The following is a 72,089-nucleotide window of genomic DNA, read 5'->3' as shown; positions in this document are numbered from 1 at the left end:
ATCTACTTTCTTCTTTTTTGATTTGACTCGGTATTCTTCTAAGTATTCATCTATGTCTATGTCTTCTTCGACTTGTAGGGCTAATATTTGAAAGTCAGTTATATCAGGTTCAGATGTTTAGGTAGGTATAACTACATGATCAGTTGTTATCTTTATTCCTTGTAGTTGTAAGTCTGAAGATCCTGTAGGTATTGATGGAGGAGGAAGGATGATGACTTCTGGGGTTGTAGAGCAAGATTTTCTTGCTGGAACAATTGGTTTTCTAATCCTTTTTCGATTTGTTTCTAAATCATCTTGGATTATTGGTTTATTATTTTGAAATTTTATTTCAATATTACCATCCTAGTGTTCAATTATTTGATTAGGGATATTATTCATAGGTACCTCTTTTAGTTGATTTTCATTTTGAATTGACCATGATTGAGGCAGAATAATATATGACCAAGTAATAGTTTTTGGAATAATGGTATTAGATTTTTTTATATTAGTTTGAAATAAGATAGTCTGATCCTTCTTATCTGTTTGCATACTATTAGGACAAAGAGTATTCATAACTTTGTAATAAATACGATATACTATGGCTAGGTTTTGAGATCCAGGAGTCATATGGAATCCATAGGTCTTAAGGTTTATTGTTAATATATCGAAGATATTAGGGTCGGTTAAAGAAACAGAAAAATTTTGGAAAACAGTTAAAATAAATGGGTCCACTACAAAGGCTGGATTCAACCATGCTTAGGAGTGAGTCCGAAAACTTATTGTGTCTCGTGTCTCTTAGGCATACGAGCACTGAAGTGTTTAAACCTAAACGGGTTAAAGGTTTTGTGGCTATTTGTATTAATCCAATGTGTAAATACTTATACTTATTTTCTTTATGTTTTTCAATTATTTTTCTTGATAACAGTTGGAAGTCTTCTTGATGTTTAGTTACTGATAAACTTTTTTCCACTGTCTTAATTGCATATCCTAGTTTTAAATTAAATGTTCCCCTATGATAAATGTATGAGATAGGCACTTTGGGAATATTCCAGTTTTGTATATGTTTTTCAACATCATAATACTTATAAGAAAAATCGGGATTATTCAATTTTTTCCCTTGAGTGGGATTGCAACCCCACTCCATTGAGGCATGGCACAAAGTATTTTCATACTAAAACCCCAACAACTCTCATAGTTGGTACATCCAATTCAGGATGCCCATTTTTTAAAGATTTCCCAGTTGGTTTAAAAATTGGTTTTTGATATAGGGTTCTACAATTGATATTTTACCGTCTGCCTTTCAAAAAGCCCAGGAGCAGTTTGCCATATTTAATAAGATTGATACTAATACAGATCCACACTTATATTTTGTCACCTTATACCAACTCCCATGGATCATGAAATGGGAATACTCTGTGTCTACAAATAATACAGCCGACTATACCTATATCCCTCGTTTGGGCAATATACCTATATCCCTCGTTTGGGCAAAACTATCTCTGTCAAATGGTGGGACATTTTCAATATGGATCCCACTACAATTATACCCAAAAGAATACCTCCAGAAAAACCCATTTATAATCCAAATCCGACTGGTTATAATACTGCCAACACCTCATTCGATTTCCCTACCTATCTCCGAAACATGCTCCAAACCAATCCCAATGCCACCAAAAAAACTCTAGAAAAACAGATGAGAGAAATATTTGTGGAAGCCGGACGCAACCCAGTATCATCAGAAGAAACAGTGCAATCCTCTCCAAATCGTGCAAATAGATATTTTCCGCTGGAAGAAATAGGCCCAAAAGAAGAAGACCCGAATGAATGTAGCCAAAGACCATAAAAACGTACCATCAGACCATGTCACCTCAGATACTATACCAAGATGCTTTTTGTACCCCATATCATAATCAAGTTACTGTATCCAGATACCCGCCGTACCAGACATTGTGGCTGCCGACACATACGACAGACAAGACACTGTAGCCGCCGACAAGACACTGTAGCCACCGACATAAGACGACCAGCATTCACTGTAGCCACAGACATAAGAAGACAAAACTGTGACTGTTCCAGATGCATTCTTTTGTCTTTTCTTTTGCTTTTTGTCTTTTCTTTTGCTTTTTGTCTTTTCTTTTTCAGATGCTTCTTTAAGCATCTTTCTTTTTCTCCTTTACGTCTTTTCTTTCTTCTTTATTCACATCAAGTCTCTCTCCTCCTCTTCCTTTCTCGTTAAGCTACCTCAGCCTTCGCCTATAGAAAGCACCACACTCTCTCATTTGAAGCAGGTCTCGGAGCGTTCTTCCTTCTTTACTCTCTCCTGCTCACAGTCGTCTGCTCTCTTCTGCTCTTCATTCCTCTGCTCTCTTACCCTCACACAGTCTTCTGCTCACCTCTTCGCTCTCTTTCTACTCTCTTAGTCTCACGACTGCTACTATCATATGGCTTAACTGTTGCTGTCCTGACCTCACAGTTTGCACTTATCTCATGCAATCCAGATCCTTTCCTATCTTTTTACTTCATAAAACTCAGGTTTTCTCTTATCCTTTTCTCCTATAATTCTCTTATACTTTAGTATGTGCGACTGTAATTTCCATTCGCTTCCATATGATAACCAAACTGTTCGCAAAAAATCACCATCTGTAGGTTACGAATAATGACAATCTGGAAGACCAAGGGTCCAGCGTGTTCCCCTAAGCGGCTCTTCTTGGCCTTGGCGGGTACTTTGCCTAGACTTCTTTCGTCTCTTGCCTTACTCTCGGACCAACTTTCTTAGATGTTAATTTAGTTAGGTTTCTATGGTATTACTGTAGTGTTCACTATTGGCTCTGATACCAAAACGCACTAAGATCTCATGATTTAACATTAACAACTTTTTATAGAAGGTATGTAAAGATTAAGCTATTATACTTTATTAGTTCTTGTAAAATACGGTAGTAATTTAGGCAAAAAGGATTATTAAGATGAAAGGAATAACAGATATATCGATTACAAACCAAGATGTATGTGTGTGATTACCTATTTTAATACTGAACACAATTTTCAACTGCAAATCATATCAACTGTAACATATTACATTAGACTAGCAAACCATCTGTATACAAACGTGCCCAAACATGAATACAAACACTTACAATTTACAAATACAGTAACTGGATAAGAGCCTCCAATGTTGAGGACAGTATGATGGAAGTGAATGGAAATTACAGTCGTACATACTAAAGCATAAGAAAATTATAGAAGAAAAGGACAAGAGAGAACCTAATTTTTATGAAGTAAAAAGTTAGGAAAGGACCTGGATGGCATGAGATAAGTGCAAGCTGTGAGGTCAGGACAGCAACAGTGGAGCCATATGATAGTAGTAGTCGTGAGACTAAGAGAGTTGAAAGAGAGGGAAGAGGTGAGCAGAAGACTGTGTGAGGGTAAGAGAGCAGAGGAATGAAGAGCAGACGACTGTGAGCAGGAGAGAGCAGAGAAGGAAGAACGCTCCAAGACTTGCTTCAAATGAGAGTGTGGTGCCTTATATAGGCGAACTTGCACTACAGCTATTTGCAGCTAATACTAAAAAAACTGCACAACTCCATGGTGATAAGCTTGGTCTAATAAGTTTTTTATTTTGGAGTTCAGCAATTTGTTTTCTACACATTTCTAATAAAGTAGTATTCATTTGAATGGGTCTTGCTTTTGTAGGAATTTGTCTTTCATCAAATCCTGGTTCATATGGTAGGGTTATACTATGTTTTTTTTTTTTCCCAAAAAGCATTGGGATGTTCGCTACAAATAGTGGTTTCTATCTGTTGTTGAAGTTCTTGAATTTTTTGTAGTATCAACGGAGTTTGTAATTGTTCTTCTACATGTTCATATTTAATTTCTTATTTTAGAGTTCAAGGAAAATTTTTTTTGTTTCGTAATTGGCTTTTCACATTATTAATATCTTTCATTTTTGGTTTATGAATAAAGTCAAAATGTATAGGGACATTTTGGTAAGTAGATGTTATTCCTGTATGATCTATGGATAAAAGATATAACAATGTAAGGAATGGGACTCCAAGAATGACTGTTTGGCTTAGTCCTTTTACCATGATAAATGGTGTTTGGATACACTGTTGATTATTGCAAACAGAAGCATTGGATAATTTATAATTGATAAAAAGTCTAATGCCATCTGCAGTATTTAAGATTTGAGTTGTTTTATCAAAATATTTTGTTGGTACAAGTCCTTCATTTATACAGTTCAAATCAGCTCTTGAGTCTATTAAAGCTGATGTTTGAAATTTATAATCTTCTGCTATTATAATAGTTACTTGTACAAACCATTTTTGTATAATAATTTTATCCAAGAGGTTAACAGAAAGAGGACTTTCGTCTATTAGAAGTGGTTTTGTTTTTGATATGTAGTGATTAGATGATTGAATTCTAGTTCACCTGTATCAGAATTATGATTAGATAGATTTTGTAATTCTAATATTTTGATTCTATTTTTTAATTGGTGTACTTCTTTCTTTACTTCATTTATCTCCTGTTTTAATTCTGATATAGAAGGTTCTTTTTTAGTGGTGAGATGCGATTCACTAACTCTTTTCATAATAGCTGCAAAATTATATTCATTTGGTGTTTTGATGATGGAGGTGTTTTTGATTTGGTTTTAGTTAAAGTAATAAACTTAGTAATAACAGATCTTTTTTCTTCGGGATCTGTAATTTTTTCTATGAGATCTAAAATCAAATTATCTTCTTGTATTAGGGTATGAAGATTGTGCGTTGGGATGGGACAAGCACAATTTGATTCTTGCATCGGATGGGAAGATTGTTCATCAGAAGAGGAATCTGAAGAATCTAAAGATTCTGTCCATATAAAATCATCTTCTTGTATATTCCCTATTAAAGATTCATTGGAATTTGTACTTGAAGAGGATGTACTGTCATAATTGATAATATTATATCTTTTTGTTTGTAATGACTCATCTAATTGTAAAGCATATATTTTCTTTTTTAATTTACATTGGTGTTTATAGTGGCTAAGTTTTCCACATTTATAACATACTGGTATTTTCTTTTTATTTTTAGTATGGGGAGAAAACTTTTTTAGAAATTTCGGTTGTTTGGATTTCTTATATTTTTTATGTACTTTATCAGACCTATATTTTCTTTCTTATATTTTTCTTTTTCTTATATAGTTTTTCCGGTTTATTTTTTCTATCTATATGATAACCAAACTGTTCGCAAAAACCACCATATGTAGGTTGCGGATAATGACAATCTGGACGACCAAGGGTCCAGCGTGTTCTCCTAAGCGGCTCTTCTTGGCCTTGGCGGGTACTTTGCCTAGACTTATTTCGTCTCTTGCCTTACTCTCGGACCAACTTTCTTAGATGTAAATTTAGTTACGTTTCTATGGTATTACTGTAACGTGTCCACTATTGGCTCTGATACCAAAACGCACCAAGATCTCATGATTTAACATTAACAACTTTTTATAGAAGGTATGTAAAGATTAAGCTATTATACTTCATTAGTTCTTGTAAAATACGGTAGTAATTTAGGCCAAAAAGGATTATTAAGATGAAAGGAATAACATATATATTGATTACAAACCAAGATGTATGTGTGTGATTACTTATTTTAATACTGAACACAATTTTCAACTGCATATCATATCAACTGTAACATATTACATTAGACTAGCAAACCATCTTTATACAAACGTGCTAAAACATGAATACAAACACTTACAATTTACGGATACAATAACTGGAGAAGAGCCTCCAATGTTGAGGACAGTATGATGGAAGTGAATGGAAATTACGGTCACACATACTAAAGTATAAGAGAATTATAGGAGAAAAGGATAAGAGGGAACCTAATTTTTGTGAAGTAAAAAGATAGGAAAGGACCTGGATGGCATGAGATAAGTGCAAGCTGTGAGGTCAGGATAGCAACAGTGGAGCCATATGATAGTACCAGTCGTGAGACTAAGAGAGTAGAAAGAGAGCGAAGGTGAGCAGAAGACTGTGTGAGGGTAAGAGAGCAGAGGAATGAAGAGCAGAAGAGAGCAAACGACTGTGAGCAGGAGAGAGCAGAAAAGGAAGAATGCTCCGAGACCTGCTTCAAATGAGAGAGTGTGGTGCCTTATATAGGCGAACTTGCACTACAGCTCTTTGCAGCTAATACTAAAAAAGCTGCACAACTCCATGGTGATAAGCTTGGTCTAATAAGTTTTTTATTTTGGAGTTCAGCAATTTCTTTTCTACACATTTCTAATAAAGTAGTATTAATTTGAATGGGTCTTGCTTTTGTAGGAGTTTGTCTTTCATCAAATCCTGGTTCATATGGCAGGGTTATACTATGTTTTTTTCTTTCCCAAAAAGCATTGGGATGTTCGCTACAAATAGTGGTTTCTATCTGTTGTTGAAGTTCTTGAATTTTTTGTAGTATCAACGGAGTTTGTAATTGTTCTTCTACATGTTTATATTTAATTTCTTATTTAGAGTACAAAGAAAAAAAATTTTGTTTCATAATTGGCTTTTCACATTATTAATTTCTTTCAGTTTTGGTTTATGAATAAAGTCAAAATGTATAGGGACATTTTGGTAAGTAGATGTTATTCTTGTATGATCTATGGATAAAGGATATAACAATGTAAGGAATGGGACTCCAAGAATGACTGCTTGGCTTAGTTCTTTTACCATGATAAATGGTGTTTGGATACACTGTTGATTCTTGCAAACAGAAGCATTGGATAATTTATAATTGATAAAGAGTCTACAACCATCTGCAGTATTTAAGATTTGAGTTGTTTTATCAAAATATTTTGTTGGTACAAGTCTTTTATTTATACAGTTTAAATCAGCTCTTGAGTCTATTAAAGCTGACGTTTGAAATTTATAATCTTCTGCTATTATAATAGTTACTTGTACAAACCATTTTTGTATAATAATTTTATCCAAGAGGTCAACAGAAGGAGGACTTTCGTTGATTAGAAGTGGTTTAGTTTCTGAAGCTTCTGGAGTATCTACTGAATATATATATATATATATATATATATATATATATATATATATATATATATATATATATATATATATATATATATATATATATATATATATATATATATATATATAAGGTGCAGTTGGCATACAGATGTATATGTAGCTGTAGAGGTAAGGTGCACCTTCAAATTTTATCATGTTATATAATTTTGATGTAAAATGTTCTTAGGATTATCTCAAAATCTAATTTTATATCTAATTATAAAATTTTAAATTTCAAAAATAATTAAAATCAAGTAGATCTATAAACATATAAAAATCTTGAAAATTGACGGTGTAGATAATATGTTGTAAAATGCACTATTTATGAGACTTAAAATCTTTTTATTTTTCATGGTCATACATCTTGATGTCGAGATGATCAATCAAAGGGTTTTTCAACACTAAAACTAGCTTTTCCGATGGATTTTTGAAGTACATTTGTAGTTCTATATTATAAGGTTACATCCTTATATAAACTTTTTCCATATATATATATATATATATATATATATATATATATATATATATATATATATATATATATAGCCTGCAGTTTGGATAGAGCCTAGGGTCTAAACAATCAAATTAGAGCCTACCTTTAAATAGTATCGAGAAATGTGATTTCAACACTATAAATCTTTGTAATAGTCTTAAAATATATTTTTATCTTTATTTATAAAGTTTAAAGCTTCAAAAGTGGTGTAGATCGCCAGATCTATAAAAACTTGAAAATCTTGAAAATTGAAGGTCAAAAAATGCATTACAAAATACATTATTTCCAAAACTTAAAATCAATTTTTTTCTCATGTCTATGCATCTTGATGTCGAGATGATCAATTTGAGGACTTTTGGGCATCAAAACAATCTCGTCTAGCAAAATTTTTGAGGTAAGGTCGTATGTGATTGTTTAGAGCGTCGGCTCTCTATATAAACTTTTATATATATATATATATATATATATATATATATATATATATATATATATATATATATATATATATATATATATATATAGATAGAGAGAGAGAAACAAGAAAGAAAACAATATACAAAGTCTATAGAAATGAAGCCCGGAAATAAAAACAATATACCATTTCTACAGAAATAAAGCCAGGTCTCAGAACATGATTCTCGCAATTTGGATCTCAGCAAATGACCAATTACATGAAAATTTACAAATTCGGACATTATATCCGCCATGTCATAATAGCATAAATTCGAATACTTGGGGGTAAACAATCCAATTAGAACCCGCCTTCATATAGTGTCAAGAAATGTAGTTTCAATACTGAAAATCTTTGTGATGACCTTAAAATATATTTTCATCTTTAAATATAAAATTTAAAGCTTCAAAATTAGTGTAGATCTATGAAAACTTGAAAATCTTAAAAATTGACTGTCCAAAAATACATTACATGATGCACTATATGCAAAATTTGAAATCCATTTTTTTCTCATGTCCATGCATCTTGATGTTGAGATGATCAATTTGATGATATTCGGGCATCAAAACATCCTCTTCGAATGAAATTTTTGAGGTGGGCTTTAATTTGATTGTTTGGAGCCTTAGCTCTATATAATTTTTTTCCGGAATAGCCTTTTTAGGAATGGAAAAAGTTTATGTAAAGGCGAGGCTCTAAACAATCATTACGGCGCACATCAAAAATTCACTAAAAGAAGTTGTTTTGATGCCTAAATATTCTTGATCATCACACCCTCAAGATGTATAGACATGAGAAAAAAATGGATTTCAAATCTTGAAAATAATGCATCTTGTAATGCATTTTCGGATAATCAATTTTCAAGTTTTCATAGATCTGCTCGATCTACACTATTTTTTAAGTTTTAAATTTTATATTAGGTATGAAAATAAATTTTCAAGCCATGACAAAGATTTCCAGTATTGAAATAAGGGTGCAGTTGGCATACAGATGCATCTGTAGCTGTAGAGGTAAGGTGCGCCTTCAAATTTTATCATGGTACATAATTTTGATGTAAAATGTTCTTAGATTATATCAAAATCTATTTTTACATCTAATTATAAAATTTTAAATTTTAAAAATGGTTAAAATCAAGTAGATTTATAAACATGTGAACATCTTGAAAATGGACGGTGTAGATAATATGTTGTAAAATGCATTATTTTTTAGACTTAAAATCTTTTTATTTTTCATGGTCATACATCTCGATGTCAAGATGATCAATCAAAGGGTTTTCAACATTAAAACTACCTTTTCCGATAGATATTTTAGGTGCATCCGTAACTCTACATTATAAGGTTGCAACCTTATATTACCTTTTTCCTTGAAATAATGCCTTTCAACACTATTTGAAAGTACGCCTTACTTTGATTGTTTAGGGCCTCCCTTATAAAAACCAAACGCTTGAAAAAGAACGCAGGTCCTCGGGAGAGAGGTTATCGTATGCAAGACGCTTACTTATATATAGACATAATTCAGTGGCCCTCAATTCATCGTCATGGTCATTTTGCATAATACTATGTGTGTATTCAACTCTCTAGGACAATACTTACATGCGAATCAGCCTGCATATGTAGAAATGCGGACTTCGTAATAAATCTATTTTTGAGATGGATTTTAAGACTTAATTTTTAAGAACATGTAATCTCTAATACGAAAATCATGAATATGAAAAAATAAATAAATTTTAAAATTAGAAATAATAATTTTAATATGAAAACATTTGGACTGTTAGTTTTCCTTGTTTTCAGATGGAACATCTACTTGCATCCATCTTTAAGATGGATGCTTTACACTTTCTAAACCGCATATGTAGAAATGCATATCAGCCCGCATGGAACAAATTTCCCATATATACTGTCATTCAGGATTTTCCATTCAAAATAAATATTGGAGCTTTTCAACTTGTTCAGGTAGCTTTCAAATTTGAAGGATGACTTATCTGAGTCTGATATAGCTTAGAGACAAAAAATTTTATGCCTTTTAGGATGTAGTGCTTGGGTATAAATTTATATTCACTGTTGTTTTGATCTTTTCGGCTTTGCTAGAATTAAATGGGTAATTGAGATATTTCAATTTATTTTAGGGGTAATTTGTTTATCATTTTTAGTTAAAGTAATTAATCTTATGAAAAAGTGAAAACCTTTCAATTGATTACATCGAGCACAAGATATATGAACATAGAAAAATAAAATAAAAAATAAATCAATAAATCCTAAAAATAGTACATCTTCTAACAAGTTATCTATATCGTCTATTTTCAAGTTTTTCAAGTGTTTATAGGTATATATTTGATTTGTACTATTTGAAAATTTCAAATTTCATTAAGGAAGAAAATAGATTTTCTAGCCAGCATGACGTTTTGGACATAATAACCTCTCCTGGAAAAATTTAAAGGTCCGCCTTACTTCTATAGTATAAGCAGGGTACCTTACGTAAACCTCAGCCTTAATCTTGTCGTATAGGGATTTGGTATATTAGTTACCATGCTCAAGTCTCATTGCATGTCTATGGAAATATATTGCATTTAGGAAGGTCTATTAGCTATCTAGTAAATAAATGTTTGTAGTAAAAAATGACAATAATCTCCATAAATGATGAATTCTGTAAATGTTGTAGAAAAAATTATGCATAAAACATTATGGAGTTAGTGACTTCAGAGACTGAAAAATTATCTATTTGTTAGGATAACTTTCTCTGCAGTCCGAGTTAGGGTTTGTGATTGTTTTATGACTTAGTATCTTGTATTTTCTTCTATTATAACTTTTGTTTGCAACCCCAATTAAATGATGACTTTTGTTTGCATCCTCTGGTGGCCAAGTAAATCGTGATGGTATCCTGGAATGATCATGTTTGAACATCATCCAAGGGATAAAAGTTGAGCTGACTAAAATTCGAGCAAAAGTTGTTTGGTCGACAACTCATGGTATTGGAGAGCTGGGGAGTTTTCATGAACTCGAGACATTCTATCGAAGGTTTATTAAAAAAATTAGCAGCGTTATTGTGATGATTGCTAATTGTTTGGAGCAGTGTTTAAAAAAACGCCGAGTCGAACTCAGGAGTCGGCATGGACGGAACGAATCGGTGAAAAAAACGGAAATCCTGCACAGTGACTCGCCGATTCACTGTACGGAATCAGCGAGTCCCGTATGGAAGAACAGATTTTTTTTTTTTTTTTTTTTTTTTTTTTTTTTTTTTTTTTGTAATCCATGATAGATTTTTTTGTAATACTTGATCGACTTTTTTGTAATCCATGATCGAATTGTTTTTTTTTTTTTTTTGTAATCTATGGTCGAATTTTTTGTTTTTTTTTTTTTTTTTGTAACCATGATAGAATTTTTTGTAATACATGATCGAATTTTTTGTAATCCATGATCGAAATGTTTGTTTTTTTTTCTTGTAATCCATGATCGAATTTTTTTTTTTTTTGTTTTTTTGTTTTTGTAACCCATGATAGAATTTTTTGTAGTCCATGATCGAATGTTTTGTAATCCATGATCGAAATGTTTGTTTTTTTTTTGTAATCCATGATTGAAATGTTTGTTTTTTTTTTTGTAATCCATGATCGAATTTTTTGTTTTTTTTGTAACCCATGATAGAGTTTTTTGTAATCCATGATTGAATTTTTTGTAATCCATGATCGAATTGTTTTTTTCTTTTTTTGTAATCCACGATCGAATTTTTTGTTTTTTTTTGTTTTTTTTGTTTTTGTAATCCATGATCGAATTTTATGTAATCCATGATCGAATTTTATGTTATCCATGATCGAATTTTTTGTAATCCATGATAGAATTTTTTGTAATCCATGATCGAATTTTTTGTAATCCATGATCGAAATGTTTGTTTTTTTTTCTTGTAATCCATGATCGAATTTTTTGTTTTTTTTTTTTTTTTTGTAACCCATGATAGAATTTTTTGTAATCTATGATTGAATTTTTTGTAATCCATGATCGAATTGTTTTTTTCTTTTTTTGTAATCCACAATGGAATTTTTTGTTTTTTTATGTTTTTTTTTTTTGTAATCCATGATCGAATTTTATGTAATCCATGATCGAATTTTTTGTAATCCATGATCGAATTTTTTGTAATCCATGATTGAATTTTTTGAAAATTTGTGATTTTTTTTTTTTAATCCATGATCGAATTTTTTTTTGTAATCCATGATAGAATTTTTTGAAAATTTGTTTTTTTTTTTTTTAATCCATGATCGATTTTTTTGAAAATTTGGTATTTTTTTTTTTTAATCCATATTATTCAAAGAGAAAATGAGAAAGATGATGATTCTGATGCCACCCTATCCCAACCATATTATTCACATATCGAGTCCCAACAGCAACAGTGTAGGGATGAGCACGACAGTGCAGGTGAGCATGAAGGATGGACAAGCTTTGAGGATTTTGGATTGGGAACGCAACAAAACACTAACACTCAGGGATTTGGGAATAGTCAGACGCCTGCTAATATCGATGATTCGTTTTTAGATCGAATCAATGAATTGTTAAACGAATTCAATCAATGGCACTAACGTGACCAAGAAGAACAATAACGTCGTCTATCATTTTATTTTTAGATCATATGTTACTAATTTTATGCTTTATTGTAGTCCATGTATGTTGATATACTTATTGCATGATAATTCTATGTTTATCCTTTTGTGTGATGTAAATTAAATACTGAATGGCGGTTCATGCAGGGAAAAAACACATCAATATTCACATATTCATTCAAAAATATAAAAATTCTTAATGGAGTACCCTCATTTCTTATTGAATTCCTAAAAAACAATATTTATAATAAATTGTAATAATTTTTTCGGATTTTTTTTAAGCTTTATTCTGACCGATTCACCCAATTCTCGATCTCCGTATCGGTTTTTTGGGTGCCCGATCCGGATCACCGATCCGTTTTTTAAACCATTGGTTTGGAAAAAGGGGTGTTCCAACACACAAAGGAGGCCAAGAAGAGCTCTGCACTTATCAAAGAAAAGATGATTACAACTCACTGTATTGGAGAGGTGGGGAGTTTTCATGACTAAAATCTGAGAAAATGTTGTTTGGCTGACAACTTACGGCATTGGAGAGTTGGGGAGTTTTCATGAACTCGGGACACTCTGTTGAAGGTTTATCAAAATTTGAGTATCCTTAATGCGATGATCACTAATTGTTTAAAGACATGGGTGTTCCAACTCACAAAGGAGACCAAAAAGAGCTTTGCACTCATCAAAGAGAATATGACTACCACTCGTGTATTTATTATACCTGATTTCGGTAAAGACATTGAAGTAGAATGTGATGCATCTCCTCTATCAGCTCTACCTGAGATTACTGGTTTTAAATACCATAAAAAGTTGGTTCAAGAAGAACCTTATTTTGTTGTTGCTTTTGCTTGTTGTAAGCAAGATGACCATGGAACAGCCATTGACTTTTTGTTGCATGATGGTTTTCTCTTCAAGGGACCATGACTATGTATTCCTGAAAGCTCTTTATTGAAAAATATTATCCAAGAGTTGCATGAAGGAGGTCTTGGAGGTCACTTTAGACTGGACAAAGCACTGCGTAGGTTGAGGAACAATCAATTTATGTGGAACAGTCCAGGGTTCATCAAATCCCAAAGGGCAATCAAAAAATACTGGACTTTACAAGGCACCTTGGACTGATGTTTCAACCCTTCAAAGAGGGAGATCGAGTCATCATTTACTTCAGTACATAACATTTTTTGGCTGATACATACCCTCATGCTGAAGTATAAGAAGGATTGACCGTATGGAGTTCAATGGAAAATTAATGATAACGCTTATCATATGGATCTTCTAGAAGATCTCAAGATTTCTCCCATCTTTAATTTAAAATATCTATGTTAATACCATGGCGAATCCGACGGCAAAAGAGAGGAGTTGGGGACAGATCAGCTGCCAAAAACCAATAAAGATAACCCAGATTGTAGATAATTGCATAATTAACATCAGTCGAGGCAATATTTGGTACATTGGAAAGACCAAGCCATTGTTGAAAGTTCATGGATCACAGAAACATAGCAAAAGTTGGATAAGGAACTATTTTAGCAATATATTAAAGCAAAACTCGCAAAGTTGAGATCTCTCCAACCCAAGGGAAATGACGTAGTGCTAAAAGGGATAAATTTCATATTCAAGGATTTTTTGTATTTTCAGCTTTGTTGGGATTATGGGGGCAGTTTAGGCATTTCAATTTATTTTGGGCATAATTTAGTTACGTTTGTCATTTTCAGTTCATTAAGTCTCATTGAATTTTGGGTATTTTCAGCTTTGTTGGGATTAGGGGGGCAGTTTAGGCATTTCACATCTATTTTGGGTATTTTCAGCTTCGTCAACAAGTCTCATTGAATTTTGACTGCTTGTCTTTGGAAATATATTATATTTAAGCAGGTGATTCTTTGTTGTCTAGTAAATGTAAATGTTGTAAAAGTAAGTTATGGCTATCATTATCCTCCTCATCATCTAAGCTTTATTTAATTATTTCGAGGAATAAGCTGTATGAATCATGTTCATTTATTCTTCTCTATCAAGGGTTATACCTTAATAAGATCAAAAGTCATCATTTCTTTTCTCACTACTTCTATCCATATCCGTTAGGAGATTCTCCTTGCCCTTTAGAGCTTTTCATTTGAAACAAATCACACCTCCTAACCAGTATTATATTAGGTATACGCTACATAAAGCCCGTCTATCTAAGTTTACTTTCTCTTATCTTATCACCTATTGAAGCCACACCTAAGTTTTCACGCATGTTTTCATTCCAAATTCTATCATTTCTTGTCTTGCAACTCATCCATCTCAACTACACTCATCCCATGAATATGTTGTTTCCTGACTGCCCCACATTCCGTCCATCTCAACATCCTTATGCACATTGATCACCTTGGTTGTACAGACCAAGGTAAAGTTTTACCCAAGTCCAAAACAAAGATATTTTATAAGGACCCGGAAACTAATCTCTCCTTTCATCTGCTGTCTATAAATTGAAAGTTTCATGTAAATCCAATTTAATGCATGTTTACTTGCAATTCTTTTCATATCCTCTCTGTCACTTTGCAATCTTTTCATCTGTTTTATCTTCCAAATGCCAATCTTAAAGAGGGTCATCTTCTCTAAAAAGAAATTGAGAAATAGCAGGTGATAGAGATGCGAAATGTTTGGGAACCACACAAGCACTAAAGTTTAAGTTGTTCAGTATTTTCTCCTTTTCCACTCATAGTTTAGTATAAATCCACTCTCTCTAAAAATCTTGTATCTGCTATGATTTGAAGAAAATTCTTATAATCTACTCTCTCTCTCTCTCTCTACCTTTATTCTCTCTTACGATGTTGGTCGTATCCACTTACGTGAACTCTTGATAAAGATTGGGGTCTCAGGGAATCATACTTTCATAGTTAAATGTTTCATGTGAGGCTTTTGGTCAATGTGATTGCTGGGGTGGGGAAAAATGTGAAAATTGGGGAATAAAATGAAGCCAATTCATTATAGGCCAAATGTTGATGATTTTGCTTGATTGATATTTGATTTAAATTGTTTCTTGTTGTCCTTTGTTGGGTCTCATTTGTTTTTTTAAAAATAAATTTTATCCTATTTGTTCTAAGGTATTGAATTGTGCTTAATCTCTATTTATTTAGGCCATGGTTAGCTTTTAGCTTTATGTTGGAATCCGATGTATGTTAGCAGAGATTTTCCAAGTTTGTTATGAGCCAAGAACTTGTCCCTATGATGGAGAAGTTGGATCATCACAAGGTCTAAGTGTTCCAGCATTGCATCAAAAGGTTGACACACATTAGATTTCATGACAGCATTATACCACAATTAAGGCATCCGAACAATGGTCCGATGAAACTGTGAATTTAGTTGCTTCATCATTTCCTTTCATAGTTAGGTGTTCATTTCTTGTTTTATATATTTGCAGATGGCAGTCCATAATCCACTGCCATTCATATCCCATGATTTAAGTATAGCATTAATCACGAGAATCTGATGATTTCGTTATGATTCAGTTTTTTTTATCAAGAGAATCATATAAGTATATGTTAAGCATAAGACCCACACTGAGAGTAACCAAAATAGCCAAAGAAGATCAAATAGGGGAGTGCAGAAACTTCGGAGGCAGGTGTACTAGTATCAATAACATGTAGACATAAACCAACAGTAACAAGTCTAAAGACAAGCTGAAACTCGAATTTAAGAGCTTGACGTCATAGACAACCTGCATTACTTTTTATACTTAGAAACTTGGAAAACTGAGTCATATTGTTGCAAGAAATTACCTAGGATTAGATGGGTGCAGTTGGCATATGGATGCATCCGTAGCTGTAGAGGTAAGGTGCACCTTCAAATTTTATCATGGTATATAATTTTGATGTAAAATGTTCTTAGGATTATCTCAAAATCTATTTTGAAATCTAATTATAACATTTTAAATTTAAAAAATGGTTAAAATCAAGTAGATCTATAAACATATGAAAATCTTGAAAATGGACGGTGTAGATAATATGTTGTAAAATGCACTATTTCTGAAACTTAAAATCTTTTTATTTTTCATGGTCATACATCTCAATGTCGAGATGATCAATCAAAGGGTTTTTCAACATTAAAACTACCTTTTCCAATGGATTTTTGAGGTGCATCCGTAGTTCTACATTATAAGGTTGCATACTGATATAAACTTTTTCCTTATTAGATTTGTAAAGTTAAAACATAGTTGGTTGACTTATCTCTGATCTAGTTCCATAGATAGACTGTGTTAAGAATCTCCTTTATTGAATTCTGCTTTACAGAGATTGTACTAATGGCTTTCATCACTCTCTAATTATCGATTCACCACATAGACTGAGGTCTATACATATCAAATTTTCAATCTTCTTTTCTGGATAATTCTCTTGACATTCTTCTGCCAAGGGAAAACATGACTGCAGTTCATACTAAGTAGACAGATCTTGGCATTGGAAGAATAAATTTCGACCCACAATCAACATCTCTAATAATAGATAGGCTACAATTTTAATGTATCCACCCAAACATTATCAAACTAATGACAATTCACTTCTATATTTGTAACATGGAAGAATATGCCACATGTTACCAAAGTTACGTAATACATATTTTCGAATGGTTGGAGAACAACACAGTAACATATACCAACTTGTTTATTGTTCGAAGTACACCATGTCCTTGCAATTCACAAAGCTCGCATCTAACTGAAGACCTCATTATTACATGAAGGATTGCAAGGAAATGGACAATCAATCTCTTTCACTTCTTTTCTCTCAAAGTACCAGTCTCCAACAGCCTCTGCAATTGTCTGTTCATGATATTTAACAAATTTAGTCAGCAATTTCTGATATGTGGAATTCATTCAAACAGTAAATGAATCAAAATCAGGTTAAAACCAATTTATGAATCAATACAGTCCTTGAGTACTCTTTTTCTGACAAACCAGGCCTTCAAGTATTTGTTGAAGAAACATGAAAGGCCCTGATCCCAAAAATGGCAAAAACCTAAAAAGTCATATTAAAGGAAAATTACTCTCTATTAGTTACAATAAAAAATGCAGAACAATTCTAATTTGTTTCCGTTCACTTCTCAAAAGACGTTTATGAAAAAATCGATCTTCCTACTTCGAGAATGGGTTGGACATAAAGGAGATGGATGTCTCTGAAGGAAGATGGATGACCAGTAATACACAGCTGTTTCTAGACTTCAAGATTAAAGATTATGAATTGGATGACATGAATTCAATGAACTTTTTATTAGTGGAAAGAGTAGAACATGCGCTAGCCGTTGATGACTGTTTGGAGGAAACCTGATCCTACTTCATATAAAAAACCAGTGAAGGTTGACAGCTAGCCACCTCCTGTTTATCAAGATAATCATTCTTGTGGAGATAAGCCCTCTCCCGTCTTTACTAGATATGGATATCCATTCTGTCACATGTTTGAGGGTAAACTTGGATCAAATTATTGGTTGCCCATATAAGTTCATATTTACAGGTTTTGACTGTCAACTGAGTGCACCAAGTCTTGTCACCAGTTGATTTCTTTATGATCCAGATTTCTAGAGTGAAACATTGATGTTGTGTCACGTCCCAAGAATTTACAATACTGATATTCCTGAGATGTGACAGTCAAAACATATATACATCTCTTGATAGGACAAATTTACAGTGGCGAATTCTTATAAAGTAACAAAAGAAAGTTTAAGCACAACTACAGTATCATTCAGAGTTGATCCTGACGAGCACTCAAAATGAAACCGCAGTTATCCTGAAAAAATGTTTACCATAATTTGATGAGTTTGGCTACTCAGTAAGTGATCATCATAATCCTAAAAATAATCATAATTGAAAGATATCAATATTTTCAAAAAGGAGATCTATTAACAGGAATGCATTAACAGTTCACTTTAAACAAAATGCATAATTAAATATAATTCGAATAATTGAAATACGTATAACATTTTAACGGCAATGTATAATTCAAAAGATTCTACAAAATTACCCTACTGGCGTCCCAAGTAGGTCACCTATATACCCCATCAGCGTCTTGATGGGTCCACTTAATCCCTATCGATGTCCCAGATAGGTCCACTTAATCCCTGCAGGTCCACTTATACCTCACCGGCGTACCGGATGAGTCCACTTAATCCCTACCGGCATCCCGGATAGGTCCACTTAAACATCACCGGCGAACTGGATGAGTCCACTTGCATACTTAAAGTATTTCTAAATCTCTTTAAACATTCGAAAGCAGCAATATCATGTACTCAACATATCACTGAAATCATTAATATGAATTTCACTAAAACCATTAATAACAATCACTTTCAATTACACTTCAAAATATTTTGGGCTCAAATTTAGAAAGGTAGCAGTTCGTAAAAACATTCTAGCATAAGTGCCAATCTAATATGTATAGAAAAACTCTTATAGAAAGTCAAGAATACGGAATTATCACAATTTATGGGATGTCAAGTCGCAAATAAACATTTCACAGACAATGCTATAATTAATTGCAAATATATCAGTTTTCAAATAATAAGGCAGTCATTTGCACATGAATTTACAATGTCTAAATATTCAAAAACAGTAGAAAGAAATCTCACAATTTTACTAAAAGCAGAAATATCACATTTATTTCTAATAATTTTACAGTATCTAAAATTTTCTAACAATAGACAAGAAAAATAAATAAATTTATTATTTAGAATTTACAGCATTTAAGATTTCTATCATAGATAAAATATCACAATTTTATTAAAAAGATTATTTTTCAAATTAATGAGGTCACTTGCGCATAAAATTTATCACGCCTAAAATTCATAATAATAAGCAGAAATAATTATTTCATTTCATGTTTAAAAATAGCAGATTATTTTCCAAGATAATGAAGTCACTTACCTAAAATATTTGAGAGGGAGCTTCCAATAAAAATTCGGCTAAAAAGCGAAAAAGCTCACTGCATTTCGACTAGAGAGAGAAAGATCTCAAAATTTTCTAGGGTGGAAGTCCTTGCCTCTCGTATTTAAATTCTTAGGGTACTATATTATATTCTTTTATTAAGTTACACCTCACACATGAGGTGTAACCGTTAAATTACACTTTAAACGCTTAAAGCCCACGTCCTTTAGTGGACGTGGCAAGAGCAAGGCGGCAAAAGCTTTAAACCAAAAGCTTTTGAAAATAGTGATGGTCCCTAAGGACCATCATGCTCATGTGGACGATCTCTTATTAAAAGTTTCTTTTCTCTCTTTCTTTTTTTTTTTTTTTTTTTTTTTTGAAATTTTAGGATCATTACATTCTTCCCCCCTTGAAGAAATTTAGTCATCTAAATTTGTGTACCTGATTACTGAAAAAGATAGAGATATTTTTTCTCATATTCTTTCAACTTCATTATTATTTTAAGTACATTCTTTTTAAATTTCCTAAGAATCTTAAACCTATTGCTCTGATACCATATTTGTCACGCCCCAAGAATTTACAATACTGATATTCCTGAGATGTGATAGTCAAAACATATATACATCTCTTGATAGGATAAATTTACAGTGGCGAATTCTTATAAAGTAACAAAAGAAAGTTTAAGCACAACTACAGTATCTTTCAGAGTTAATCCTGACGAGCACTCAAAATGAAACTGTAATTATCCTGAAAAAATGTTTACCATAATTTGGTGAGTTTGGCTACTCAGTAAGTGATCATCATAATCCTAAAAATAATCATGCTTGAAAGATATCAATATTTTCAAAAAGAATATCTGTTAACAGAAATGCATTAACAGTTTCACTTTAAAAAAAATGCATAATTAAGTATAATTCGAATCAATGGTTTAAAAAGCGGATCGGTGACCCGGATCGGGCATCTCAAAAATCGATCCGGATTGGCGAATCAGCGATCCGGATCAGGAATCGGCTGAATCAGTCAGATTTAAGCTTCAAACAAATTCGAAAAAATTGTTAAAATTCATTATAAATATTTTTTTTTAGGAATCCAATAAGAAATGAAGGTACTACATTATTAACTTTCATTTTTTTCATCAATTTGTGAATATTGAGATGTTCTTTCCCTGTATAAACTTATGTTAACCATTAAATTTGCATCACATAAAAGAAAAATCATAGAATTATCATAGATAAAATATATAATTATACATGGACTATTATAAAGAGTAGACTAATCAATGAAAGAATGGCCATTAAAATCTCATTTTGGCGAAAAACCCTATTCCGCTAAAAAAATCCAAATTATTACAGCCTAACTAACTATAATCCAAAATTATTAAAACCTAACTAATTATAATATTATATACTGAAATTATAATTATTAGTTTATATTTTATAATTATTTTATTAGACAAATAATAACAAATTAAAAATATTTTATAATATTATCTAATTTAAAATGTATTATTGACAACTGTAAGAAAAATAATACATTGCATGATTTATAATGTAAAAATTAATAAATAAAATAAAAGATTTGGTTATCAATGTAAAAATTAATAAAATTCATACAAATTTTCGAAATAACAATTTAATTTTTCAAAAATTTATTTTTTTAGGTTTCTATAATAAATTTAGTGAAAGAGATTGTTAGTAGAAAGATGGAGATTTCAAATAGAATAAATTTTTTATGTTTGATTTTTTTATGCCTTTCATATTATTTAAAAAAATAATTATACCACTATATACAACAAAAATTAACTGCTGTACAAAAAATTAACTTTTTTATTTTTCATTTTTTTATGCTTTTTATATTATTTAAAAAAATATTTATACAATGTATACAATAAAACCTATACAACGCAAAAAAATAACGCCCAGGGGGACTCGACCTTGAGACATCACATAAAGAAGCAAAGGTCTTAACCACCACGCCACCTCACCATATGTATTTATAACTTGATGATTAATAGAATATATTTAAATTCCTTTTTCATTTAATGATGTTTGGGAATTATCCCACATCGAAAGATGGGTATTTCACTTTGGTATATAAATACCTATGTAATATAGATTAAAATGTTTGTATAGAAATATTGGGGTAACCTCGCACACGTGCACGTGCGTGTCGCACGCGTGTAAGGAGGGAACCGGGCTGAACCGGGTAGAACTGGACAAAACCGGATTGGAACCGACGGTTCTTCTCTAAAACCGGGCGGTTCCCAGTTTTGTATCGGAACCGGCCCGGCTGTGCTTGTTCCCGAGTCGAACCAGGAGAGTCAGGTTCGACTCGCCGATTTTTAAAACACTGATTCGAATAATTGAAATGCGTATAACATTTTAACGGCAATGAATAATGCAAAAGATTCCACAAAATTACCCTACTGGCGTCCCAAGTAGGTCACCTATATACCCCATCAACGTCCTGATGGGTTCACGTAATCCCTATCGGCGTCCCCGATAGGTCCACTTAATCCCTGCAGGTCCACTTATACCTCACTGGCGTACCGGATCAATCCACTTAATCCCTACCGACATCCCGGATAGGTCCACTTAAACCGCACCGGCGAACTGGATGAGTCAACTTGCATACTTAAAGTATTTCTAAATCTCTTTAAACATTCGAAAGCAGCAATATCATGTACTCAACATATCACTGAAATCATTAATATGAATTTCACTAAAACCATTAATAACAATCACTTTCAATAACACTTCAAAATATTTTGGGCTCAAATTTAGAAAGGTAGCAGTTCGTAAAAACGTTCTAGCATAATTGCCAATCTAATATGTATAGAAAAACTCTTATAGAAATTCAAGAATACGGAATTATCACAATTTATGGGATGTCAATTCGCAAATAAACATTTCACAGACAATGCTATAATTAATTGCAAATATATCAGTTTTCAAATAACAAGGCAGTCATTTGCACATGAATTTACAATGTCTAAATATTCAAAAACAGTAGAAAGAAATCTCACAATTTTACTAAAAGTAGAAATATCACATTTATTTCTAATAACTTTACAGTATCTAAAATTTTCTAACAATAGACAAGAAAAATAAATAAATTTATTTTTAAGAATTTACAGCATTTAAGATTTCTATCATAGATAAAATATCACAATTTTATTAAAAAGATTATTTTTCAAATTAATGAGGTCACTTGCGCATAAAATTTATCGCGCCTAAAATTCATGATAATAAGCAGAAATAATTATTTCATTTCATGTTTAAAAATAGCAGATTATTTTCCAAGATAATGAAGTCACTTACCTAAAATATTTGAGAGGGAGCTTCCAATAAAAATTCAGCTAAAAAGAGAAAAAGCTCACTGCGTTTCGACTAGAGAGAGAAAGATCTCAAAATTTTCTAGGGTGGAAGTCCTTGCCTCTCGTATTTAAATTCTTAGGGTACTATATTATATTCTTTTATTAAGTTACACCTCACACATGAGGTGTAACCGTTAAATTACACTTTAAACGCTTAAAGCCCACGTGCTTTAGTGGACGTGGCAAGAGCAAGGCGGCAAAAGCTTTTGAAAATAGTGATGGTCCTTAAGGACCATCATGCTCATGTGGACCATCTCTTATTAAAAGTTTCTTTTCTCTCTCTTTTTTTTTTTTTTTTTTTTTTTTTTTGAAATTTTAGGATCATTACATGTTGTGAAGATTAGAGCTAAACTTATCAAGGAACAGAATTCTACATATGTTGCAAGTATAATTGTATCATATTTACCGGGATCTCCCAACATAGGTGGTGCTCTTGCTCTACAATCTCATTTTGGAGCTCCGGAAAAGGGTTCTTCATAGAAACCCAATTTTTAATTTCTGGATCTCGATCCCCGCTATTAGGGATCCCGATTCCTAGTATTAAGGATCTTGATCCCAACTTTAAAGAACAAGACAACAATCAAACTGATCTTTTTTTTTTTTTATAGCCAACTAGTGACGCAACTATACTTTTAATATAGTTGTATTCCTTGTTGGCTATAAATCAAGAGATCCACATTTTAAAGAGTATATGTAGTCCTAGACTAAACATACTACTCAAGGTTGGAAGCAAGATCCCCAAAAGGTTAGGATCCAGATTCCGAAAGGTCTGGATTAAGATCCCCAAAATGTTAAGATCTCGAACTCTAACATTTGGGAATCTAGATCCCTAACATATGCATTGCACAGACGACGCTCCAAATCATAAGGACCTTCTAGCATTTCACGATCCCTTACTCCCTATCCTGATCCCAATCCCAATCCCAACAAATATGAATTTTATCTAAGACAATTTTATTTTTTTGAAACTGTTATCTAAGACAATGTTATTCACACTTCATGTGTTTTACATTTAATTAGTAGGGGGCACACATTCCTCAGAAGGGGATAATCAAGAAGGGGCTGCACTTTTGTATCTAAACTAACATGGAAGTTGAACATCCCTATTTCCTTTTTACATATTTCATGAAAGTCTTAAAGCAACAAGAGGCACATAAGGAGCTAGTAATAGTTTGACTGATCTCAAACCTCTTCTGCCTATTGGACGAATTCTTAATTGATCCATTTCCGTGGTTAAAACTAAGCAAGTCCTGTACTACTTTTAATATCTTGAAGTCATTATCTTAGCCAGGGACATTGTACAGATGCTTCCAGATAAACCTTTTGAGTTAGAACATGCATTAGGCTCCAAAATACACACAGAGTCCTACTGCTGTATGACCGTCATCAAATGCCTTGAAGATCAAATGACTCGTCAAGATCACGAAGACATCGAATTTCTACCACCAAAACAGCATTGGCTTTATAACCACCAAGGCACTGAAGATAAGATGAACTTGACATGCTCACGGTTCCATCAAATTTCCACCTCTGAAACAGAGATGAACTAAATGCCAATTTTCTAAGCAATCACTTATATCCTAAGGAAGCTCCCTGCTTTGTAGAATACTGAGTTCCATGGAAGTCGCAATGGTTGTCCAAAACTCTGATTCATTAAACTTAAGTAATGCATTCCATGTGTCAATAGTGTTAGACTGAAAGATCGAGAGAGTAGTATGACTTGGCACACCATATCTTTGCCATGGTACTAAGAAGTATAGCCACAAAAACAAATAAAGCAAATGCCACAGAAGGGTCCATATGAAAATCTCAAGAAGAAATGAGAAAAAGGTAATGCAGGAAAGAAAAGAACAATCTGGCAAATGTCTTTTAGTCTCAGACCTCTCCCCTCAGCAACCTAGAACAAAAGATGATGAGTTTTCACATCAAGTTCACTGGTATCAATAATCACCAAGATATCTCTTGCCACTCATCTAAAAAGGAAAAAAAATAAAATAATCTCTTAGGGATCTCATACTTGGGTTTGTCAAGTAGTCATTAGTCTTATTAAATGCAAGAAGCCATTCAGTAACAGTGGTTCTATCTCATGGGATCTATTAACTATTTTTTTTCGCTAATCGGATTTGTCAAACTAAGGATTGGAAGTTGACCAAACACAGATCTGAATGGAATATTAGATCCATACAAAGGTAGTAAATTATGCTTCATGCTTGACCACAATCCCAAAAAGACACTTTTCCCAGCTTAGGGCTAGGGCTCAACTCTGCCAGCTACTAAACCTAGTAAACCCAGCATTTGGGCAAGCGGACTAAATTTACTAAGGGTATAGATCTTGGAAAAATAAAAAACTTGAGTAATGTATACCTTATTACTAAAAAACAGCAAAATTCAAGAAACATGGAAAACTCAACCTATAGCAAGTGGCTGCTTTTGGGTAGGACCAGGGTAGAGGATGTGAAATGGTCATATACATGGATGGACCTTGGTAAGGTGAGTAATGTTGGGTAATGAGAGGGAGAAGGGTTCGTTACTGAGATATGGGCAGGCAATACATGGTCAAGATTTGGTCTAATCAGGTGGGAATAGGACTTATACAATATTTCTATTTTTTTTGTTTTGTGTGTGTGGTGTTGGGGGGGGAGAAGGGGGGACAGCGCTGGGGTGTGTAATGGGAGAGGTTTACTGTGGCCTCTGCCCTTTGTATGTCTTTGTCTTCACTGGGCGCCTTCAGCCTTTTTATGTCTTTGTCTGCGCTGGGCAAGGGGTCTAGCCATAAATGACTTGCTGATAAGAGATAGAAACCTGAGCCAAAATTTTCACTTTGAGGAAGAGCCTCCCTCACACTGTAGGAGAGGGAGGAGGGAAGGTGAAGTTCTAGATTCTTGAGATCTGTGACTAGGGCTTGAACGCTCTTTATTTGATACCATGCGAGAACTGTGTGAGAGGAGCATCTCTCTCTCTCTCTCTCTCTCTCTCTCTCTCTCTCTCTCTCTCTCTCGAGCTAGACACCATTTCACTCCAGTCTCCATTAGTTAACCTTGCTATAAAATGACTAGAAAGCAATCCAAGACACTTCAAATGTTAGAACAGATTTGAATGGATTGGCATTCCAAACTCCTATTCCTCGTCATTAATTTATTTTATAACATACAAGCTTCTTTTTTTAAAGCAGATTACACAAGATATAATACTATCAATTCAATTAGGCAAGTTTCTTCAAGCCCCACAAGAATCTTCGGAATGAGAGAGAAAAGCACGCATTGGTACCTTATTGTTCAGTCTTGGGGATTCAGGTGAATGCCATGTTTTATCCTTCCAAGTCTGACAGTGTGCATAGCAGGAATTTATAAACATGCCCCCATTTTTAGAATGCTGGAATGGCTCCAAAGCATCAAGCATGCTACTCCTATATTCTGCATTGCATTAGTCACAAACCTGTTAAAACTAAGGTAAACACGGCAATTTAAAAATTAGTAGCATATTCATCATATGATATCGGGCCATTACCATGCAGCACTTTTAGCTGATCTAGATTACAGTTGTATATGTCCTGCTTGCATTTCAGCCAGTCATTATGAGGATCAGCATCATCTGGTGCCAAAATGTTTTGTATCTGAAGAAAAAAGGATAGTATTGTCAATGCTTGAATTGACTTCTCAAATTGAACAGAAGGGATGGTAACATTTACCTGCCACCAATCATAAGCTGAATTTACTATAAAAATTGGGGTCTCTATGCCTGTTATAAATTCCTGCGGGAAGAAACACTGACATCCCAAATCCCAATGTGGCAAAACATTAGATAATTTGGAACAGGATGGCTTGCTCAAAGTGTCAATCAAATGGAAATAAAGGATCATAGTGCCAAACTAAAGACTTGCTTGAGATGGTTGGACTCTTGAGACACAATCCTTCCGTAAATTTTTTGACACCCCCTGAAAAATAAACAATCAGAAAAAAACTTGAAGGCGACGAAATCATGTATATTATAGGAAAAGAAAATTAGAAAAAAAAAACTCATGGATATGTAAAATAGAAGATGTGGTATATTGCAAAACTGTCAAAACACACATGAAAGCCAAAGCGCTTAAAAACTTATCAGGAAATACACATTATTGGAAAAGAAGGAAATACTTGTGAACAGATTCTAATGGAGCTTGCCACTGAAACTCTCGATAGACAAGCCACCAATACTAAATTTTCTTGATAACTAACACAGTTTTCCTAAGGTGTCCAACAAGCTGAGGACAAGGAACAATACCCATAGAAATTGGTAAAGATAAAACGATTACATTTTGAAAATGACAAAACATGCATCATCATCATCATCATCGTTAGAGCCTTTCCCAACTAATTGGGGGCAGCAAAATGACAAGACATGCATTAACTCAAAATTAGTAAATAAATAAATGAACAAACATGAGAAACTAAATCACAAACTCACTTTGTTCCTCTAGTACAGTATGCTACCATTGATCTTCATATATCCTTGCATGCAAAGTGCATGCCAAGCAAAAACAGAAGTTGATACATCAACAAAGTATGGTTACTCGCCCAGATTTCAAGACTTAAGTGATCAAGTTGAGATTTGCTTTGACTCCACATGAAAGAGTAAACCTTGAGTACCAATCCTTGTTGGACTCAGATACGTTTGATCAAAAATTCAAAGTTGAGGACTCCATCAAATATGTGACAGAAGAAGGAAAGAAAAGACAGAAAAGAGAAAGAGGATCCCCATGAAGATATTTTTTCTGACTTTTTGAGTTTTAATTCCATAGCAGGCATTCAAAGGAAAACTCGGGATACATAATACCTTCTCATATGAAAAACGACAACAACCATTTATCTCAAAAAACACTCAAACACAAAAGTTAGTTTTTTATATTATATAATTAACTTGAACAGAAAATTTGAGATGCACTTAAGATCCAGTTGGGATTACTGGGGGGCCAACAAACTGAAGAATGATGGCATATTATCAAGATGATAGAAGAGTTTGGCACTAATCACAAACCACCAGAACATTTGGTAATTTTGGTTGATGATTTTATGCATATGTAGTTATGATTTTGTTTTGGAATAAGAATTTATCATATTAAAGTATGTCACGCATAATTTTTTATATGGGTTTGACGGAGACTGAGAATGCATACACTTGATTTTGCAAGACAGGAACTGGAAAACAAATGACATTATTTTTGAGACGTGATTTCAATAGCAGAATAACCATTACGTTGCAATAGGATCAGGATGAAAAAGAATGCTTAACCAAAATGCATGATCCCTTCTTTTGTTTTTGAGTGAATGCATGATCCCTTTTTAAACAGATCATACCGTAGACAATAAAAAATTGTATTCAAATTCATTTATAAATGATCCAATCACTTCGACAAATAATTCTCGAGAAAACATTAGGATAAATAGAATCCACAGTCTCCTTTTCTTTTTAATGATTGGCGAGAACTTTAACATGAAATAGATATCGGGGAATCATTATCTAAAGAAACACTTTTGAATAGTTCACCTAAACTGACATGGAAAATGACCATCATAGGTTATTAAATGAGCTGAATCTCAATGGTTTACACACATTATTATTATTCAAATTGTGGCAACAACGTGTTTATTTTTCCATCCAAAATAAAAACGACACAAGAATTCATATCTTTCATTTAAAAGGAAATGAGACCATTTACTTTTGATACAAGGAGGTCACAATCATTATTGACCATTGGATCTGAAATCCAGTGGTTGAGAATGTGTATTGATTTGGCACAAGTCAAAAATAAAATTTCTCGAATGTTGTGACACACTTCAATCCATTGAACTTCACATTCAATTGCTAGAAACATTTGTGAGCTTCTTGTACCAAAAATAAATAGTCTCCTAGTATATAATTGCTATTTAAAAACTTTGAACATTCTGAGTTCATAACATGCATCAATAATTAAATTAATCACAATTGTCGATGAACCAAAAAGAGCACAGGCCAACCCAAAATGGCCATGCATGGATACAATTAAATAAACCCCTTTAATTGCTGTCACTTTAGACTGAAGTACCCTAGAGTAGGTTATCAATATTATATTATATCATGTTAACCCAGTCAGGGTAAAAGAGGTCGATTGCATAATCTAATAAGGGTGAGGACCTTAAACTTTTCCTTAATTCATTCCAAGCCCGAGTACAGAAGGTGGGTTGCAATAAGTAGGTAGCCAGCACAAAACTTTGCCACATCCTATCACGAATCCTGAACCTATATTATATGCTCATGCTAAGGCCTTCCCCTTAAGCGATGCGCTGCACCTTCCCCCCCCCCCCCCCGCCCCCCCGATGCAGTGAGAAATAAGCAACAGTTACCTAGGCCGTTCCCCTAAAGTGATGCGTTGTACCGATACTCGAGGGCAGTGAGAAATGACTAAGGTTAGCTAGGGCATCCCTCGAAACAACACACCGCAACAATGCCCAGTTACAAGGACAAGTAGGTAAGGGTTCCTGCATCATTATGCAGGACCGTAGGTAAAGAAGCGTGTGTAAGAGAGTATGATCTGTCTAGCCACACAGAATGTAGGAATGTTAACAGGCATGAGCATGGAGTTAGTGGATACCATGAGACGCAAAAGAGTTAACATAGCTTGTCTACAGGAAACTAAATGGAAAGGGAAAATGCTACGGAAATTCAAGGATATAAATTTTAGTATATAAGAAAAGGTAATAATAAACGGCGTAGGCATAATAGTAGATAAAGATTTAAAATACAAAGCAGTTAATGTCAAGAAAGTAGGTGAGAGGCTCCTATAAATCAAACTCGTGTTAGGGGAGGAGATTCTTAACGTAATTAGTGCTTATGCATCATAGGTAGCACATAGAGGATAAAATTAAGAGAATTCTGGGAGGACATGGATGGACTTGTCCATGAAATACCAAATGGAGAAAGGAACTTTTTAGTAGGGGACTTAAATAGTCATATAGGCAAAGATAGTAGAGAATATGAAGGGATACACGAGGGATATGCCTTTGGGGAAATAAATGAGATAAGTAAGGCTATCCTGGATTTTGCTATGGCCTACGCCCTAGCAATAGCAAACACCTACTTTAATAAGCGAGATGAACATTTAATAACTTATAAAAATGGATCATATAAAAGCCAGATAAATGTCTTTCTAGTCAAGAAGGTAAATCAACCATCATGTGAAGATTACAAGGTTATCCCAGGAGAGAGTTAGACCACACATTATAAGCTCATGGTTATGGATGTCTACCTAAAGAGATGGAAGAGAGAGAATGAAACTGATGGAGGGAAAAATTGTTCTTATTTTTTACTTTCATTCAACTTTAAAGGGATGTATATTATAGTTTTCTTTTAGGGCTTATTTCTTAGGTTTTTAGTTTTTTTTGGGATTCTAGGGTTTTTATATTTTTTTTGTTTATTTCATGAGAACTATTCACAAGTACTATTCATGAGTACTATTCGTGGGTACTATTCACATGGGTAAATTTATCATTACGAAATTGAAGTTTAAGTTATGATATATAGGTCATTTTAATCATTGTATGGACATATAATGTCTTTGAACATTGAATTATAATACATAAGAGATATGTGGTGTTTTGAGTGGGGATTCCGCATGATTTTTAAATACTAAAAAAGAGAAAAGCCTAGGCTGTTGGAACCCTAGCTTGGGGTATGAGGAAGAAACCCCAGGTTTCTTCGACTTGTACTTGTGTTTGGCTTGTTTCTTGCTGATTTTACTGTTTTCCTCAAATTTCCCTACACCAAAAACTAATAGGCATCCAATAAACTATGTGGTGGAAGAAAAAAGGAGAACATAGACTTATTTAGGGACAAATTGGTAAAAGAAGGAAAATGGAATTCTAAGCACAAAGTCAATGTTATGTAGAATGAGATAGTTGACAGTATTAATAAAGTGCCAAAAGAAGTTTTAGGAGAAACTAGAGGAAAAAAATTTTGACAAAGAAACAAAGCCAAGTATAGCCAAAAATATATTATAAATTTTCAAATGTGCTTTATCAAGTAGAAACACTGCCAAAAATATATTATAATCACAAAAATAGAAACCCTAAAAAAAAGGAACACCCATAAAATTTCATCATAAATATAGAACCAAACTTCAAAAGAAAATGATAAAAAGTATAACATAACACAATACTCACAAAAAATATGAAACCCTAAACATAAACACTAAAATTTACTAACCTTTCAAAAACCAATTGAAGTAGGCTTGAATTGACCATTTTCAGTTGCCAAAAGCTGTCTTTCGCAACCTCTTTAATCTCGAAAAAATTCAGTGGAATGCCTCTCAATTTTGCAAGAAAACTTTGAATAAGAATTTCGATCCTTAAAAAAAATTGTTTTTGAGCTAAAAATTTTGTTTTTGAGGCAAAGGAATAGTTGTCTAGGGTTTTGGTGGGCCAAAATGCCCCCAAATATTATTTCCCCCCATTTCAAGGTGGAAAATGCTATGTTGGGCCCTTTTGGCGAGGGCAATTTCGGTCCTTGCCAAAAGGGCACCGGACAGGTGCCTATGCAATGGGTGCCCCCAGGCGGTTACCTGGCGAATGGTTGGCCGCCCATGGTCATCGCCCCGCATTGGGCCACATAGGCCAGTGCGGTGTGGTGAGGCCTCCCAGCTGGATGTAGTAAGGCCTCCCAGCTGCCTGGGTGGCCCACCAGGCGGTTAGGCTGCTAGCTTTTTGAACATAGATTCAAACATATTGGAAACTTTGAAGAATTAGTCCAAAACTGAAACAAATTTGTCCAAGACGAGGACAGCAGAGTAAAGGTGAAAAAACAATAGATAAAATTAAATATTTGTATCTCGAACCCAGCTTACCTTTAACCAAAAAAAAAGGGAAAAAAATATGTGCATCAAGGAGATACCTGCATGCTAACGACTTCATGATAGAAAGACTTTATGGACCTCTTCCCAGAAACATCCTTTCTGACATAGTAAAGGAGAATAAGACAATCAATGATTTTATATTTGGAAAATCATAAAGAAAATCATCTCAAAGTAATGGAGCTTTTCATGAGAAAGAAATAACTCTTGGCAGTGCTAGCAAATTATCATGCAATAAAGGAATTTTCCAGAAGAAAGAACCAACTCTGTACTGGTGCACCAAAAAAGGAATCATAATAGGTAGACATATTACTCATCAAGAAAAAAACCACCATCTGCAAGACACTTCACAGTCACACCCTTTGGCAAGAGTGCCCGAAAATCATCACAGTGTATGAATGTTGCCAAACCTCCAGCAGAGCACCCTGAGAGAAGTGCCTGAGGCATCAAATCAACATTTATCAAAAGCTTAAAAGGGGATATTGGCTATTGTAAAATTAGTACACAGCTTTGCAATCTGTATTGAAAATTAAAAGAGGAAATTATTTCAAGAAAAAACCTGTTAACAGAGAAGTTCTGGTTCATATAAACAAATGTCTAACTTAAATATCAAAAGAATAATTAAAAGAATAATTAATATATACACCTACATTATGGACCTGTTTGGATGCAAAACATATATATCATAGATATATCATCCAGATCATGATTAGCATATTCTGGATGAGCATATGTCTGTTAGTTGTCTGGCTAACTCCATTAAATACAGATGCTTAATGTGATTTACTGCTTGATTAAAAGCCTCCAAAAATATACAGAAGCTTAATGCTATATGCTGTTTGAATGAGGCCATCATAAATTATGTTAAAGACAAATATAAGAACTACCAAGACTGAAAAAGCCTAGTGATAAGTAATCCTCATAACAAAAAGGAAATTTATCAAATTACCCATGATAGATGAACAATTTAACACTTTACCCGTATCTTTTCATTTAATTTCAAAATATACCCATAAAAGAGACATGGTCTCCAGTTGGAATAGTTGAATGGGCAATATGTTAAATAGTGCATCCTTTGGGTCTTTTGATAAATTTCAGAAAAAAAATTCCTCAAGAAATTTTAGAGAGAGAGTAATAAATTTTAATAGATTAAAGCAATAAAAATCTCTAAAAATATGGCATTTCAAGTAATCCTAGAGAGAGAAATTCCACATTAAACCAAATTCCAGCTAAATTAGCTTAGAAAGAAGCAACATTGCAAAGATTTTGGCCAAATTATGAAAAAGGAAAATATTCAATTCATACTATAACTTCCACTTTAGTGTCTCCTTTTTTTCTTTTCTTTTTTAACCAATTCAAACCCTGCCCATTGTACCAATAGTAGAATCTAGTTTTAAGGGCACTCGACCTTGATTCCAATACCTGTGGGTAACCATTATTAAGGCTCCTCTAGGGGAACTCTTGTTTAGGTCCTTAGGACTGTCGAGAAACTTCATTCTACTACTAAGGGAACCCTGATAAGCATACTGAATATATTGATTCTAATAACTAGGGATTATTGGTTAATGATACTCTAGAAACTCAAACCTTTTGCCGTATGAAACTCCTTTTGATGATTTCGGGTGTAGTTACAATTTGGTTAGGTGTGCAATTCCAAAAAGATAGAAAACTCACATTTCAATTTGGGTTGGAGTGTGATTCCGAAAAACTGAGAATCTTGATTCATGTGATGTGCACTGTACGAACTGTGTTTCCTACCATAGGCATCTTCTAGCTGCTCACGATTCCACCTTTCCTAAATCTCTCACACTTCAACAACATGTTCAAGAGTCCCATATAAAAAAAATAAAAAGAGACTTTGATGACTAATGTCAACAAAAATTAAACCCACTATATCATCACATTCTCACCAATGCTCAAAGCTCTTGGCTCATGATTAATCCAATCCGGAATTCAGAAAAAACTAAAATACAAACGATAAACACTACAACAAAACAGCAGTGATTGATGCAAAAAAATCAAAAGGGAAACAGACCACTATATAATCACATTCTCACCAATGCTGGAAGCTCTTGGCCCATGATTAATCCAATCCGGAATTCAGAAAAACCTAAAATACAAAAGATAAACACTACAACAAAACAGCAGTGATTGATGCAAAAAAATCAAAAGGGAAACCGACCTAATTTAAATTACATTAATGATATCTGGCTTTAGGTATCAACTCAAACAACTTCATCAAATGGGGAACAAACTGCAGCTTGAATGGTATAGCACAAAGAATGAGAGAGAATATATCTACAACTGACCTCCTCCCACAAGGATGGAGAACTTCCCTAAAGCAAGCGCCATGAATGACTGTGATAGGGCTCCACAGATTGCCATTAATCGCTTGTTCATGGCTTCGTGACCATCTGGAGCCTAGATTGAGGTATCAATCAGAATCTAGAGAGACACTATATAGTGCAATGACCTGTAGAGAGAGAGAGTTTTAGGTTATAGAGCAATGACCCATAGAAAGAGAGTTTTAGGTTATGGTTTCAGATTGTGAGAGAGAGAGAGAGAGGGATCTGGTTTGGGTCTCGGAAGCGAGAGAGAGAGAGAGAGAGAGAGAGAGGGGTGTTTGGTTTGGGTCTTGAGAGCGAGAGAGAGAGAGAGAGAGCTTTTGGTTAGGATTTGGGAGACAAAGCTTTAAGTTAGTCGTATCGCCCAAGCCTCCTTGCCCAAATGTCTCGGAATAAGCCAATCACAAGTCGAAGGGATCTCTGGTATCTCAACCTTGAGACCGGTTTGAGGTATCACTCATACCACTCTAGGATATCAACCTTGAGACCGGTTGGAGGTATCCATCATACCACTCTAGGATATCAACCTTGAGACCAGTTTCCCACCTCCTATTATCCCTAGTGTATGATCAGCTACCTCTCTCCTTTGAGCTTGATCATGGAAGGTATTTATAGATTCCTCAACTGCCTCGATCTCATACTCTTGAGATGCGGCTTCCATCTATGCCAAATGCAGAGCTAGGGTTTTGACCAATCTACTCGGATTTGCTATTCCATCTTGTGAACTTGCATCAAAGGCTTCTATGGTTGTTGTTTTTCCTCATTTTCTTTTACATAGAGGCATGGTTGTTGATCTAAGGCACAAAAATTGATGCTATAGTACCGTTCGTACAATGCGACAGTGTCGTCCATATAGTGCTACAGTATTTGTCTATAACGCGCTACAATACCATACAATAGTACATACCATGCTACAGCACCGTACATAGTTGTTGGGATCGGAAGCAAGAACAATACCAGGATCGGGATCGGGAGAGATGGGATCGTGAAATGCTAGAAGATACCCTATGGTTGGGAATGTCGTCCGTACAATGCACATGCTAGGGATCGAGATCCCCAATGTTAAGCATCGAGATTCCAAACTTTTGGGGATCATGATTCAGACATCTTGGGATCTTGATCCGACATTTTGGGATCTTGATCCCAACTTTTTAAGGATCTTGTTACCAACCTTAAAGAGCATGATAATCTAGGATTTTTTATACTGTTTAAAGTAGGAATCTCATTATTGATAGCAATAAGCAATAATTGTGTTGCTAGTTGGCTATAAATAAGGAAAATCATCAGTTTGGTTGTTGTCTTGTCATTAAAGTTGGGATCGAGATCCCTAACAACATGAATCAAGATCCCTATCAGTGGGTTCGAGATCCCAAAATTTAAAAATCAATATCCCAGAGAGATCCGTTCCAGAAGCGACAAAATCGAGATCCTAGAAGGGATCGCTTACCAAAGGAGGAGATCCCGATAACTATGGCACCGTACAGTGCTACAGTACTGCACAGCCTGTCAGATTCTAATACCAGCCAGGTGCAGACCTAGTAGCTTGGAGCTGGGTTTAGCAAGGAAGAAGATAAGGAAGACAAAAAATTAGAGAAAGTTTCAAAAACCAAAGTTAAAAGAAGGAGCACTAGCTGCTTTATGATTTTGAATATCCATAACAAGATGTTTCATAATGCTTGACTACATCTCTTACCTAAGAAAACCCTAAACAAGACTTAATCCTGGTCATCCGACTAATTTAATTATGGCCATTTATTATAACCGACTTTAAATGAATAAAAATACATAAAAGACTCTAGAAATTACTACTTATGCCCCTAAGGGAATAAAATGACTCAAGAAATAAATAAAAGACATAAAGGATAATTCAATGACTATTTTGCCCTTTTGCAGTTCCCCTTGTATACCTTAAGTTTGTATTTCTTATATAGATACCCAAGAGCAGTATTCTGGGCTGCATCAGTTTTGAATGTTACTCCTAATTAGAATTCTATACATCGACCTCAATGAATTATTTCCTTTACTTTTTGGTTTCCAAATGAAGCCAACTTCAAACCTTGACGAATAGAACTATTGAAAATCCTCTCTTAGCTTTATGAGAGCACTTTCAAAGCACGACGAAAAGCAGCAAACCAGAGCCTTCAATGATTTCCTTCACTGTTACATATGGTCTTACGGCCAAGGCTGAATAGCTTGGCTATTACAGTGACACCTGAGCATCTGCCTTTGTGCAATGTTCTTTTACTAAACAATCTGACTCTCTAGCCATTCCCACCTACATCCATAGCTAGACTGATTGTGTCACATATCTCCTCTGCCACTTTCTTAATTGCGCCTAGTTAATAGCCTTAATTCTTCAAAAACCCAGGCCCCTTTACTCTTTGGCTTACAACTCCCGCCCACCCCACATGTTGGAATCTATGTTTCCTGATGACCCTTCCCTAAGAATTCAAAACATCAGGATGATAATGTTGCTTGTAAACAAAAGTTTCATGAACAGAAAGTTAATAGTGTGATAAATAGGAAATAAGTTATGTTAAATGGGTGCTTAGTGTGAGAAGCTTGAAATTTTTCTTTAAAAACAGCTTAGATGATAAACTCCATTATAGTAGATATTGAACCATGATAGTGTACCTTGCTTTTACATTTCAGTTCCTATTAAGAGTATTTGCCCTTTTAGTAGATCTTCCAAACATCACAAAGTACAAACCTTTTGAGCATTTGCCAATCCCTTCAAAAGTAGTTCATCCATAATAGCTCGCCAAATTCTCTGACCTCTGAAAAAGAGCCCATATCCCTTTTGCATTGGGGGACCACCAGAAAAATACAATCAAAAGAAACACTCAATCACAAGTTTGGGATGTAAGGAGAAAACATATTAATACAAACAACGTGGACTAATGAAGCAAGCCATCTAAGTTACCTGGACTTCATCCTCCAACTCTCCAGATAATGATGCACCATCACAATAACGAATCCTGACTTTGTTCCAGCTAAAGAAATCTGCAAGATAGAATATTCAAATATCAATCTGGCCCCCACAAATTATGTTGATCGCATGATACCCAAAAAGAAAAAGGATACTCAGTTATTCACCAATGATAGCATACAAGTTAATAAAAAATGAAGCAAATATTAAATAATGAACTCAATGTGGACTTTGTTTCTTAGTGCTACTCAGATATTGACAAGATATCAAAAAGGAATGGTGCTAACTAGCAGAACTATGACTTGGAAATTCAAGAAACCATTGCAATGATAAATTCTATGCTACGGAATACTCCATCTGAAACCAACTCCAACCTCAACAAAAATGAAGAAAGGGAAACCATGCAAATGTTTGTTTTTTCCCTTCTCCCGTTGAATCTAGTTCTTTTTTGTATATATACATACCCGGTCCAGGGAAAGATGCTTGAATGCTCAGAGATTAACATTAAGATACCATATACTTGCGGAAACAACTATGTTTTTACAGTTTCCAGAACATATAGAGAAGTTGAATACAAAAGCAACACAAGCATCACAAAACCATTCTCTGGCTTAAACTTACTCTAGATGACATACCTAAATCTAAATTTTATGATTTTTATTCAGTTCGCCAGCAAGGAAACTTAGTTCTTGAAAAGGTGAGATCACAATGACTTGTAGCTCAACATAGTTGTTTGATTGTTTTGAGTTGCACATGAATACATATGATAACCAAGCGTCACTCCAGGACGACACCATTTCTTGATAGACGAACTTAACATACACAAATTTTAACATGAAAAAATTGTTAGAGATGTAGTGATCCTAAAGTGCTTTATCTGCTCTTTCTATAATTAAATAAAGCAACCCCTAAAACCAATATAAAGTGGGGTGTATATTTTTTAAATCCAGCCTTTTTGACGTTTACACTGCTCCCAAACAATCAGACAACTTGCAATAAACAATGAAACTCAATTCACACTAGTGATTTGACAAACTCATGAAATTTAGTTTAAATCACAAAATCAGTAATGATTTGACGCACCCAAGTTGTAAAGAATTGGTTTTCCGATGAATTGCTGAGAAATTGCAAAATTAATACGGCTCTAAAACCCCCGCCAGAATGAAATAAGAGAAACAGTCTTCCGAGGAATTGCTGAGAAATTGCAAAATTAATACGGCTCTAAAACACCCAAATGAAATAAGAGAAACATTTCAACTGTTTCATGCAGAAGAGCTATCAGCCACGTCAAATTACATTTTCAACTGTTTCATGCAGAAGAGCTCTCAGCCATGTCCATTTAAAGTTAAAGGTGCAAGAAAATAGTATGTAGCACGAGTTTCCAGAACCTAGTATCTAGTACAAATCACTTACCCTCTTTTAACTTACCCTTTTTTTTAAGTATCTAGTACAAATTGGAACTCTGGAAGATGAACTTTTTTCTTGTGTTGGTATCCACAAAATTCACAAATAAATGACAAGAAATAAGCAAATCCGTTATGCTGATGAACCCAAACTCCTATATAGAGAATTCCCAAAAAACAAAAGCACCAAATATGTAGAAATGAGATAAGAAATGAAGTTGTCTGCATAAGTTGCACTAAAAAAACCAAATATGCTCCCCAAGTTGTATCAAAAAGAGGTGCATAGGCAAGTACATACACACCCGGATTTTGTGATTGGTTACTACTTAAGAAGCCAGAGAAAGGAACTTGTTTTTCCATGAAGGTTGATGAGCCTAATGCAGTGTTTTTGCGTAAAGAGCAAGATTCCAAGGTGTTGCACCATCCTCCACCCTACAGACCAAATCAGTATGTCAAGATGAGCTTACACTGGCATTAATTGTGCAATGACAAAGTACAAGCAGCTTGAGCTAGATGAACAACAACAGTTTCCATTAGTAGTCAATGGTCAAATAATAACTAAACATAAATGATACCATTAAAATAAAGCTATCAGGAAAACAATACAAATGAGCATGATATTTGCATGAGAACCTTTAAAAATCCTAGGAATAAATTAATTCTAAGTGAAAAAATAGATCAATTAGAAAGTTTTAGAAACTCGGGCAAGGAACTCAAAACTCACCCAGGTCAACTCAGGCCTTGAATTTTCAAAATGGAAGGGACAATTGGATGACTTGTAACTTATTTTTTCTACATTTTCAACCTTGTTCTTTTTCTTTATTTTTCTTCAATACTTCTGACTTGATACAGCTTGCGACCAAGCCAAGTATTAAGCCAACTTTGTTTTTTTTAACTTTGCAGATAGTAACACACTAACAAATAGTAACTATTAACATATAGATACACATATTTTTTGACACAACCACAGAGGCAAATATCTGGAGAAAACATAAACATACGCTATAAAGATATAGTTAGAATGAACCAACTAACATTGACTCAATGTCTCAAGAAACCAATAAATGTATTAGTATTAATTGGTATCACTCTAAGTTAAACCAAGTAGAGAACTACGCATCCATCATGTGCCCTTAACAGTAGAGAAATTCTTTAGCTTTACTTTAGATGAAAATGTGAGTGTTGAGATTGTTGAGAGCAGCTTTCCAGGCCAAGATAGGACTTCAGCACACTGTACAAGAATGATTAAGAGCGAAAAGCATCATCGGTGTATAACTAATTGTATACTCAACATTTGAGAGAAACACATGGTAGAGTTTTAGATAATACTCATTTAGAAGTGTCTCTCAAGCATACTTGGTAAAAGTCCTTAATGTAGAATGTATCAAGTGAGCTACTACGTCTATGAAAAATATGTCTATGAATTTTTTAGAAATTTTGAAAAGCAGGAAAACTTTTGGAGGATCAAATTTGTCACCTTAAATTTCAAGATTGTCTAATCTGTATCATGTGAATTGTCTCCTCCTTCCCCGAGGATGAAAAAGATTAAATTTGAAAGGTATGCTACGAAGGTGTGAAGGCCTTTTTCATTGTATCATGAGAGACTAGGGGAAAAGAATCCAGGCAATGGGATCCATTTGGCTAAAAACTAATCTGATGTGGGAAAAGCTCAAGATCTATTGGTTTCTATGAAAGCGGCTTTTCCAAGGTTAATGTGAGTGCCGGACTCATTCAGTAGCATGTAACACACTATATTCATTTGATAAACTGTTATTGATAATAGTCACAATAGTAGGGAACCTAAAATGTCGACAGATAAATTTGCATTTACTGATAAAACTGGTGAGGTCTTCACCAATGGGGTTCAATGCAACTACAGTCTTTTGCGTGTTGTTTGATAAACCTTGCATTGTTTTTATTTACCAACCTTGCATTATTATTGCATTTCTTTAGTAACTTCTAATTTTTATAAAAGGAGAAGAAGGGCATCACCATAGCAACAGAGCAGTTGGTCTCATTACCAGCAACCAGTAACACAGAAAACTGTGTTTACCATGTAGGACGTATCCTAGCGGCTTAAAGCTACTATTTCAGCACCCTAGGTTGCAGCCGCGGACCACATTTACCAATCAACAAACCAAAATAAAAAGGAACAGTAATATCAACAATCATAACTAAAAAACTGCAAAACAAAAAAAAATGTACATGGACAGCAGAGAATGCTGTAGGTTGCTGTAAAGAAAATCAAATAATACAATTTTACCTAAAGTTGGTTTGATTTAGAAGAGTGAGTATGTTTTATTGTTACACTGACTTGGGAACAAATTTTGATTTTTTTTCAAGAGTATCGTGACTTGGCAGTCCACAAATATTTTCCACAATATTTAGCAGAATTTATCTGCAGTTAGGGTTTCAAACTGAGACATAGAAAGCCACTCTAAAGATGCATTGGTATTGCAATTTAGCCTGACATCAGCACGAAATTGGCATTATATCTGTTAATGCTTGGGTACTTCATCTGAAAATAAATTTGTATGATGTCAATAGAAATGAATAACAATGTGAATTCCAGAGGCAAATAGAAGAAAATGAGGATCATTTAGACAAAATGTGTGAGGGACTTACCTCTATGTGTACAATCCAGTAGTTTGATCCAGATCCAAAACCCCTCTGAAGATGATATCCAGGAGCGCTTCCATCTAAACAAACTATTTAAGCACAAAAAGTCACTTGTATTCACATCCATTGAAACTTAAATGTAAATTCATAATGTTTGTTCTTATCACGATACGGACTAAGTATGAAAAGGAATAGATGTTTCATTTAGGATTTATCATTCTATGTTTCAAAATAAAATATGAGATATATCAGAATCCCATAAAAATGACAATACCATGAATTTAAGTTGCTAGCGTTTCTAGAAAACGAAATCTACTTGTCAAATTCAAGTCTTTTGGTATCTTTAATATTTTCCACTCTAAATCCAGCTTAAGAAATGACATGGAACCCATCCATCTGGTCCAAACAATCCATGCATGTTATGTAATATTTCATTCAAAATCCCAACTATCGAAAAAAAGTAAGTGCATGCATGTAATCCAATTTAACTCAATAACCCAGTTGAGTTTCTCTTAAATAATGTCTATGGGCTAATGCATTATTGTGTGATTCCCATAGTGTAGTGTATTAGTTCCAAAAGATGTTTTTTTGGGGTAAATGTTCCAAAAGATTTTTTTTTGGGTAAATGTTCCAAAAGAATTACCAAAGTGAAGCTTTTCCTTTCCTTTTGGTAATTCATTTGTAACAGCATGTGTACCTCCAAATACAGGCCCTAAAGATCTAAAATATGAAAGAAACTGTAAAGCTAAAAAATTGAAGAATTATAGCCAAAAGGAATCCAGTCTTACCACCCAACAAGTGCAAGTTGTTTTGAAAATTTGAAGTTAATACTGCATTATACAGTCAAGAACTCACTTGCATTCTTGCAGAAACCAATAATTTTTAAGAAAACCAAATAGAAAAGAGGTCACCTTAACCAATTGTTTCTAGAAATAAAGAGCAAAGGGAATCACAAATTTGTCTAACTCCTAGTTTATGATCCATGAAAGACTTCACAAAATCTGAAACAAAAAAAAAAAAAAAATTAAATTAAATTTTAAATTATAAAAATCATATAATTCAAGAATTACACAATGTATTAAGGATATGACTGAGGAGACAACAAACAATGTAGACCTTAGAATAATAGCTCTAATCAGACAAATACCAAATATTATTGCTTTTAAAGATGTCAAAATGAATAAAATGAGCATCTTACCAGCTCCTTTAACCTTTGAGCTTTGCAAAAGAGTCAAATCCACAAGATCACCAGGTGAAGTTCCAGGAAAATGCTTTGGGATCATATCACTTTCCTTTTTCCATGAATTCAAGCTAGGAAGAAGAACAATTAAGAGGAAACCAAAACCGGTCGCAAAGAACATACATTCTCGGCCCCATTTCTTCCACAATAAACCACTGCGAGAGCGAATATTCGCCATGAGAGGCTCAAATCCTGAATATCATTCGTTCTCCACTGAATCTAATGGAGCTATCATCATCCCAAACAAAACTTTATAGAGTAGATTTTCACAGAAATTATTGGGGAATCAGGATTCGGGTATATGTAAGGAAAACCCTAATTGCAGGCTGCTAAATTACAAAATTGGCAAATTTAAATATAGATTAAAAAATCTGTAAATGATGTAACACAGATTATTTTATAGGAATGGTAATGAGTGTAAGGTGAGTACAAGGAATCTTGGGGGGAGACAAGCATGAGAGTTTGAGAAATAATGCTTGGAGAAATGTAAGCAGGCGAAATTCAAAAGAAAGCGGAAGTATACTCCCGTGGAAGACATGGGATTCGCCTGTGCACTCTGCACCATGTAAATCCTGTGACATTTTGACTTTATTAATTTGAAATCCAACAAAAGGGTCAACCGAAGTAGGGTTTTTTGAGGAATTTTTTACTTACTTTGAGACAACATGTCTAATTTCTTTTCGTTAGGGTGGATGTAAAAATAACTAGAAAATTTAGTAGCGTGATATCAAAAAGTATTGGAATATACCTAAAAAGTCCAATTTGGGGTATCTATAATTTTTCTTTTTTAACAGTTCTCACTCTATGAGCCCTTAATCTTTTTATCTCTCACCTCAAATACTCTCCTCCAACCCCTCTAAAATACTCTCTCTCTCTATACCATATATATATATATATATATATATATATATATATATATATATATATATATATATATATATCACTCTCCTCCAAAATACTCTATATATATATATAAACGAAAAAGTTTATATAAGGTTGCAACTTTATGTCTACAGTGACGAATTCACCTCAAAAATCCATCGAAAAATATAATTTTAACGTTGAAAAACCCTTTGATTGATCATCTCGACATCGAGATGTATGACCATGAAAAATAAAAAGATTTTAAATCTTAGAAATAGTGCATTTTACAACATATTATCTACACCGTCCATTTTTAAGATTTTCATATGTTTATGGATCTACTTGATTTTAACCATTTTTTAAATTTAAAAATTTATAAGTAGATGTAAAAATAGATTTTGAGATAAATCTACGAACATTTTACATCAAAGTTATATCACATGATAAAATTTGAAGGTGCACCTTACCTTTGCAGCTACAGATGAATCCATATACTACACCTATATATATATATATATATATATATATATATATATATATATATATATATATACATATACATATATACATATATATGAAAAAACTAAAAAACGTCTATAAGTGAAAATGAATAGTTCTCGCTACAGTCACGGACTTGCTATGTCTGTAGCGGTCAATTGAACAGAGCCACAACAAAAGGCACATGATCCGTGGCGGTTTCCGCGGATTTTTCGACCGCCATGAATATGCGTGGCAGTCGAAAAATCCTTGCCGCTCGAAAAAAAGGGACAGCAATAGTGCTATGGGCGAGATCACTGTAGCATTGCGTAGATACTTCCATATATATATATATATATATATATATATATGCCCCTCTCTCCTCCAAGCCTACCTTTCTCTCCCCTAGATTCTCTCTCTAATTGGATCCTTCCCCTCTCTCCCCCTTGGACCCTACTTCCTTCTCAAGGACCGACCTCTCTCTCACTCTCATAAATTTTATTTCTCTACTATAGAACCTACTCTCTCCTCTCTCTCTCTCTCTCACGCCTACCATACCATATGTATATTTTATACCAAAATAAGTATGATTTACACAAAGAAAAGACCGAGAGATATATAACTAAGAATTTATAGTATGAACCATCTATATTTTAAGAGTGGCCATGCGAGTATCTAAAATGTCTCATAAAAAAATTTTAACATCTCTATTGAAGTGTTGGCCTTTTCAAAGTCTCCCTTGATAGCTCTTGGGCATAGTGAAAGTAAGGAAGGACAATATTACTCTAGGATCTTGGAACATTGGAACCAAGAGTCACATAACCATGAGTGTCATTAGATCAGTGTATAGATGAGGAGCATCGAGAGGGTTGGGGGTCACCTCTAGTCTAGATTGGTTTTTTTTTTATACCTCATGACTATGTGATGGCTAGGGTATTGTGTCTTAGATTGGTTATGACTAGTTGCGATATGAGCTTGAGTATTTTGTATGATTTTAGCCCTATGTGAGAAGGTTAAAGCTTTGAGAGAATATAAATTCCAATCCCTGACCTCGTAATCTTTTCATGGCATCTGCAAGAATATTCATAAAATAGAAGCCCCTCTTTCATAGTTGATCCACTAGGAAGAGATAGGCACATGTTAAGAGAGAAGCCTCGTGCATCCACTAGGGTATATGTTCTAGAGGATATACTCGTAATCCACTACAATTTGAGAGCCCCAAGCTATATATTGGAATGACTTTGATAAGCCAAACATGAGCCCTTGCCTAACAGTGTGGGACATGGTTTATTGGGTCATTATGAGAAAATGACTTTGGATTTTAAGTTTAGCGAAGTGTAGTGCTCCAATACCACATTCATCCTCATAGGATCCAAATTTGTCTCATTAATGTCTATATATGATGGCCAATTATATTATTATAATGAAGTATGTTTTGGAGGATTTTTTAGGATTCTTCTAGATTTCTCTTAAGCTCACGTTGTGGATTTGAGATATTGTTTTTAAGAAATGACAAAGTATTGTGTCTCCTATGGTTCACACGTGACACCTAAATGGCTAATGGGTGTCATGTGTGGCTGATGTGGCTCCATGTCATAGGGAAGATGTGCCCTTTGGGAACCTACTTGTCATTTGCGAAATTGTTTGAAATTGGAAATTTGAATTATGATATTTGGTAAAATTAAAAAATTGGATTTGAGTATATGTTTGAGGAATTGGTGGTTGTGCACACATAGGGAAATCTTCTAAAGGAGTATAAGGTTTGATATTATTGATTAAACCCTAAGCCCATATGAAATTATGCACAACCACCTATCCTATATGTCATTACATAATTGGGCACACATGCACAACCAAAGTGATAGGGAAATGGAGGGAAACTTCAAACTCAAATTGTTTGTAGGAGGCTTGCCTAATTACTTCAGGGATAACCCTTTACCTAGGATTTCTCATTGTGTTTAACAAAGTTATGCAAGCAAGATAAATTTCATTGGAATTTGAGAGTAAGATTATTATGGAAAATTTGGAGTGAGTTTAGGGGTAATTAGGAGGATAATGGTATTAAATTTCATCCAATCATCAAGATAGCATGATGAGTGATGAATGGTCAGGATTAAGCCCTCTCTCATGTCATGGATGATGACCAAGATTAACATATCTAGAAGTATCTCTACAATTGCCTAATAAATACCCCCTTGGTTGCTCATCTGAGGATATCTTCTCTCTAAGTGGCACACCCCACCATTGGCTCTCTCTTTCTCTCTCTTTAAATATATGAAAATTTCTTACTGAAAGAAACTCATTTTCTAAGTGGTGAGCCCCCCATTTGGTCCTCTCTCTTCCTTCATATCATAAGCGTTCCTTAGAGTGAGAAATATGGGGATAAAAGTGTGAGAATTAAGAGAGAGAGAGAGAGAAAGAAATTGAAGCTCCATGAAAGCTTCATCTCAAGCTTAGAGGTGAAACTCTAGCTCCATGATGATTCATTTTGGAGAAATCATCAATATGCAGCTAAGACTTTGGCTGTAAACTGGGTAAAAAGAGATTGCTTATTTGGCTTCCCATTATCAAATCTAAATGTGCACTTGTAAGTGTTTTTCATGGCGGCAAAGGATATTGCATTTGGGGTATTTAATGTAATTCAAAAGTGGTATAATTTGGCAATATAATTTGTATAATGCTCTAGTTTTAGCACTTGAGTATTTGTCATGTATATTCACAATCTTCTTTGAATAATTTGTGTTTGAACTTTGTCTAGGGACCTAATAGAATTGTAATTTTTTTTAAAAAAATATATTTAAAACCAAGTTTGGTGGCTGGAAATTATATTTAAATGTTATATGTTAATGTAAGATTCATTTAATTTTGAGCATTTTGTATTGTTACGAGAAAAATTCTTTAAAGTGTTGTCACTTGAACTTGGCTTTATAGACTCAGTTTTACCATTTGAAACTGGGTGCACATGTATTCCAAACAGAGTTATCAAACAAGGATAAATTAATTTCACCAATTTCCAGCTATATTCTCAAACTAGGGATGGTAAGTGCACCAATGATCAAGAATGCCAAGGATTCCCTCGAGGATTCCAGGTGAAAGAACAAAATAGTGATCCACTAGGGCCTTGGTCATTGTTTTGTTGGAAAGCTTTCTCTAGGAATGTGGGTAAAACACCATTTTGCATTTTTTGCTACTTTGTAGTATAGTGCTTTATGTAAACCCTTTTCCTAATCCAAATCATTTTATCGACTTGGAATCTCTTATCCGATGGATATAACTCTCCTTATTTTTGCCTAGGGGTGGGGAATGGATTGGGTCAACCCACTAACCTGACGGGTCATCCGGGTCTAGGTCATATCTCTGAAACCAACAGACCAAGTACATGTCCAAGAATTAGGACTTGACATTGGTTCGGGTCGAGGTACAGCTGGACCTCAACAATATCCAACTTGGATATATAATATTGTATTGAGTATATAATAGAGGGCAAGATTTCTATACTTTCCCCACAGCATAGAAGATCTATGCTTCTCCTACCATCCAACCGTCCAATTTTGGTCAAGAGAACCTAGCACCGTTTGATCTTAGATCCAAAGCCTTAAAGTATTTTATTTTTAGTTTTCTTTATACAAATTGTATGAATATAAAATTTGGCATGTTCCATCTTCTCATTGGGACACACCTATAAAAAAAATATTAAAAATAATTTTTCAATAAAATATGATGACCAAAATACCCCTTAAAATTTCAGGGGTATTTTGGTCATTTTATTTTATTGAAATTATTTTTTTTTATTTTTTTTGCAATGGTGCGAATTTAATAGAGGATTGGACATACAAATTTTGGCGTCAAAATAATTTATAGAAAAAAAATTAAAAATAAAATAATGTAATGATGTGGTATTGTGATTGGAGCAATCATAGCCCTCCATTCAAAATGGACAGTTGGATAAGGAGAAGTATATAAGTTTTATGTTATAGGGGAAACATAAAAAGCTTGCCGTATATCTAAACCTCCTGCGATTTAGAGCACCCCCCCCCCCCCCCCCCCCCCCCCAAGGAAAAAGCTTTCAACCTTAGGTGACGCTCTCTCTCCCTCTCTCTTAGCATGTAGGTGTATGGCCATACCCATACAAAATCCATGAAAATGAGTGAATGCTTCACCTAAGTTATTATTACTTTTTAGTGAAACTCATTGTTTAATTGCAACGGTTTATTTAAATTTTACGAGTAGCCATTATTATGATTTATTTGCTTTTCATTTTATTGGAATATCTAGATGTCTGTACTTTTTTTTTATATATAGTTTATTTTTTCTATTTTAATCATAAGAAACTTCCTATCATTTTTATTGTAGTATGGTTATTGATTCGCTATTGATATTTTTGTGGAATTATTCAGGTGAAAATGTTGAGTTTTTTTTTTTTTTAAGGTCAAAGTAGAGAAATTCATATGGGATCTTTTGATTTAAAATGTTTTTTTTTTTATGTATTTTATTTGAATCATGTAGGTTGACTACTTAAAGTAATTGAGGAGATCTCTCATTCTCTCCAAAGCCGATATTTAAATAAAATAAGGTATGTTGTCCTTTTAATTTTATTATATAGATTTTATATTTTAATTCCTCATTAGAAAGCTAATTGATTGAATTTCATTTAGATTTGTATTCAAATTTAAGGTGAAGCATTTATGCATGTAAGATAAACTATTTTTTCTTTTTTAGTGAATGAGGGTTAGTTTTCTTCTTTGTTAATATTATTAAAAAATGTATTTTGCAAGGAAATGATTTCATTTCTTTTCTTTTTTTTCTTTTTTTGGCTTTCTCCTACATGTAAGAAGCAAAGCCAAAAACATTATATTTTTTTGCAGATATGTGTTTGAATTTTATGGTAAATTTTTTATTATTTTTATGTATGTAATTATAACCTTTTTTTTATTTTTAATCAAATATTAGCTTACGAATGACAATGACATTTTTGCTTTCCTTTCTATTTTTTAAAATTTCTAATAATTTTAAATGCTCCATAAACAGTAGGTATGATTTTTTGCATATATTTATAATTCTTATTTCCTAAAATTATTTATTATGTTTTAAATCTTTTTATTAAGAAAAATATGACAAATATTTGCTATGTAATTATTTTATGAATTAGTTTTCGAGATTTTGGGTTTTGTGGACTATTTCTTCTTTTCGATAGGTTGATAAAATTAGATGTCCTAGTTTTTATATGATATTTCTTTTTGATGAACATTGATTGTTCTATGAAAGAAAGGGTTTGTCTCTCTTTTGGGCTAAACTAAGATCTAAGCATAGAAGTGCTTTTATTTTTTATAAGTTCTTTTACTCTAATTTTTATTCAAAAATTCTAAATACTTTTTTTTTTTTTAAATTAGCCTATAACAATCAAAAAATAATATCACTTTTGAACTATTCCATTATCTTAATTCCAAATTTTAATAGTTTAAGTTTTTTATCAGTAATTTATAATGAGAAAGGTTTCTATACTTCCCCTACAACATATAAGATCTATTCGTCCGTTACTATCCAGCCGTCCAATTTTGATTAAGAGAGCCACTGGTTGGGTTTATGTGACCTTTAAAGACCTGAGTGTGTATTAAAATACTTTTATAGTGAAGCATAAACTCAGTGGGAGTGTGATCCCTCGAGGACCATACTACGCAAATTAAATTTGCTTATACCAGACTGTGTTTATTGATCTAGGCCAGACAGTTGGAAAACCCAAGGTACCTGGGCATAAATAATTAACCGATGAGGATTTTGGGTTAGCCCTTGATGAAGTCAGAGCTTATGCCTAAATGAGCAAGCCGATGAACTGTGTGACTCTTGTATGTGATGGTAGACCTACTGAGACGGGGGCCAAAACCTCATCCATATTCCATCACATGGCATGCATATTGATAGATCGTTCGGAAAAGTCAGATATCCTCTTTTGGGTGAAGCGTATGCATGTGAGAGAAATACCCATGTGCACCATAGAACTGTGGTCTTTCAAGTCGTGGTGACCTTAACTCGTCTCTAGGGGAGGACCTGTAATCCACAGACTGGGAGTGACCTGCTAATGAGCTCTTACTTGGACTATGGGTCATGGGAAACACTAGGTCGGTTCGATAAAGCTAGTGTGTTCTGTAGTTCACAGTTGAAAGTGGAGTACCCCGTTGGATTCCTAAAACCATATGGATCATTTTCCCATCATATTAATTTAATTGTGTTCATTTTATTATTGAAATGATTTTAGTTTTATTATTTGAATTTTTTATGAATCTCTCAATATTTTATTTGTGATTTTTGGACTTATAAAAATACATTTATTGTTCTCACAAAGTTATAAAAATTCAAATATATATTTTAAATTGTTTTATTCAATTTTAAAATAATATTTTTTTTTTTAAAATTCCATGGAGGCCCATTGTGCACATGGGCCCACCATGCGGCATGTTGGTGGGGCCCACATGTGTCACAAAAGGGTGGCACGCCCCACCCTCTTTGGATTCTCGTGTTTGCTTTTAAGAATGTTAGTTTGATTTGTGTCATGTGGTCAAATCTTGGAAGGGATATATTGATCATGGTTTTATTTATTTTGTAGCAAGTTTGTTTTAAAGAGATATGGTCAATTTGAATTGATATGGATCTTATCTTATTTATATTTGGTAGTATTTATCTACTTGATATTATTTGACATATCCTTATGGAATATATGATATAGATCGTGTAATTTTATAGAATGCATGATATTTATTTTATTTAAATATATTGATGGGAAAACGGTTTAAGAAAAGGGGAATAATGGTCCAAGCACTTTCCATAATGTTGATGGCCCATTTATAGAATGGATGACTCAGATCTCTCACCCCACCAGTCACTTTGATCAACGGTCTAGATTCAATCTCATGAAAGGGACAAACTATGAGAAAACCCTAAAAAACCCTAAACATAAATATTCACTATAAATAGGGGTGCTCTTCCCCAATTTCTACATAACCTCTCTTCTCTCTCATCTCTCTCTACTAAAGGGGCACGCCCCACTCTATCTCCTCCATATTTCTCTCTCTAATTTGCTCTCTTCAAATTTTAGGTGGTACTCTCTCTCCTCTCTAGATCTAAGTTAATTTTGGGGGTTAAAGTTTAGTAGAGTTTTTAAGGGGTGATTATCTAGTTTGGCAGAGCTATCCCGGTTCGAGTTCGAAGCTAGACCACAAATCCTGCGCCATTGGATGTGGTGACTCTCCTCTTTAGATCTAAGTTAATTTTGGGGGTTAAAGTTTTAGTAAAGTTTTTAAAGGGTGATTATCTAGTTTGGCTGAAATCAGCTATCCCGGTTCGAGATTGAAGCTAGACCACAGATCCCGCGCCATTAGATGTGGTGACTCGGAGTGGGGTGTAAAAAGCCCGCTTGAGGTAATCTCTGACATCTTTTCTTTTATTTGTTAAGTTCTTTTATTTTATATTTTCAAGCACAGTATTAGATTGTATGAATAACATCAAGTAGTTGAGATTTATTTTTTTTTTAAATTTCTATTGTTTGTAATAAGACTATCTATGAGTGATCTTGTTGCCAAAATTATAAGGGGTAATTGTTATTAAAAAAATAAAAATAAAAAAAATTGTATTTTTTCGGCAAAAGATCACATAGGTCTTTCTTTCACCACTCACTGTTTGATCTTTGATCTGTCGTCTCAAAGTATTTTATTTTTAGTTTTTTATAAAAATTATATGAATATAAAATTTGGTACGTGCGGTCTTCTCATTGGGTTGCACCTATAAAAAATATTAAAAATAAATTTTTGATAAAATATAATGACCAAAATACCCCTTAAAATTTTCAGGGGTATTTTGGTCATTTTATTTTATTATAAATATTTTTTATATTTTTTTCTAATGCAAATTTAATAGAGAATTGGAATTTCAAAATTTGGTGTCAAAATAATTTATAAAAAAAAATTAAAAATAAAATAGTGTAGAGACCTGACATTGTGATTGGGACAATCTTAGCCCTCCATTCGGAATGGAGGGTTGGATATGGGGAAGTATATAAGTTTTATGCTGTAGGAAAAGCATAGAAAGCTTGTCCATTTATAATTTTACGTAAAAAGTTTTATGCTTTCCAAATAGTCTAACTAAATTTCAAACTAAATTGCCAGTTTTCAAATATTTTAAATGATATCAATTTTTTACTTTTCATTTTTTTCTAATTCCAACTCTTCAATAGTTTTTAAATTACATTATCATTGATTTAATAGATTAGAAAGCTTAGCATTGTATGCTTACCCGTATATGTTTTATTTTGATGGGTGATTGTATTATTTATGGATTTTTATACTTATATGGCCTTTACTAGCTAATCTTTTTTTGAAAATTTAAATTATTAAATATTTCATATATTTATTTTAAAATGTTAATGTTTTGACATTTCATTTATAAATCATTTTTCTTTTTTTTTTTGAAAACTTTTAAAATACAAAAAATGATGTTATTTTTTAACAAATTTTACATGTTTTGAAAAATAGTTTATAGTCGATTTCCAAATATCAAAGCACGGATTCCCATAAACACTCGATGCTCTATGACTAACACTTTGGTATAATTTTATGGAATGTAAAATAGAGAGAGATATAGAGAGAGAAAAGCTTTAGAGGCTAGAGATGGGTCTAAGTAAAAAAGGTCAATACTAAATAATTGAAAAGTAATAGAGTATAGTTTAAAAGTAATAGAGTGTATTACCATAAAAATTTTCATATATATATATATATATATATATATATATATATAAGTGTAGCATATGTTTTATTAATTCTCATATTATTTCATCGTGCAACGTACGGAATCCAACTAATAAATTTAATGGTTAACATTAGTTCATATAAGAAAAGAACATCTCAATATTCGCATATTGATGCAAAAAGATGAAAGTTATTAATATAGTACCACAATTTCTTATTAGATTCCTAAAAAATAATATTTATAATGATTTTTAACAATTTTTTTGAATTTGTTTAAAGTCGAATCCGACCAATCCGGTCGATTCACTGATCTAGAATGGTTTTTAGGGTGCCTGATCTATTTTTTAAACCACTGTATATACTTTTTTAAGTTTATGACTCATGTAGTCCCTACATCCCCACCTTGCAACCCCTATTTTAATTTGAAAAGTAGTTTGATAAGGCTGCATCTCATCAAAACAAGTAAAGCCTCACCTCATAACTTATCGAAAATTGCAATTTAAGCATTAGAAAACATTTACATTAATCATCTTGGCTTGAACATTTTAGTTGCGAAAAAAAAAGGATTTCAATCTCTAAAAATAGCGTATATTGTAAAAGTTATCTAGATCGCCCATTTTGCCCAAAAAATAAGTATTTATAGATCCGCAAGATTTGTACCATTTTTGAGTTTCGAATTTTATTTTCGAGAAATCTACGTACGGACCATATTGAGGGGTCAATTACAAAATGGGATCACCTTTGTCCCAAATTACGGGTGGCACCCCCAGCAGCTAAGTTACCCTTGTCTGATAGTACGGACCATATTAGGGTCAATTAACGAATGTGATCACTTTTGTTCCAAATTACGGGCAGCACCCCCGGCTGCTAAGTTACCCTTGTCTGGTAATGAGAACACCAGACATGTGGAGTTTATATCGTGCAAAGCAAAATAGCTGTCTGATATTTGAAATATCGAACAACTATCTGCTATCCCCAAAACTAGAGTTTTTTTAGTCTGTCAAACAATTGGTTTGCTATGATGTTAGGGTTCTTTAGTTCAAGGTCCCAACCTTAACATAGTGTCTCTCTCTTGCTCTATATTTACCTGCTTTGGTGGGTTCTACTTGTTTGAGAAAAGTTTCTAGGGTTGTTGATCTTATGGTCACAGGCTATAACTTTGCAACCCCACTTGGATTTAATGGGTTAAAACTAGGGTTTTGCGGTTATTTTTTTGTAGTTTTGCTCAAATTCAAGAGCATTCATACTATGGAAACCAATATCTCAATGTGCAACTCTATTCATGGAGACGAAGAGCAAGAAGAAAGATGGCTCTAGTTTATTAGAGGAAGAGAAGAAAAAGAAGCCATCAATTCTAAGGCAATTACATGAAAGCAGGCTAAAAGAAGCTCTCGAAGAGGCTTCAAAATATGGGTCTCTAGTGAAATCTCAGGACATGGACTTCGACCCCTCTGCAACTCAAGATGGAAGCTTTGGAAGGTCTAGATCACTAGCTAGGCTCCATGCTTAAAGAGATTTTCTTAAAGTTACAGCCACGGTAGCTGGGAAAGATCTTTGACTGTGAGGACTCGATTCCTTAACTCAATGAATCATTCAATAAATTCCTTATAATGTAGCCAAAATTTCATACCTCTGAGATGATTGATGAGATAAGGTATGATGAATATGGGTATTTCTATGAAGTTGGGTCTAAAGTATGCCTTGATTACTGTGGTTTTGGGCTTTTTTTTCTTTCCTCCAACAATTGCAATACTATGAGTCCTCTCTACGGGAAAGAGAGCTGGTTTGGGGGGAGAGAGCATGAAAGAGAAGGGTTGAGAGATTATTTTAAAAAAAAATGCATGTCAACAGAGAGAGAGGGCTTGTTAGTTTTGAGAGTAACGTATAGTTATCCGGTATTTCAAACACCGGATAGTTGTTTTGCTTTGCACCATATAAACCCCACCTATTTGGTATTCGCATTATCGAACAGAGGGTAACTTGGGAAAAAACTATATAGTGTTCGCATTACCAGACATGGTGTAACTTGAGAAAAACAACGTCATGAGGGGGTGGGGGGAGGGGGAAGGGTGGGTGCGCCCGTAATTTGGGATAAACGTGATCCCATTTTGTAATTGACCGCCCAATATAGTCCATACGTAAATTTCTCTACATTTTCGGTGTTGGAAATTGATTTTAGAGTCATCATGGAGATTTCCATTGCCAAAAATGCTTTTGGGACGAGGATTTGAGGTGGGTTAATTTTGTTTGGGTGTGGTTTCTATAAGGTTGCAACCGTAAACTATCCAATAAAGGCGCACCTCCAAATTTTATTATAACATATAATTCTTTTGTAAAACATTCTTGGGAGTATATTAAAATCTATTTTTATAAAAATTTTCAATCTCCAAAAATGGTTAAAATCAAATCGATCTATAAACATATGAAAATCTTGAAAATGGATGATTTAGATAATGTGGTGCAAGATGCACTATTTATCGAACTAAAAAACTCTTTTTTTTTTCTTCTTTTTTCATATTCATACATCTCGATGTTGAGATGATCAATTAGAGTGTTTTTTAACATTAAAACAATGTTTCCGATGGATTTTTGAGGTGCATATGTAATTCTACATTTCAAGGTTGCAACCTTAACAAACTTTGTCCATTTTGTTTATAAAAACTTTATCGAATGATTGATTCAAACCAATCGAAACCGATTGGAATCACTAATTCAAGGTTCAAATGAATATTCATTGATAGGGTGAACGATCACACCACCAAACCAAATGTTTAAACCAATGGTTTAAAAAACGGATCGGTGACCTGGATCGGGCATCTCAAAAATCGATCCGGATCGGCGAATCAGCGATCCGGATCAGGAATCGGGCCGAATCGCTCTGATTAAGCCTTAAAAAAATTAAAAAAAATTATTAAAATTAATTATAAATGTTGTTTTTATGAATCCAATAAGAAATGAGGGTACTACATTATTAACTTTCATTGTTTCCATTAATTTAGGAATATTGAGATGTTCTTTCCCTATATGAACTTATGTTGACTATTAAATTTACATCACACAAAAAAAATCATAGAATTATCGTGGATTTAGTACATAATCATATATGGACTACAATAAAGAGTTGACTAAATCGATGAAAAATTGGCAACTAAAATCTCGAATTGATGGAAAACCCTAATCCGCTAAATAAACCACAATTGTTACAACGTAACTAACTATAATTACAGGAGGGGGGGGGGGGGGGGGGGGGGGAGGCGCCTGTAATTTGGGATAAACGTGATCCCATTTTGTAATTGATCCCCCAATATAGTCCGTACGTAAATTTCACTTCATTTTCGGTATTGGAAATTGATTTTAGAGTCATCATGGAGATTTTCATTGCCAAAAATGCTTTTGGGACGAGGATTTGAGGTGGGTTAATTTTGTTTGGGTGTGGTTTCTATAAGGTTGCAACCGTAAACTATCCAATAAAGGCGCGCCTCCAAATTTTATTATAACATATAATTTTTTTGTAAAACATTCTTGGGATTATATTAAAATCTATTTTTATATCTAATTAGAAAATTTCAAACTCCAAAAATGGTTAAAATCCAATCGATCTATAAACATATCAAAATCTTGAAAATGGATGATTTAGATAATGTGTTGCAAGATGCAGTATTTATCGGACTAAAAAACTCTTCTTCTTTTTTTTTTCCATATTCATACATCTTGATGTTGAGATGATCAATTAGAAGGTTTTTGAACATTAAAACAATGTTTCCGATGGATTTTTGAGGTGCATATGTAATTCTACATTTCAAGGTTGCAACCTTAAAAAACTTTGTCCATTTTGTTTATAAAAAGTTCATCGAATGATTGATTCAAACCAATCGAAACCGATTGGAATCACTAATTCAAGGTTCAAATGAATATTCATTTATAGGGTGAACGATCACACCACCAAACCAAATGTTTGAACCAATGGTTTAAAAAACGGATCGGTGATCCAGATCGGGCATCTCAAAAACCAATCCGGATTGACGAATCAGCGATCCGGATCGGGAATCGGGCTGAATCGCTCTGATTAAGCCTTAAAAGAATTCAAAAAAATTATTAAAATTCATTATAAATGCTGTTTTTTATGAATCCAATAAGAAATGAGGGTACTACATTGTTAACTTTCATTGTTTTCATCAATTTATGAATATTGAGATGTTCTTTCCTTGTATGAACTTATGTTGACTATTAAATTTACATCACACAAAAAAAATCATAGAATTATCGTGGATTTAGTATATAATCATATATGGACAACAATAAAGAGTTGACTAAATCGATGAAAAATTGGCAACTAAAATCTCGAATTGACGGAAACCCTAATCCGCTAAAAAAACCCAAATTATTACAACCTAACTAACTATAATTACCGGGGGGGGGGGGGGGGGAGGGGGGCGCCCGTAATTTGGGATAAACGTGATCCCATTTTGTAATTGACCCCCCAATATTGTCCGTATGTAAATTTCACTTCATTTTCGGTGTTGGAAATTGATTTTAGAGTCATCATGGAGATTTCCATTGCCAAAACTGCTTTTGGGATGAGGATTTGAGGTGGGTTAATTTTGTTTGGGTGTGGTTTCTATAAGGTTGCAACCGTAAACTATCCAATAAAGGCGCACCTCCAAATTTTATTATAACATATAATTTTTTTGTAAAACATTCTTGGGATTATTTTAAAATCTATTTTTATATCTAATTAAAAATTTTCAAACTCAAAAAATGGTTAAAATCAAATCGATCTATAAACATATGAAAATCTTAAAAATGGATGATTTAGATAATGTGTTGCAAGATGCACTATTTGTCGAACTAAAAAACTCCTTTTTTTTTTCTTCTTTTTTCATATTCATACATCTCGATGTTGAGATGATCAATTAGAGGGTTTTTTAACATTAAAACAATGTTTCCGATGGATTTTTGAGGTGCATATGTAATTCTACATTTCAAGGTTGCAACCTTAACAAACTTTGTCCATTTTGTTTATAAAAACTTTATCGAATGATTGATTCAAACCAATCGAAACCGATTGGAATCACTAATTCAAGGTTCAAATGAATATTAATTTATAGGGTGAACGATCACACCACCAAACCAAATGTTTGAACCAATGGTTTAAAAACGGATTGGTGATCTGGATCGGGCATCTCAAAAACCGATCAGGATCGGCGAATCAGCGATTCGGATCGGGAATCGGGCCGAATCGCTCTGATTAAGCCTTAAAAAAATTTAAAAAAATTATTAAAATTAATTATAAATGCTGTTTTTTATGAATCCAATAAGAAATGAGGGTACTATATTATTAACTTTCATTGTTTTCATCAATTTATGAATATTGAGATGTTCTTGCCCTGTATGAACTTATGTTGACTATTAAATTTACATCACACAAAAAAAATCATAGAATTATCGTGGATTTAGTATATAATCATATATGGACTACAATAAAGAGTTGACTAAATCGATGAAAAATTGGCAACTAAAATCTCGAATTGGCGGAAAACCCTAATCCGCTAAATAAACCAAAATTGTTACAACCTAATTAACTATAATTACGGGAGTGGGGGGGGGGGGGCGCCTGTAATTTGGGATAAACGTGATCCCATTTTGTAATTGACCCCCCAATATAGTCCGCACGTAAATTTCTCTTCATTTTCGGTATTGGAAATTGATTTTAGAGTCATCATGGAGATTTCCATTGCCAAAAATGCTTTTGGGACGAGGATTTGAGGTGGGTTAATATTGTTTGGGTGTGGTTTCTATAAGGTTGCAACCGTAAACTATCCAATAAATGCGCACCTCCAAATTTTATTATAACATATAATTTTTTTGTAAAACATTCTTGGGCTTATATTAAAATATATTTTTATATCTAATTAGAAAATTTCAAACTCCAAAAATGGTTAAAATCCAATCGATCTATAAACATATCAAAATCTTGAAAATGGATGATTTAGATAATGTGTTGCAAGATGCAGTATTTATCGGACTAAAAAACTCTTTTTTTTTTTTTTTTTCATATTCATACATCTCGATGTTGAGATGATCAATTAGAGGGTTTTTGAACATTAAAACAATGTTTCCGATGGATTTTTGAGGTGCATATGTAATTTTACATTTCAAGGTTGCAACCTTAACAAACTTTGTCCATTTTGTTTATAAAAAGTTCATCGAATGATTGATTCAAACAAATCGAAACCGATTGGAATCACTAATTCAAGGTTCAAATGAATATTCATTTATAAGGTGAACGATCACACCACCAAACCAAATGTTTGAACCAACGATTTAAAATACGGATCGGTGACCCGGATCGGGCATCTCAAAGCCGATCCGGATCGACGAATCAACGATCCGGATTGGGAATCAAGCCAAATCGCTCTGATTAAGCCTTAAAAGAATTTAAAAAAATTATTAAAATTCATTATAAATGTTGTTTTTTATGAATCCAATAAGAAATGAGGGTACTACATTATTAACTTTCATTGTTTTCATCAATTTATGAATATTGAGATGTTCTTTCCTTGTATGAACTTATGATGACTATTAAATTTACATCACACAAAAAAAATCTTAAAATTATCGTGGATTTAGTATATAATCATATATGGACTACAATAAAGAGTTGACTAAATCGATGAAAAATTGGCCACTAAAATCTCGAATTGACGGAAAACGCTAATCCGCTAAAAAAATCCAAATTATTACAACCTAACTAACTATAATTACCGCGGGGGGGGGGGGGGGGGGGGGCGCCTGTAATTTGGGATAAACGTGATCCCATTTTGTAATTAACCCCCCAATATAGTTTGTACGTAAATTTCTCTTCATTTTCGGTATTGGAAATTGAGTTTAGAGTCATCATGGAGATTTCCATTGCCAAAACTGCTTTTGGGACGAGGATTTGAGGTGGGTTAATTTTGTTTGGGTGTGGTTTTTATAAGGTTGCAACCGTAAACTATCCAATAAAGGCGCACCTCCAAATTTTATTATAACATATAATTTTTTTGTAAAACATTCTTGAGATTATATTAAAATCTATTTTTATATCTAATTAGAAATTTTCAAACTCCAAAAATGGTTAAAATCAAGTCAATCTATAAACATATAAAAATCTTGAAAATGGATGATTTAGATAATGTGTTGCAAGATGCACTATTTATCGGACTAAAAAACTTTTTTTTTTTTTTTTCATATTCATACATCTCGATGTTGAGATGATCAATTAGAGGGTTTTTTAACATTAAAACTATGTTTCCGATGGATTTTTGAGGTGCATATGTAATTCTACATTTCAAGGTTGCAACCTTAACAATCTTTGTCCATTTTGTTTATAAAAACTTCATAGAATGATTGATTCAAACCAATCGAAACCGATTGGAATCAATAATTCAAGGTTCAAATGAATATTCATTTATAGGGTGAACGATCACACCACCAAACCAAATGTTTGAACCAAGGGTTTAAAAAATGGATCGGTGACTCGGATCGGGCATCTCAAAAACCGATCCGGATCGGCGAATCAGCGATCCGGATCGGGAATCGAGTCGAATCATTCTGATTAAGCTTTAAAAAAATTCAAAAAAATTATGAAAATTAATTATAAATGCCGTTTTTTATGAATCCAATAAGAAATGAGGGTACTACATTATTAACTTTCATTGTTTTCATCAATTTATGAATATTAAGATGTTCTTTCCCTGTATGAACTTATGATGACTATTAAATTTACATCACACAAAAAAAATCATAGAATTATCGTGGATTTAGTATATAATAATATATGGACTACAATAAAGAGTTGACCAAATCGATGAAAAATTGGCCACGAAAATCTCGAATTGACGAAAACCCTAATCCGCTAAAAAAACCCAAATTATTACAACCTAACTAACTATAATATTATATACCAACAATGTTTTATAATTATTTTATTATATAAATAATAACAAATCCAAAATATTTTATAATATCATCTAATTTAAAATGTATTATTGATAACTGTAAGAAAAATAGTACACTACATGATTTATAATACAAAAATTAATAAATAAAATAAAAGATTTTTTTATCAATGTAGAAATTATTAGAATGCGTATCAATTTTCTTTAATTTTTTAGGTTTCTAGAATAAATTAGTGGAAGAGATTGTTAGTAGAAAAGAGATATTTCAAATGGCCTCATTGTAAGAATCCTATCTTTAAATTAATATTACTAAATTTATGTTAAAGACCATCATGTTATAAAAATAAAAAATATAATTAGACCATTTATTCCTAGGTTTTATGAAGAAATACCTTTTATTTTTTTGACAAGAAATACTTATTGTGTTATCTTTTATTTTTTTTTACAAGAAAAATATGATACTTGTTGATTATCTTTGTTTTTTTCTTTGACAAAAGAAGAAGATGTTGTACTACATTTTTTTTTGCTTATTGTATTAATTTTTTTTTTTTTTTACAAGAAAAATAAAAAAATGAAGCTGCCAAAATATATTTTATTTTTTTATGCCTTTTGTTTTATTTTTTTTGTAAGAAATACTTGTTATATTACCTTATATTTTTTTTAAAAGAAAAATAAAAAAGTGTTGTATTATCTTTTTTATCTTTATCTTGAAAAGCCTTTTATTTTTTATTTTTTTAAATTTTTTACAAAAGTATTTTCTGCCTTTGTTTATTTTTTTGACAACAAATTGTATTTTTTTTACAAGAAAAATAAAAAAATATTGTATCATCTTTTTTATCTTTATCTTGAAAAGCTTTTTATTTTATATTTTTTCTATTTTTTTACAACAATATTTTCTGCCTTTGTTTATTTTTTTTTACGACAAAATTTTTTTTGTATTTTTTTGTTGTGCGCTAAGGGGTTCGAACTAAAAAAAAAATAAATTTTGTTGTACGCTAAGGGGTTCAAACTCAAAATATTTTTTGGTGTTCGCTATGGGGTTCTAACTCAAGACATACACTGTAAAATCGGTGTTGTCAATCTATACAACCACATCACCACATGTAATTCTAATAGCATCTATAATAATATATATTCTATCATCTTGCTTTAATGATTTTTTATGGAAATTATCCCACATCGAAAGATGAGTGTTGTTTGGTTCTTTATAAAGTCATGTGTCATTGACACTCACTTGCGTGTATAGAAGCGCGAGGGAGGCAAACATGAGGTGAGTTACCACGTATAGCCACATGTCACTCTCGTGAGGCGGTGACATGCCTCAAACGAGGGACTGTCACATGTAAATCTAAAAAATATAGATTTTTTCGTTGAGACTGGACACGGACGATTTTCGATTTTTTCGTGAAACCGGCTCGATAGCATATGATTTTCGAATCGAATCGGGTGAGTCCGGCCCCATTATACGAGTTTGAACCGTTCGTTGCACTTCCTTTGAACCGTTCGTTGCACTTCCTTCGTCATTTCATTCAACGAAATAAATTATTATTTAATGACGGAAACATCTAGACCTGCACGAAATTGACCAAATGAGCTTCTTAATTTCATTATGCCTATTTGCGCTGAATATTCAGCTGTCCAATCAAAATAGAGACACGCCATAAGCACAGCCATTTGTCCTTTTCCTGTGATGCCTAACATTAAATAAGATAAAGGGCAGTTTAGTCACTTTTCATTCAACATATTTACTAAAAGTATGGCAAATTGATGTATAACGGCTAAGTTGATTGATGCATGGCAAACTGATGCAAATTGATGTATAAAAAACGGCTCAGTTTTTAAAGAGAGAATTGCAATGAATTTCAAATCTTGGACCCATCGCATGGTTTAAGACAATTGACAAAATGCCAATTCTTGGCTGATAATTCCACCAGTCCTTTTTCTTGGTTCTTTCAAAATTCAGTACCTCCTGTCTCTCTCTCCCTCTGTACAAAATTTAGTACCTCATCTCTCTCTCTCTCTCTCTCTCGCTCTATATATATATATATATATATATTCAATTTGACCCATGTATCAGGTCTTTGGAGTTTTGACACCGGCAAATAGCATTTTCAGAGTGGTTGGCATTGCAGTGGAGCAGTTGGAATTGCTTACACAAGTGATAAGCCTTTTTGCAGAACTCTGAGATATTTGCTGTTTTTAAAGATTTGTTCTTAAATCATGTCTATGCTCAGCCATTGCAGTGGCAATAGGAATAGCATGGGAAGCCCTTTGTTCAAAGAGTTGAAGAAGCAGGCTTCTTTTTTCATAAAGGAGAAGGTCAAGTCTGCACGCTTGGTTCTAACAGATGTCACGCCTGCACAATTGTAAGTCATAGGTTCAGTTCCTTTACAAAGAATTTTGATTGGGTTTTTTAATCTCTGGAACACGCCTACACAGAATTAATCCGTAAACAGCAGATGTACTTGAATTTCAATCACTCTTTGATCTTTAGATGCTTCTGGAATCTATGTTTCATCACCTCTCTCTCTCTCTCTAACACCTACATAGCAGTAATGCTTAGAATCCTATGTACATGAAGAATTCCATTCCTTCTTTGATCTCTCCATACTATGAAATCTGTTTTTGATCATCTCTCTCTCATGAGCCTGCAAACTCTCAGCATCCTATGTGTACGAATAATTAGATTCACTTCCCCATATTTAGAATTTTATGAGGTTTAGGTTTGATCATCTCTCTCTCACCTTTATGATCTGTGTTTTGGGTATTGAAGATTGACCGAGGAAGCGACGAATGTGGATCCGTGGGCGCCTGATGCCCGAACTATGGGTGAGATTTCACAGGCTGCATTCGAAGTGGATAATTACTGGAGAATAGTCGAAATCCTCCACAATAGGTATATGGTTTTCTCCAAAGAATTATGATCGAAATTTGAATGGGTCATTGAGTTCAATTGATATTACAAGGTCAATCTCTTCTATCAGTCTCATTAAATTATCAGAGCAATCTGTAATGAGTAACAAAGCTATTACTAGGTAAAATCTCATTTTGGGTTCGGATATTTTGATAGATTTTCTTTTTGTGCTCAGATTTCAGATATTTGATAGAAAGAACTGGAGACAATCTTATAAGGCTCTGGTTCTCTTGGAGCACCTGTTAACCCATGGTCCAGAAAGCTTTGGTCTAGAGTTTCAGAGTGACAAAGAGGTTATCCAGAAAATGGGGAGCTTTCAGCACATTGATGAGAAAGGGTGAGTGTTCTCTCAAATTGGGTTTGAATTAAATCCGAGCCTGATATAAGGTTAAGGAATTTGCTGAATGTTTCTTTTTCTGCTCTTCATGAAGTTTTTACATTAGTTTAAAGAAAACTGTCTAGGGAGTTACTTTATGAACTGGGATATAATCAAATTCCAGCTATATATAAGTTTCAGAAGTTTTTGTTTTTCTAGGGTCTCTTTTTCTGCTTTTTTTTTTTGTTTTACCCTTATGGTTTTTGTTTTGGCTCAAAGAACACTCAGCCTTGTGCTATTCAGCTTTCTGTACGTTTATGATTAGGGAAGACTGTTCAATGAACTGGACTTCAATTGAATCAAAACCAGATACAAGTTCTTCCCAAATATTTGTATCAAAATCAATACATGTTATGCACTAAACATAATTATTGTAACTTATTATTAGGCTCTGAAATTTCTTTGCAGATTCAATTGGGGTCTAACAGTGAGGAAGAAATCAGAGAGGGTATTGAATCTGCTCACTGAGAGGAACCTCCTCAAAGAAGAACGACAGAGGGCTCGGAAACTAACTCGAGGGATTCAAGGGTTTGGGAGCTTTACTCCAAGGACCTCCCTTTCAGAATTCGGAAGTTGCAGAGTCTTCGCTATTGAATCATATGGAAGGTGCAAGTCATATCACACCGATATCGAAGATAATGAAGATATGAGTTATGGCTCCCATTTAAGGTCAGATTCTTCCAAAACCAACAGAGAACCAGCTTCAAAAACTTGTTCATTGGACCAAAAGCCTAAAGTCTTTGGTTCAGTTTTAGAGGATCAAAATGAAGAATCAAATGCATTACAAACTAGTGGTTATGGGGGAGAAGTCATGCTAGAAGAAACTGAAGCCAAAGAGATATCCACTTGTTTAATGGAGATGAACCTGAAGGAAGCTGCAAGCCCTGGAGAATCAAGGCCACTGTTGGATTATGAGAAGGAGAATAAAGTCAATATCAGAATCAGAAGCTCCCAAATTTGGAGAGAGGAAGATCACCCATTTAGCGATGCTGATCACCAGACTACTGCAAGGTTACTTTCTGTAGGTTAAAGATAAAAAGATCCAAGCAATTTGACATTTCATCAATTATAGAGCAGAGTTTTCTATCATCAAATGTTTGGTAAGTTATATTGTAGTAAGAGCAAGAGAAGTCCCAAATCATTGATCAAAATCATGGTGTTTGAGATTGCAGATGTCTTATCTGCAAATATATGTGTGTGTGTCTGTATGTATGTGTGCAAGTTGAGATATGACATGAAATATGTGATATTTACAAGTGGAAAAGGAGAAACCCAAGCATATATGACATGAATTATGTATGACATGAGCTATGTGATATTTACAAGTGGAAAAGGAGAAACCCAAGCATGTATGATGAATCAATGACTATAAATAGTTGTCATTTCTGGATGAGTAAATCTGTTCATGAGCGCTTCATTGTTGTTAACGATTCATGAGCCCCATGAGGTCTCTTTGCAGCAATGGGTGTCATGGAGAAGGAAAGGCTGTTGGGAGTTGACATGAGTCCTTAATCCTCATTGATTATGGGTCATGGAACAACTCTAACAACATATGTACCATGGACACATGTGTCTATGGTTCTTGGTATGTCTCAGAACATTAAAAATACATCATTGATCTATGACAGATAAGAAATCTAGACATTTCATCTTTAAGTTTTCCTGAAAGGCCTCGTCATGTTCGTTATCGCTAAACTTTCTCTCACTAGATTGTTTTCCATCTCACTCTAGATTTCCCAGTGTGTTACTCTAATCTCCTTCAACCTCCATTTGAATTCATTCTTGGGGTTGTTGTTTGAAATTTGGTTCTCTTGACCAATTTTTAAATTGGTGTTCTCTCTGCTCTGCGAAATTGGGTTCTCTTCCACTTCTGGTGGAACAGGATGCACGCAATATAGTTTCTTGGGCATCGGCCATGTGTCCCCTCCTTAGTACCTTTAAATAAGCACTATAGAGTATCTATCTGCTTGTTACATCCTCATCTACAGACATTGAGACCTTCGTGTCCTAGATTCCAAACTTGAGTAGCAAGTCAGTAGCATACGTCCTCCAACACCAGAACAAACTTTACCTGCATTGATCTACTTCTAAGCCATGCCAAAGTGCATGGGCTTCCCTAGCTCGCTTTCTGCAAAAGTGAATGTGATTTTGAGAAGTGACATGGGGAAGCAGCTTGGCATACAAGGATTTATGGGCTACTGTTCAGGAGCTTGATGCATCTTGCCCTATCCTGACTAGATATTGGTTATGAAGTGGGATCTGAGTAGGTTTATGCAAAACCCATGCAAGCCATATTTGGAAGAAGTTTGATTTTATTTAAGGGCACAGCTGACTTTTGGGTTCTCTACAAGAAAGGAGCCTCTTATGATGTGATTGGATGCTTGATGTAGATTATGTGGTTGACTTAATGACCTGCAAGTCAACTACCGGCTGTTTTCAACATGAATTTGGAAGTGGTTTCTTGGTACAATATGAGAGAACCAATTGTTTCTTTGTCAAGAACAAAGGTTGAGTACAGAACAATGTAAATGGCAGCTCAGGATTGCGTATGGCTTATGCAGTTGATGGAGGACATGAAGCAAGACAGATTGGGCTGCATGCAACAATTAGAGCTACATTTGATTGGCATAGAACCTTGTGTCACATGTGAGGATGAAACACTTAAAAGTGGAGCACCACCTCATGCAAGAAAGATGTGGATGTATCAGCCCTTTTACCTGTGATGTTGAAGTAGTAGAGACCAAAGAAAGATGTGGATGTATCAGCCCTTTTACCTGTGATGTTGAAGTAGTAGAGACCGCAATACACCCTTACCAAGGGTTTGTCCTTTACAAAGTTTTTCAAATTTTGTGACCAATTCAGTGTGATGAGTGATCAAATCTTTACAAAGTTTTTCAAATTTTGTGAACAATTTGGTGTGATGAGTGATCAAATCCAGCGTAGGGGCCTCCCCCTTACCCAATAACTCTGCTATGTGCTTGGAGGACGAGGAAACAAATGCCCATCTCTTCATCCTGTGGCCAGTTGCCAAGGCCCTTTGGAGTGACTTGCTCCAACTCTTTAATTGGGTTTGGGTTACTTAGCTCTGTACCCCACCTTTTCTTGTACCTTCGTCGTGCCTCGTGGCCCTAGTCAGGCACTCTTCTCTGGAGGGCATCGCTTGCTGCCATCCTTTGGGTCATTTGGCTCAAGAGGAACTCAGAGTCTTCAGGGGCGAGAGAGCCTCAGCCAACAAAATGATTCCTAGAGTCAGGACTTTGGTCACTTTCTGGGCCAATAACCATCCTCTTTTCAAATTCTCCCCCTACTCAGACTTTTTCCATAACTGGCAGGAGCTCCTCAACCTGTGACCCACTAGGATATCTAGGGCCTCCTTATGGAGACCACCTGAGCCAGGCCAAAACTAAACTAAATTTTGATGGTTGCTCCCATACCCTGGCCCTTCAGGGATTGGAGGTATTTTTAGATCATGTGACAGCAACTCCTTCTCTCTTTTTCCGTCCCCATGGGTTTTGCGGATTCCACCACTGCTAAGCCTTTTGCCCTCTTAGAGAGCCGTCACTAATTCAACCCCAGCTGGAGCTTGGAGCTGTTTAGTGGAAGGGGACTTCAGAATATCATAACTTGGGGCTCCGGCATGGCACCTTGTCCCTGGAGACTTATACAACATTTTCGACGAAATAGCACACCTCACTAGAAATTTTTGAGTCTCGTGGAGACATATCTTGAGGGAAGCCAAGACGGCAGCTGATAAGCTTGCTAGAGAGGGAGCAGCTCTCAATTCCAACTAGGTGAACCCGGCAACTCATCGAACATCTTGCCCCATTTTTTGTACCTAATTTGTACATTCACTGTCATCTCTTCTTGTAGAGCATTTTTTGGGCCCCTGAATGGGTTTTTTTTACAGGGTACCCTTTCCCGGTGCCTATTGGGACCCTTGTACTCTTTCCATTCCAATACAAAGTTAACTTACTAAAACAAATAATCAATGTAATGAGTAGAGAACCAGTGCTGATGGGGAGCATTGGGGTCAACACTGATTCCAGAATGACGATGAAGGGGATGAGCTGGCAGGATCGGCATTAATTGCTGCTGCTTTAGAGCCAGTTTGGATGTCAAATAAAGGGAATTTGTTATTCAAAAAAATTAGGAATTTTTTAAATACCAATTGAAAAAGATACAAAACTTTTTTTTTCTATTCTTATAAAGTCCTTTGGGTGGTACACGAACAAAGTTGGTCAGTAATGTCTTTACTGACACAAGGAGGCAAACCGAGTTTCTGTTAAATTGGCTGGAGTTGGAGTCAAAGATGGCTGGTGGAGGCATGGGGACATCAACCTTGCGGCCAAATTGCGTGTTGCATGGGGCCTTCTGTTTGTAGTTGATTTTTCTTTTCTACTCTTCCTATTGTCCTCGTGATTTATTCTGTGGTTACTAATAGGAGACACACTTTCTACATGCCTTATTTTTTTCCTTAGAGCTTCACCTCAATCAGCCATTTTTATGAAACTTGAAAGGGATTTTAGGTGCTTCTAGTGCTAGAGTCACCTTCTAATCAGCTTACATTTGCAACTTCAAATCCTTAAATGCTTAGTTCCAAACTGAGAATTTCTACTACCTGTCAAAGTCATCTGGTGTGGTGTTATTACTCCATGTGTCATTTGTGATCATACCCTTTATATTGTCTGTGACGGGTTTGGCTTTAACTTTGCTATGATTCCTACCATTGAACTAGGTAAAAATAATTATATAATTGTAATTTTGCAACAACAATGTTGAACATTATCTTACCCCCTCTCAACTAAATAATATATAGACGTGTTGGGAATGGGTTCGGGGCATTAGTGGTTGGGGGCCGGATATCTAGTCATAACATCTCACCCTTCATTTGAATCATTAATATATCAATAATAATACAACGATGATGATGATAATGATAATATATGAACTGTCTTGAAACATTATGAGCGAAAACTACTTAAATTAAGGTCGTGGTGGTAGCATTTCACACAATAGTTATCAAATTGTGATTTTCATTCCTATCACTAACACCACCCTACTAATACTTTAAAAAAAGCTATTTGAAAAAACGGATATGTCCAGTCTTCTCTATTGAATTACCTCAAAAAAAAATGCAATAAATTTTCAGAATTTTTTATTATATAGGACTAACATATTTTTTATTCCATACTAAAGTCCTGCTTTTTCGTGTTTTCTTTTATTATACCGCCACTTGCTGCATCTAGTGTCAGACTTAGGTAATTTTTTCTTTTTTTTTTTGAGTCAATCAAACATTTGATGTCTTTTTTTTTTTGGTATGTCAGTTCAAAGGTTTAATGCCAAACTTGCCGCTTCTTTAATAATTAAAGCAACAGCAAGAATAGTGTGCTCCCTTGGGAGCATATTGTACACATAGCCAGTCTAAATAGGTCTTTTGTTTCAATAGAGTTGAATTACAAAAAAAAAACGATGGGTTCGGTTCATTCTGTTCATGCCCATTTCACTTTTAGAAAAAGGGTGCGGTTTGTATAGAGCCTCTAAACAATCAAATTAGAGCCTACCTTCAAATAGTGCCGAGAAATGTGGTTTCAACACTGGAAATCTTTTTGATGACTTTAAAATATATTTTCATCTTTATTTATAAAGTTTAAAATTTCAAAAATAGTGTAGATCGAGAGATCTATGAAAATTTCAAAATCTTAAAAATTGATCGTCCAAAAGTGCGTTACAAAATACACTATTTCCAAAAGTTGAAATCTATTTTCTTCTCATGTCCATGCATCTTGATGTGGAGATGATGAATTTGAGGATATTTGGGCATCAAAACAATATCTTCTAATGAAATTATTGAGATAGGCTCAAATTTGATTGTTTAGCGCCTTGGCTCTAAATAAACTTTGGGTACATTGTTTGGAAGAACCAAATGTACAATGTGCTCTTCTATACTTATGGTTTTCTAAAATACGATTTGGACATCCGTCATTTTTTTTTTTTTGTGGAAAGTAGAGGGTTTCGCACCAAATTTCATATTTGTAATAATTCTAAAATAAAAAAAAAGTAAAAATAAAAAAAAATAAAAAAAAAATAAAAAAGAAAGAAAAAAAATCTTAATAAGTGATGGTCTATATGAGCATGATGGTCCTTAAGGACCATCACTGTTTTCAAAATCTTTTGGTTAAGTTTCTTTTGTTTGCTCCTGCCTTGCCACATCAAGTGGACGTGGGCTTTAAGCATATAAGGGGTATTGTAACGGTTACACCTAGTTTATGAGGTGTCACTTAATAAAATATTATATTAAGGTGTCGTAAGAGTTTAAATATGAAAGGCGAGGACTCCCACCCTAGAAAACTTTTGACACCTTTCCCTTTCTGGTCGAAACACAGTGAGCTCCTCTCCCTAGTCGAATTTTTATCGGAAGCTCCCTCTCAAATATTTTAGGTAAGTGACATAGTCTTCCTGAAAAATAGTCTGTTTTTAATAAATAGTAATATTTTCGTCTAGGATCTTTATTTTATAAGTTTTGTGTATAAGTGACCTCATTGTCTCAAAAAATAATCCATTCTTTTTAAAAATAAAATGAAATAATTATTTCTGCTTATTATCATGAATTTTAGGCGCGATAAATTTTATGCGCACGTGACCTCATTATCTTGAAAAGTAATCTTTTTAATAAAAATTGTGATATTTCTTTCTACTGTTTTGAATATTTAGACATTGTAAAATTCATGTGCAAATGACTGCCTTATTATTTAAAAATTGACTTTTTTGCAATTGATTATAGTATTGTTGTGAAATGTTTATTTGTGAATTGATATTCCATAAATTGTGATAATTCCGTATTCTTGAATTTTTATAAGAGTTTTTCTATACATATTAAATTGGCAATTATGCTAGAATGCCTTTACAAACTGCTACCTTTCTAAATTTGAGCCCAAAATATTTGATTGGTTATTTTAGAAATGTTATGGAAAGTAACTGTTATTAATGGTTTCAGTGAAATTCATATTAATGATTTCAGTGATATATTGAGTACATGATATTACTGCTTTCGAATGTTTAAAGAGATTTAGAAACAATTTAAGTATGCAAGTGGACTCATCCGGTACGCCGGTGAGGTATAAGTGGACCTATCTGGGATGCCGGTAGGGATTAAGTGGACTGATCCGGTACGCCGGTGAGGTGTAAGTGGACTTGCAGGGATTAAGTGGACCTATCTGAGACGCCGATAGGGATTAAGTGGACCCATCAGGACGCTGATGGGGTATATAGGTGACGTACTTGGGATGCCAATTGGGTATTTTGTGAAATCTTTTGAATTATGCACTACCGTTAAAGTGTTATATGCATTTCAATTATTCGGATTATACTTAATTATGCATTTATTGAAAGTGAAACTTTTGATGCATTTCTGTTAATAGATTTCATTTTGAAAAATATTGATATCTTTCAACCATGATTATTTTTAGGATTATGATGATCACTTACTGAGTAGCCAAACTCATCAAACTATGGTAAACATTTTTCAGGATAACTGCGGCTTGATTTTGAGTACTCGTCAGGGGCAACTTTGGAAGATATTGTAGTTGTGTCTAAGCTTTTTTCTTTGTTACTTTGTAAGAATTCGTCAGTGTAAATTTGTCCTATCAAGATATGTATATATGTTTTGACTGTCACATCTCAGAAATATCAGTATTGTAAATTCTTGAGGTGTGACAATTATGGTATCAGAGCAATAGGTTTAATATTATTAAGAAAAATTTAAAAAACAAAAATGTACTTAAAATAATAATGAAGTTGAAAGAATATGAGAAAAAAAAAAAATATCCCTATCTTTTTCAGTAATCAGGTACACAAATTTAGAGGACTAAATTTTTTTAAGGGGGGAAGAATGTAATAATTCTAAAATAAAAAATAAAAATAAAAAATAAAAAATAAAAAATAAAAAATAAAAATAAAAAAGAAAGAAAGAAACTCTTAATAAGTGATGGTCTATATGAGCATGATGGTCCTTAGGGACCATCACTGTTTTCAAAATCTTTTGGTTCCTGCCTTGCCACGTCAAATGGACGTGGGCTTTAAGCATATAAGGGGTATTGTAACGGTTACACCTCGTTTATGAGGTGTCACTTAATAAAATATTATAATAAGGTGTCATAAGAGTTTAAATACGAAAGGCGAGGACTCCCACTCTAGAAAACTTTTGAAATCTTTCCCTTTCTGGTCGAAACACAGTGAGCTCCTCTCCCTAGCCGAATTTTTATCGGAAGCTCCCTCTCAAATATTTTAGGTAAGTGACATCGTCTTCCTGAAAAATAGTCTGTTTTTAATAAATAGTGATATTTCCGTCCAGGATCTTTATTTTATAAGTTTTGTGTGTAAGTGACATCATCTTTCTGAAAAATAGTCTGTTTTTAATGAATAGTGATATTTTCGTCCAGGATCTTTATTTTATAAGCTTTGTGTGTAAGTGACCTCATTGTCTCGAAAAATAATCCATTCTTTTTAAAAATGAAATAAAATAATTATTTCTGCTTATTATCATGAATTTTAGGCGCGATAAATTTTATGCGCACGTGACCTCATTAACTTGAAAAATAATCTT

At 33.8% G+C, this 72,089-nt stretch overlaps 2 protein-coding genes across 28 annotated transcripts; one reads left to right on the top strand and one right to left on the bottom strand.

The window, feature by feature from the left end:
- Positions 1 to 16,969: 16,969 nt before the first annotated feature.
- LOC18436070 (pectin acetylesterase 5) lies at positions 16,970 to 42,741 on the bottom strand. 26 transcript variants are annotated; one of them, XR_016061435.1, is made up of 16 exons: positions 42,140 to 42,741; positions 40,948 to 41,030; positions 38,625 to 38,754; positions 36,914 to 36,993; positions 36,701 to 36,787; positions 33,955 to 34,066; positions 33,703 to 33,776; positions 33,320 to 33,454; positions 31,959 to 32,083; positions 31,687 to 31,747; positions 31,003 to 31,072; positions 26,666 to 26,719; positions 26,474 to 26,551; positions 26,293 to 26,398; positions 26,053 to 26,198; positions 17,437 to 17,511 (listed from the first exon to the last, which is right to left on the bottom strand). XR_016061435.1 is itself a non-coding variant. In XM_088874664.1 (14 exons), the coding sequence occupies exons 1-14, from the start codon at positions 42,357 to 42,359 to the stop codon at positions 17,458 to 17,460; spliced, it is 1,410 nt and encodes a 469-aa protein (XP_088730790.1). In that variant the 5' UTR covers positions 42,360 to 42,741; the 3' UTR covers positions 16,970 to 17,457. The 26 variants fall into 26 exon arrangements, 9 of the variants coding, with proteins under 9 accessions (XP_088730790.1, XP_088730787.1, XP_088730788.1 ...); XR_016061430.1 differs by having other exon boundaries at positions 33,320 to 33,440; XR_016061434.1 differs by lacking the exon at positions 31,003 to 31,072 and having other exon boundaries at positions 16,970 to 17,511.
- Positions 42,742 to 61,997: 19,256 nt separating this feature from the next.
- On the top strand, positions 61,998 to 64,751 carry LOC18436072 (ENTH/VHS family protein). 2 transcript variants are annotated; one of them, XM_088874660.1, is made up of 5 exons: positions 62,063 to 62,355; positions 62,432 to 62,563; positions 62,971 to 63,093; positions 63,287 to 63,448; positions 63,896 to 64,751. In XM_088874660.1, the coding sequence occupies exons 2-5, from the start codon at positions 62,457 to 62,459 to the stop codon at positions 64,515 to 64,517; spliced, it is 1,014 nt and encodes a 337-aa protein (XP_088730786.1). In that variant the 5' UTR covers positions 62,063 to 62,355; positions 62,432 to 62,456; the 3' UTR covers positions 64,518 to 64,751. The 2 variants fall into 2 exon arrangements, with proteins under 2 accessions (XP_006846161.1, XP_088730786.1); XM_006846098.4 differs by having other exon boundaries at positions 61,998 to 62,563.
- Positions 64,752 to 72,089: the final 7,338 nt, after the last annotated feature.

Source organism: Amborella trichopoda, chromosome 8, assembly GCF_054954075.1.
Source record: "Amborella trichopoda isolate Santa Cruz 75 chromosome 8, AtrichopodaSantaCruz75HAP2 v2.0, whole genome shotgun sequence".
Taxonomy (NCBI): Eukaryota; Viridiplantae; Streptophyta; class Magnoliopsida; order Amborellales; family Amborellaceae; genus Amborella; species Amborella trichopoda.
The sequence above is the reverse complement of the archived record's forward strand: the minus strand, read 5'-3'. Positions and strand labels throughout refer to the sequence as shown.

Bases quoted from the DNA above. Each gene is read 5' to 3' on its own strand.
- LOC18436072 (XM_006846098.4), top strand. From the start codon at position 62,418: ATGTCTATGCTCAGCCATTGCAGTGGCAATAGGAATAGCATGGGAAGC. The intron at 62,564-62,970 runs GTAAGTCATAGG...TGGGTATTGAAG, and splicing joins GATGTCACGCCTGCACAATT to ATTGACCGAGGAAGCGACGA. The intron at 63,449-63,895 runs GTGAGTGTTCTC...ATTTCTTTGCAG, and splicing joins CAGCACATTGATGAGAAAGG to ATTCAATTGGGGTCTAACAG.
- LOC18436070 (XM_088874661.1), bottom strand. From the start codon at position 42,359: ATGGCGAATATTCGCTCTCGCAGTGGTTTATTGTGGAAGAAATGGGGC. The intron at 34,067-36,700 runs GTTTGTACTTTG...ACCTCAATCTAG, and splicing joins GATTGGCAAATGCTCAAAAG to GCTCCAGATGGTCACGAAGC. The intron at 33,777-33,954 runs GTCAGTTGTAGA...GTTTTGTTGTAG, and splicing joins CTCCATCCTTGTGGGAGGAG to TGTTTATCTTTTGTATTTTA.